Here is a 69,971-nt window from a genome sequence, read left to right as displayed (position 1 = left end):
GTCCTGGGTGCTGGCGGCTCACACCTGCGATCCTAGCGACTGGGGAGACTGGGGTCGGAGGACTGTGGCTGAAGCCAGCCTGGGAAGGAAACCCGGGAGACTCTTACCTTTAACAACCAAAAAGCTGGAACTAGAGCTGCGGCTGAAGTGGTAGGGTGCTAACCTTGAGCACCATGCTGAGGGACGCACCAAAGTCCTGAGTTTAAGCCCCAGGACTGGCACCAACCTTTTTTGTAAGGTTTGTATAAATAAAAGTAAACAATAAGCAATAGCTTATGAAGAAATAGCAGGTTATTTATATATGATTGGATCAAGACATAAATGCTAGCTCTCTTTGCTAATGTTCAACATATGTCCTGATCAAAAATAGGCCAAGAAGCCGGGCGCTGGTGGCTCACGCCTGTAATCCTAGCTACTCAGGAGGCTGAGATCTGAGGATCGCGGTTCAAAGCCAGCCCGGGCAGGAAAGACCGTGAGACTCCTATCTCCAATAAACCACCAGAAAACCGGAAGTGGCGCTGTAGCTCAAGTGGTAGAGCGCTCGCCTTGAGCTGAAGAGCTGAAGGACAGCGCCCAGGCCCAGAGTTCAGGCCCCACGACCGACCAAAAAAAAAAAAAATAGGCCAAGAAAAATAGATGTAAGAATATGAAATAAAGATACAAAACTGTTATATTCATCTGACAGTTTTTCCTATATAGTCCCATATTTCTATATAGGCATAACAAACCAACAGATAAATATCTAAAGCTATTAACAAAGTCTAACAAAGTAGCTAGATTTAAAATTAACCTATGATGATCAGGAGTTATTTTTTTCCACCAACAGAAAATAACTAGCTCACATAATACAAATAAGACACCAACCCAAATAGTAACATAGCTATGCAATAACTAAAACCTAACTCAAAAAGAATGTAAAAGACCGTTGTAAGAAATTTTTTAAACTCTGTCATGGAACATGACAATGATTTTAATTAATGGAAAGATGTACCAGGTTCATGGAGAGGACGTTGTAATACTGTCACACTAAATTAGCCAGTGATTTCCACACATTTCTACAACAAATTCCAGTGGGATTTATTTTCAGGAACCTAAGAAGCTGTTTGACTTACAAGAACAAATCTCCAGAATTGCATGTAAATTTTTGCAAAAGCAGATCAAAACATTTTCTATTGCATTCTAAAAGGTGTTAAGAAGTAATAATGAACACTGAGCCAAACCAAAAAGGTGGTCCTGGTGCAGAGACTAGTGCAGCTCAGTGGAGCAGGAGGAGAGAAAGAAAAGAACAGATCCTGCTTGCGGGAACTGCAAGTCTGACCGGGCCAGGCCCGGAGGACTCACTGCAGAGGCGAGGGTGGAAACTGAACCACCAGGTAGAAAATAGGATTGGGCGCTCACCTTGTATAACGTTTAGAGTTAACTTAGCACGGATTTCAAAAGAAACCTCCAAACACATTAACAATGAAAAATGTAGCTGAATGCCTTTGGTGATGGGGTAGAAGACTTGTAAAACAATCCAGACTTCAGGGTGGAGCCAGCTGCTTTGGCGTGGCTACCTTCTAGCTCAGGATTTTTCTTTGGGATGGGCACCCTTAGTCGAGCTAACAGGGGACCCTTAAACTAGACGCTGGGCAGCGTGAGGTGCCCACACTGCTCTGTGCGAAGCACTCCTACATGCTAACAAGAAAACCACAGAACCCACAGAGAAAATTAGGCAAAAAGTAGGTCTTGACATTTTGTAGAAAAGGAAGCACACATGGTGAAGAAGTCCGCAAGGTAAGACCTGGACTCTGTGGGGAGGCTTAGTACTTTTCTGGGTGAATGGGAGGAGGGGCCCCGCCCCATCTGGGCCATGTGTTACACCCCTCTCCCCAGGACCTGCAGGGTGCCCTCCAGCAACCCCTAGTCCAGGACATGCCTCCCCCCTCGGAGGGGGAGAGGTCTCCCTCGCCGGCCTGCGTCTTAAGCGGTGTTGAGACACCGAGGGGCCACCTGGATCCCAAGGCTCCCATGAAGTTGGGTGGCGCCTTGCCTTGTTGGCTGGCTTATTTCTCTCCCCAGTCCTGCCTTCTCCCCGTCCTACAGAGCATCCCTGTTAGTATTCCCCAGAGAAACAGAACGAGCCTCGAGAATTAGGATGGCGTCCTCCACGCGAGAGCAGCCGTGGAGGGTGCCAGGGTGAGCGCCAGCGCTGGGGGCCACAGCGAGGGCAGTAAGGCCCTGCCACACCCCGGCAGGCCGCCTGCGCGTCAAGGAGCAGACCCGGGTCTCCACGGGCTTGTCCCACGGCGGCCCCCAGCTTCCAGGAGGGGGGGCGTCCCTGCACGGAGGCGCTGCCGACCCACCCACAGACACCCGCTCCCCTCACTGGACCCCACCACAGACACCCACAGACACCCGCTCCCCTCACTGGACCCCACCACAGACACCCACAGACACCCGCTCCCCTCACTAGACCCCACCACAGACACCCGCTCCCCTCACTGGACCCCACCACAGACACCCACAGACACCCGCTCCCCTCACTAGACCCCACCACAGACACCCGCTCCCCTCACTAGACCCCACCACAGACACCCGCTCCCCTCACTGGACCCCACCACAGACACCCGCTCCCCTCACTGGACCCCACCACAGACACCCGCTCCCCTCACTGCCCACCCACCCACAGACACCCACAGACACCCGCTCCCCTCACTGGACCCCACCACAGACACCCACAGACACCCGCTCCCCTCACTAGACCCCACCACAGACACCCACAGACACCCGCTCCCCTCACTAGACCCCACCACAGACACCCGCTCCCCTCACTAGACCCCACCACAGACACCCACAGACACCCGCTCCCCTCACTGGACCCCACCACAGACACCCACAGACACCCGCTCCCCTCACTGGACCCCACCACAGACACCCGCTCCCCTCACTGCCCACCCACCCACAGACACCCACAGACACCCGCTCCCCTCACTAGACCCCACCCACACCCACAGACACCCGCTCCCCTCACTGGACCCCACCACAGACACCCGCTCCCCTCACTGGACCCCACCACAGACACCCACAGACACCCGCACCCCTCACTAGACCCCACCACAGACACCCGCTCCCCTCACTGCCCACCCACCCACAGACACCCGCTCCCCTCACTAGACCCCACCACAGACACCCGCTCCCCTCACTAGACCCCACCACACCCACAGACACCCGCTCCCCTCACTAGACCCCACCACAGACACCCGCTCCCCTCACTGCCCACCCACCCACAGACACCCGCTCCCCTCACTGGACCCCACGTGGCCAAGTTTAGTCAGCATGGAGGTGCATCGGGACCCAGGAGCTCTTTGGCCCAGGCTTTCCCATCCCCATATGGCTCCCAGTCGGCCAGTCTTACGTCTGGCGGTGAAAGCAAAGTGTAGCCCTCGTAGATTGTAAGCGGTCAGCACTTCCCATCTCTCTGGGCTCGTGTCTGAGACGTGGGTGCTGCCTGGCAGCTCTGGTCCGGGCCTTCATCCAGGCTGCAGGTGGCCAACTTCCTGCTGGGTCTTCACAGGAAAAAAGAGGGCCGGGAGCTCCCTGGGCCACTTGTGCAAGAGCGGTCAGTCCATCAGGAGCCTGTCCGCGAGTCTCCACCCGCACGACCTCATCGACCTCATCCTATATGCTAACATTGCCCCCGTGAGGGTTTGGATTTCAGAATCTCAATGTTGAGGGGGAGGGGGACACGGGCACAGCTCGGTTGCAAGTCTAATCTACAGGCTTAGACATCAGGAAACTTAGAGTTTTATCCCTACAAAGCTGCTTTCCTTCCTGTTGAAAGCATGGTGCATTGTGAAAACATCAGGTGGAAAATAGCATCTCAATGCAACATTTTCCACCTGTTGTTTTCATAAAAGTAATGTTTAAGATCCAAAATGTCAATGCAATACCTAAAGTAACAGTATAAGAAGGAAACTCTCATGTTATCGCCTAAATCCATCAGTGTTTCCAGAAGCCCATGCAGATTTTTATCCAAAACTGTGTATCCTAGATGCTGCTAATGCCTGGAGAGGTGGTACAACCCATAGAGATGGCTTGCTTCTAACACCTGACCACACTGATAACTTGAAGATATTAGCGTGGTCAGATCTTCCTTGGGGAAACAATACAGTGTGGGCTAGCCGTTAGCACTCCATGATTTCAAAAAACAGATTACCTATGTAGATAGCTGTAATAATGAGAGAAAACACAAAACACATGAAAGTAGTTGTCGAGGTAGAAAAAGAAATGGGGTTTGGAATAACGAGCAAAATAGAGAAGAAAAATGAACGGTTTCTTAGATTGATGATGAGAAAGGAGAAACATAGCCACTGTACCACCATCTCCTCCATCACTATCACCACCTTCCCCTCCACCATCAACTCCTCCACCACCTCCTCCACCATCACCTCCACCACCACCTCCACCTCCACCATCACCTCCTCCACCACCACCATCACCACCATCACCATCACCTCCTCCACCATCACCTCCTCCACCACCTCCTCCTCCACCATCACCATCACCACCATCACCTCCACCACCACCTCCACCTCCACCATCACCTCCTCCACCACCACCATCACCACCATCACCATCACCTCCTCCTCCACCATCACCTCCTCCTCCACCATCACCACCATCACCATCACCTCCTCCACCATCACCTCCTCCTCCACCATCACCACCTCCACCACCACCTCCTCCACCATCACCTCCTCCACCATCACCTCCTCCACCATCACCACCTCCACCACCACCTCCTCCACCATCACCTCCTCCACCATCACCTCCACCACCATCACCTCCTCCACCATCACCTCCTCCACCACCACCTCCTCCACCATCACCTCCTCCACCATCACCTCCTCCACCATCACCTCCACCATCACCTCCTCCACCATCACCTCCTCCACCACCACCTCCACCATCACCTCCTCCACCATCACCTCCTCCACCATCACCTCCACCATCACCTCCTCCACCATCACCTCCTCCACCATCACCTCCTCCACCATCACCTCCACCATCACCTCCTCCACCATCACCTCCTCCACCATCACCTCCACCATCACCTCCTCCACCATCACCTCCACCATCACCTCCTCCACCATCACCTCCTCCACCACCATCACCTCCTCCACCATCACCTCCTCCACCATCACCTCCTCCACCATCACCTCCTCCACCATCACCTCCTCCACCATCACCTCCTCCACCATCACCTCCTCCACCATCACCTCCACCACCATCACCTCCTCCACCATCACCTCCTCCACCATCACCTCCTCCACCATCACCTCCACCATCACCTCCACCATCACCTCCTCCACCATCACCTCCTCCACCATCACCTCCTCCACCATCACCTCCTCCACCATCACCTCCACCATCACCTCCTCCACCACCACCTCCTCCACCATCACCTCCTCCACCATCACCTCCTCCACCATCAACTCCTCCACCATCACCTCCACCACCATCACCTCCACCATCACCTCCTCCACCTCCACCTCCTCCACCTCCACCTCCTCCACCTCCACCGCCTCCACCAGCACCCTCACTGTGTCTACTACCACCACTACCACAACAACCCATAGCCACCGGGAACGGTGGACAGAGGTGGAGGCACACAGAGCTGTCAGCGACAGTAAAGCCTGCGGGTGGTGGGTAAGAGCCTAGAAGAAGTAAACACTGTCAGCAGCACCTGGAGAAGGTCTGACACCGCTGCCCCAGTGGCCGGGCTCCACTCGGCTCCACCCTGGCTCGCTGGAAAAGACGGCAAAGCAGGACGGAGTGGGCATCCCTGCGTGGCTCTGCGCACGGCAGTCTGTTGTGCACCCGCATGCTGGTGTGTTCTGTGAGTCAGGACAAGACTCAGCCTTTCCACTGCCTCCGTGCTGGAAAGACGCGCAGCCGGACAGGCCTGTTTCTCTCGGGAGCTTTTATGAAGGCTTGCATGGTTTCACCTAACCCCTTCCGATCCTCACCCATCTCCCCTTGTAATGTCTGGGGCTGTTCATCTTGTCCCCCCAGTCCATGGCTAGGAACGCCGTGCCCGTGCTTAGTCCTGCATCTTTCTTGTGTTGCCAGTCCCGAAGCCATGCCATTGCTGCCTCTCTGAAGCTCTCCCAGACGGTCGCTCTGCCCGGAATGACGGCCGGGCCTCCAGCAGCTGAGGTGGCGCGCTGCCTTTGCAGGTCTAGCGCTTTAGACCATGCGTCTAAAATACTCTCTCCTCACCCTCCCCATGCCCTCCTCTGCTGTCAGCTCTGGGTTGGGTTTGTTTCTGGAGCAGGGTTGTTGTTTTCTGATTCTCTTCTCAACTCGCCAGAGGCAGGAATTCAAACCCGGAGGCGGAGGTAGTCTAGGGGATGAAGGGGCATTGGCAGCATGGCCTTCTGTGCGTCTGAGACCTCACTGTGCCTTTATTTGATTTGTAAGAATGACATATTCTACACAAAGATATCCCCTTACACTTCCGTAAGAGTCTGCATATAAGATCCTGAAACAGGGAAGGTGGCTGATGGCCCCCTTTTTTAGGAGGTGTAAGCTGAGGCCTAGCAGAGGGGACATCGGGCCCAGGCCCCGAGCCTCCCGGCGGCTCACCGGTATCTCACATCACACAGCATGGTTTGTCTTTCCCTGTTGGCACCCGTGTGCAGTTTGGACTCTGTTCCCTTTCAGAGATCTGTTCTTACGTGTCTTCCTAAAATAATTCCATAATTCCCTGATAGATGGACACATTCCCAGTTGGCCAACCTGTTGCCACGTTCTTATGTGTCCTCTCGTTGCAGGCTTTCTGTGCAACTTTAATATGCATGACTTATTTATATGTTATAAATGCTAGTGGGAGTTACCAAGCGAGCATCTATGAGTCTGTCATGCTTCATTCTGATTAGTTCTAATGTCTGGCTGGTGCTAGTTTCCAGTCCCAAAATATCTGACTGCCAGTCTTCCTTTCGCAGGAAGGGCTGTTGAGTGGGGGATGGCACCAGGGCTGGCGGCCTGCCTGGCTGCGTGGTGAACGCCGCAGAGCCAGCCTTGCGTGCGGTGCTCTGTCTGAACGTCGGCAGTGTGCGGGCTGCCCCTGCGTGGAGGCCCCGGCAGGCACAGGGCCATTCTCGCTGGCAGGTGTGGCCCATTGGTCTGCAGAGAGAAGGCTCAGAGTGGTGTCTGTGTCATTCTCCAACCTAGGGTCAATGTGCATTTTCTGCCTTGTCTTCCTCTCCATACTGTCCCAACACACACCTCACAATCCCCAAACCCTTCTATCTCCGCAGCTCTTGCTCTGAGAGTCCTCCCCCCACCAGTGAAGACCCCTTCCACGGAGCCCTGGTCACTCTGGAGTGCGCCGTCCCCCTGCAGTGCCCCCTCACCAGTCTCTGTCTTTCCAGGTCTGCCTAGAGCTCCAGGGGCCCAGTGATGATGGTGGAATGAATACTGGGAGAGAAGGCTTCGTGGCCTTAGCCCTTCTCTCTCTTTGCCCTTCCAGATTCATAATGTCAAATCCTGAAGAACAGTTGACGTACTTTAAAATAAGCTTAATGTTCACTTACGCATAATTTCCTATAAGGTGCCGATTTTACGGCCGTTAACCCCAGTCCTCGCTTCCCACGAGCTCGCGGGCTGAGGACCCTCTCCTAGAAGTGAGTGCCCACATGCTTACGAGGTGCTTCCAAGGGACGTCGCCATTTTGAGGCCTATTGGGAGGCACGGAGCAGAGGTGGGCTCTGTGGCTGTCAGTGTCCTGGGAAAGGGCATGCGGTGTGCATGTCCACCGGAGCCCGGGACACCGGGCTCTGACTGGCCAGGTGGTTTGGGCCTAGTGACGATGGGAGCAGGGCTCTACAGCCAAGCAACACCGAGGACGGCCGGCAGGTGCAGAGGTAGAGGGGTGAATAACTTTGGAAGGCGTTGACCTCAGGGTGCCATATTGAAGGCCAGGGAGACGGCCTTTCTTTGCTCAGAGCCACCGAGTGTGAGTCTGTGGATGCCAGCAGATGCCTGGGGTGAGGGCAAGGCGGGCGGGGCAGCAGGCAGGATGCTGGTGGCGGTTCACCCCTGCCCCAGGGCTTCTGCAGTCCCGGGTCAGCGGGGCAGGCGGGGCTTCAGGACTTTGTACCGGTTTGGTCATTGCTAGGAGCCACAGCCGGCTGAGTTGGGCCAGGGGCAGAGCGCGGCGCTCCCGCACACCGTACTGGGAAATGGTTTGGTCCCAAGTCCGGCCCAGGGCACGACAGGCCGTGGGTGGTTTGTGCGCATGCTGCCGCTCTAGGAAACACGGAAATGCGGACCACTGCTTTCCTTGCTCTTTGACCTTAGCTGCAAGTGGCTCCCCTAGCTTTGGTTAGGACGAAAGAGTCTCAGGCCTCCAGAGCCAGGAGGGCTCTGCCTTCAGATTCTCGCGGGTCTCACATGGCCTGTTGGGAGCTCTGGTGCCTGTCTCCAGCTCTTCTACTTTCAGGGAGCCGTGCCACACGGGGTGAGCTGCGCTGCACATCGCTGCGGCGCCTGGCGTGCTCACAGGAGCCAGGGGCGGCACGGCCGCTGCCCTCAGGCCGCGCTCCCTTGTCTCATGCTTCCATTTCACACTGGTCGGAGTTACCCCGGCCACCACTACTGCTCTGAATGAATACAGACATGTGCTTTCCACCTCCCACGATGAGATCGGGGCGAGTATTCATTTGTCCACACACCCTCTCTTGGGACACGCATAGGACTGTGCATGCTACTGTGGTGTGTCATTATCCAAGAGAATTGTGTTTTATGAATGAAGTACCTGCTTCTCTTATGTTCTGGATCAGAAGACAAACACAAGTGTGTTTCCTCTGCAGCATCTGGGAATGGTTGGACCTGATCCGTCTTACTTATTTGCATTTTTTTTTTTTTTGGAGTTTGCGTCCTGGCTGGAAGGAGCTGTGTGTCCGGGGAACACAGGTGGGAGAGAGCGTCAGAGAACGGGTCTGAGCCGACAGCGACACTCGGCAGTGGGTGGGCTGGGACGCAGCCACCTTCACACTCAGGCCGACGCGTGGCAAGCTGCACGGAGAGGTGCAAACAGAGCTTGCAGGAGTTAGGACGGTGCTTCTTACAGAGGCTCAGAGAGCGGCACTTAGGACAGACACCGAGTTACATCTTTAGTGTTCACTTGTAGGAGCCAACACATTTACAGTCTTCATTTTCTAGATGCTTTCAAAGCATACTTCAAAAGCAGTTAGCAAATTATGATCTAGGAACTGCCATCCACCTGAAGGCGGACGACGTACCACCTGGCCTCGCTTCCTAGAGCCCAGGGCAGGCCTCGCCTTCCCTTTCCTCCCTTTCTTTTTCTCTGCCAGAAAACTGAGGGGAAAGGGGAAGCGACAACAAGTTTTGGTGTGCTGTGCTGTTGAAATCATCTGCCGGTGGTTGTTTTCCTCCTGTGGGGGTGATGAAAAACACCACTTACACACACGGTTGCTAAGAACTTAGAGGAAAAGAAACTCATAGAGACATCTTAGAAATGAGGTCATCTTTTCATGTGTGCAATTTAATGATCTCTTTCATTTGAAGCAATTGTAAAAGCAAGTAATTACTGTTATTCCTAATATCCTAATGCCAAATTGTTAACCAAAGGTGCCGGGGGAGTAAAGGGTGTTGGGCTTGATGATCCCATGTGTGGTAGGGCCCTGTTGATAAGATGTATTAGGGCCATTATATAATTTTTATGTAATTTGACTGGAAGAATGTAGCCAAAAAGGCTGTCAGCAACTTCTCCTGCATTTATGTGCTTGTTTGCTCAGTGCCAGGTTGCTTGCCCTGGAAAATAAAAGCAATTTGCAGAGAAGCATGCGCTTCGCCATGGAGCAGCTTCACCCGTGACACCTCAGGCGTTCTGGAACCATCCGCCACAGGAGACGAGTGTGAAGGTTTCTCCCTGCAGCCAGCGGGGCCGCGTCTCTGCCTCACAGCTCTGGAAATGCTAAGCAGGTAATTAACAAATCATGAGGCACAGGTGTGCCAGGTGAAGTTTGGTAAATTGCTTTTGATCTAAATTGAGATGCTTTGGGGATTTAACTTCTTAGACAAAAAGGGCATAAATAAATAATCAGGACTTTAAGGTTGGAACTTGCAAGCGAACTCTAAAACGTCTTAATGGACGGTGGAGGCAGTGCTGTGGGTTCACCGGAGCAGCTCCGAGCTGCAGCTGGGGGCGGGTCGTGTGGTTTGCAAGCTGAGCATCCTGTGAGGAGTCTGAGCTGTGCTCAGGCCCCTCTGGGTCCGTTGCTTACCCGGGAGGTCCGCACGGAAGGAGGCGAGTGACCCACTGGCCAGCCAAGCCCCCCGGCTGTGACGCACAGACGAGCGGCTGCCCGCGCAGGGGTGCGCCCCCCAGCCAGCACAGTGCCCTCACAGGAGTCAGGTCCCGCACGCAGCTCCGGGCGCTGGAGCTCTCTCCTCGGTCGTGCCCACCCAGGGGTTTGGGGGTCGTGTGACCCCGTGGTTCACAGGGTCGTCACAGTCTGGTCACTGCCGGGTACCAGTGTTCAGCGGATGGGCATTGCAATCAGCAGCATTAGGTTTTGCTTTTTATTTTTCTCCTCAAAAGAGCATGTGTGCATGGGGAGGGAGGGGCTGTGACCCCTGGGCTCTCCGCTGCCGGGGGGGGGGGGCGTGTGTCCTAATCCCTCCCTCCCCCCTCAGTTGCCAGTCCTGAACTGCAGAGACGTGTGAGGGCCGAGGTCCACACTCGGCCGCTCCCCGTGCTCCCCGTGCTCCTCCTCGCCGAGGCCGGCCGGTCGCTGATGCCGGCGTGGGCCTCTGGCTCTGACACCCTCTTTCATGTGCTAGGCCAGCTACCCAGCTACTCCTCCAGCTGTCCACACAGCCAGGGGCCCGGGAAGATGCCAGGAGCCAGGTGTGGCCTGGTGTCGGGAGCCGGAGAAGGGAGGCCTCCCAGGCGCCTGCGCAGCCCCACAGCGGCCCCGCAAGCCAGAAGAAACACGGCGCCACGGGGAGGCCAGACAGTGGCTTTGCTTCCTGAGTAGCTGTCACCTGCGTTCTGGGTCCGGGGTGCTCAGGTAAGGGGTGGCAGACAAGCCGGTGTGAAGCAGCTGCTGCTGGGGACAGAGCCCCGGCCCTGTCCCACGCGCCCGCCCCTCCCCCATCCTTCCCACCGGCCTGCAGTTTGCAGACGCTCACGCCGCTCGCACGCGTGCGTGCCCCTGGGATCTTCTGAGCGCCATTGCTGAGCCGTCCACGCGGCCGCGTGGAAAGCACCGCCGCACTCGGAGCTTGCGCTTCCCACGGGCTTCCTCTTTTTTGTTTTCCCTTTTTATTCTGACAAGCACCTAAAGGCAGCTTAACGTGTAAAAGAACTTTCCAGCAATCCCTTTAAAGACTTGTTAAAAGTGAGTAATACCTCCTGTTCAGCATATTCTTTCTTCATTTAATTTGTTTTGTGAACAAATTATTTCAAAAGGAGTTTTTTTTTAAAGGCCAAAAGCAGTTCTGTTTTTAGGATTTCCAAACAAGTACCAGGCTAGAGGGCTTAGGGCCAAGCTGTGAGCTTCCAGACACAAATTCTCAGGCGGCTGTCTGAAGGCATGCGCCGGCTCATCGGCCAGTCACCCGAATATCTTCAAGACACAGCAAGGGCCACGTGTCTCCCTGCACGTCTTGCAAAACTCGAGTTCCGTGGGCTGGGTGTGGTGGTGTGTGCCTGAGACCTCAGACACTCAGGGGGCAGAAGTAGGAGGATCACAATTTGAGTCCAGCCTGGGCAAATTCAGCATGAGAGCCCATCTAAAAACAAAACCAAAACTGAAAGAAGGACTGGGGGCATGGCTTCCGTTGTAGAGGTCTCCAGCACGTGGTTCCGAGAGGAATTCTACTACGGCAAAGAACAACAGAGGTTGCTTCTTTATTTCACAGTGTTTTCCTGACTCCAAAAAGTAGTGCACACTTATATTCTAAGATTCGTCTGGGGACAGCACCGGGATTTACATATCTCAAGTGTACTGCGAACTGTTGAACTGACACGTTAATCTCCCTGAAACGGTACTTATGAAGTAGTGAGACCAGTGAGGAACACAGGGACTCAGTCCCGTGTGGCTGGGTGTTTTCTTCCTCCCACACTCACAGGACAAGCTCTTTGTCTGGATCTTACCTGGGCACACTTGCCATGTGATAGATCCCCATCCAGACGGCCTGGGGAGGGAGGTCCATTTTCATCTTCTGCTTCCCAAATGAAGCGCTAAATCTAATTAGCTCTTGAAAGAATGACGGTGGTATAGTTTCTGTGGGGAAAGGCCTCTCATTTGAATAATGTTCTTATTTGTTTATGTTTTGTGATTTACAGTAAGTGATGAAATTGCGTGTGGCTGGTTGGTGTGTCCCCCACTGAAGAGATCCTTCACACTCTGGGGAAGTGCTAAAGCATTCTAGACACAGAAGAATGTGATTGTTATGGCATGCAGTAGTGCAATGGCACACTTGGGCAGCGAGGAGGGGCCTTCCACAGAGTGGGGGCCCCTCTGCCATCCCTGCCAGGGGCAGCAGCTACGCCAGTCAACACAAACCAGCCAATCCCTGCTCATCTACCATCCCTGCCAGAGGCAGCTATGCCAGTCAACTCTTATGAACCAGCCAATCCCTGTTCATCTACCATCCCTGCCAGAGGCAGCAGCTACGCCAGTCAACACAAACCAGCCAATCCCTGCTCATCTACCATCCCTGCCAGAGGCAGCAGCTATGCCAGTCAACACGAACCAGCCAATCCCTGCTCATCTACCATCCCTGCCAGAGGCAGCAGCTATGCCAGTCAACACGAACCAGCCAATCCCTGCTCATCTACCATCCCTGCCAGAGGCAGCAGCTACGCCAGTCAGGTTTAGCTTCTTCATGTTAGTTTCCACTCAGGGGAGGAGGGTTGAAGGAAGAAAAATTTTAACTATTTTGGTCTCAAGAGGGATAAGTCTGCCACAGAATAAAGCCAAGAGCTCCCAGGCCTGTGTGGAGGAGGCCGAGGGGGGGCCGTGCATTGGCCAGTTATCAGCTCAACTTTGTTGGAACTTAGGGCCTCTCACTTATGAGGCAACTCCTTTACTACTGAGCCACTCCTGGTTATGTTTGAGATAGGGTCTCATTTCCCACTCAAATGTGTGCCTGGACCACACTCCTCCTCTTTTAGGCTTCCTGTGGTGGGCGGGATGGCAGGAGTGTGCTACCGTGTCCAGCGGCTTCTTTTCAGATGGAACCTTGCACACTCTTCCCCATGTTCCCCTGGACTCTCGTCTCCCTGCCTCTCCTCCTGCACAGCCGGGAGGCGGGCGCACACCACCACACCCCTCCCCCAGGTGGGGAAGGGCTTTCAAACCCTTTCCCTGGGCCGGCCTCGGGGCCACAGCCCTCCCACAGCCGTCCCCGCTTTATTCCTGCAGGGCATCTTTGCTTCTAATGGGAGAGTCTGTTCTGCGGCTGGCTTACTGCTTGATGTCCCTCGGGGCTGCGTGTTGAAAGTGAATCCGCACGGCAAGGTAGAGTGGAGGCTGGCAGTGCCTGGTCCAGGGGGGCTGGGGCTGGGTGACGTGGCTGTTCAGAGGCAGAGGCCTGGAGACGCACGGCGCGTTCTCGGCTCCGTGCCTCTCGCCACTCGGCACGGCTGGTGCTGCTGCCAGCCAGGCGACCGCGACAGGTGGGCCCTGCCCTGCGACCGGGGCTGTGAGCTGAGTAGACCTTTCTTTACAAAGCGGCCTTCCGTGGGTCTGTCATTCCGGCCACACAACACGGGCCAGAGCAGGTACCTGATCAACAGGCCCCGGGTTGTTGTCTGGATGGTTTTGCGGCTCATTCCAGCACCTGGCAACAAACCGGCTCAGCGTTTTTCATAACTGTTTATTTATTCATAACCTTAAAAATAGACACCTGCGATCCTTGCTTTGTGGTAAGAAACCCACGTGTCACAGGGGGCTTACAAAGAGCAGAACGCGCCGGCAGCTCAGATGTTAGCTGAGGGCCCTGCTCCCCGCGCCCGTGCCCCACACCCTGCTCAACCGCAGCGGACGGCGACCGCGGCCGAGCAGCCCCACTGCGTTAACGACACGAACTGTCTTTAAAAGTCTCTGCAATGAAAATGTCCATTTCTTTAGGAATTTTGTCCTCACTTCATTTCCTTTTAATTTTCCCCTACGTGGTGAATCAAAGATGTCTGCCAGTGGAGCCCATGCTGAGGGGGTTGTAAATACTGGAGCGAGCCAAATTAAGATCAAAAATAAAACTTTGCTCTGCTCTCAGGTTTTCTCTGAGCTCTGCCTTCAGGGGCTGGCACAATAATTAGGACAAAGGGATATTTGAGATTATGCCTTAAATAAACTGGGGCAGAAGTTCTTTAAGCTCACCAGCTATTTTTATCTGAGGCAGAAAATGTGAATTTCAGCTGAGCTCTACTCGGCTCTCATGTAAGTTAGGAGCAGCAGGCTGGGGAGACTGCGCCCTGGGTCTCACTGCCACGTCGAGGGGGGCCCAGGCAGAAGCTGCCTTCACCCCGAGATGCAAAGAGCAAGTTGAGTGGACCCCACCCCTCGTGCGCGGCTCCCGTCCACCGTGGGTTCCACCGTGAGGCCGGCACGGCGGACGGGCCCACAGCGGCTCACAGCCTGGCCTCACACGGCCGTCTGTGGAGGGTTGTGGTGACCCTGAAGCAGGTGTATTCTCTTTCTGGCCCTGTCTCTGTGCTCTACCATCTGTTTTCTGTTTTTTTAATTTAAATTTTTTTGTAAAGGTGATATACAGAGGAGTTACAGTTACATAATAAGTACGTGTCTTGAGAAAGTGTTACCCCTCCCTCATTTTCTCCCATTGTCCCTCCCCCCCCCAGTTGTGAAGTTCACTTCCAACATCGTGAATATCACTGCGGAATTGTTTCACCCTTTGTCCTCCATTTCTGTGATTCCCCTTCCCCTCCCCGAATCAGATAAACTTACAAGACAAAGGGTACAGACATCTAAAACAGTGACAGGGGGATAAACCAAAGAAAAAAGTAAGAAAAAGGAAATAACTGCAAACAGTACCGGAAAAACCCTCTTGTTTCCATTTCCATTTCTGGGCGTTCACTTCCATAAGCGTCCTTTTGTGTGGTCATATGCTCACAGCGATCGAGCTTTGTGATCCTCTCCTAAGAATATCTTCTTCTGGTCTCGCTGCGTGAGAGCCTGAGAGTGCTGTTTAGTGTGACCGCTTGTCTTTTACTGTACCCACTGGACTGACTTAAAGGTTTGTTGGCATGTTCTAGTGACCACAGGGAGGGAGCCCATGCAGCCTTTGTTTCTCTGGTCTGCCTTACTTCGCTTGTTGTAGTTTTTTCCAAGTCCTTCCATTTCCTTCCAGTGTGGTGGTGTCATTCTTTCTGATAGGCGTGTATACTTCCATTGTGCATGTATGGCCATGTTCTTCACCCACCACCTGTGGAGACTCCAGCGATCTGCTGCTCAGAGCCTGGTCCCTGGGAGCACGCCACAGGCGATGGTGGTGGTCATGGTGGGCTAATGCAGAAACAGACCCGTCTCTACATTTTCTGCTGCTGTAGCAGACTAACACAGACTGGAATCTTATCATGACTAGAACCCTATTTGGCTTAGTCCTAGATGCTGAGCGTCCAAGATGGAGATCCACCTCTGGCAAGTGCCCTCCTGCATGGTCCTCCTGGCCCACGTCTGGAGCAGAAGCATCATGTGAGTAGAGAGGGGCCCAAAGCTCACTTTATACCAGTCCCTCCGGCAATGAGCTCAGCACGCCGCCAGGGCAGGGCCTCAGGTCTCCTCTCCTCCCACAGGGGCCTCCTCCCCTCTCCATGGTGCTGGGGGTTGAGTCCTGCCCCATGGGTGTGTGGTGCTGAGGTCCAGCCCAGCTCCAGATGCTGGGAAACACGCTTAGGCCACAGCAGTCTCTGAAATAACTTCTCTCTTAATCATTTGTTTTGGTCGGTCATGGGGCTTGAACTCTGGGGCTGGGTGCTGTCCCTGAGCTCTTCAGCTCAAGGCGAGCGCTCTACCACTTGAGCCACAGCGCCACTTCCAGTTTTCTAGTGGTTTATTGGAGATAAGAGTCTCATGGACTTTCCTGCTGGGGCTGGGTTTGAACTGTGATCCTCAGATCTCAGCCTCTTGAGTAGCTAGGATTATAGGCGTGAGCCACTGGTGCCCTGCTTTCTTAATCATTTTTGAAAGACAGCAGCAAAGGTGACTGAGCTTTGGAGGTGCAGCGTCTTCTTGGCACTGGCTTGCTGTAGCCTGGAATGAAGCATTCACGCCCCATCAGGTCACTTCTGCAGTGAATTAGGCAGATAGGCATGTGGTGGCCGAGACTATATGTGTGCGTGCATGTTCGTGTATGAACGTTGGCTTGTGTGTGCCTGATCATAGTTGCTGAGCCTGGGTTCCAGTGTCTTAGACCCGCCCTTCTCCTCCTGGCCTGCAGGCACCAGCCCGTCTGCTTCCTCCCCAGCCAGCTCCAGCCATCAGCCGTGGCGCCCCACCTGGGCCTCGCTCCAGACAAGACCACCCGCATCAAGCCGGCCCCGCACCCAGGGACCCCGCTCCCGGGGGACTCTGCACCCCAGCCTCAAGATGGCTTGTCAGCCCAGGGAGCCCACACCCCAGACTCAGGGCTCCCCCCTCTGACCCCACACCCTGACCTCAGGACTCCCTACTCCAAGGATGCATCTGCTGTTCTCTGGGTCATGATGGGTCCCCTGGCCTGCCTGCTGTGGGACACAGGCTGGCGGGGGGTGGGGGGTGAGGGTCTCGGGCTTCTGTGGGACACAGGCTGGCGGGGGGTGGGGGGTGAGGGTCTCAGGCATCTGTGGGACACAGGCTGGCGGGGGGTGGGGGGTGAGGGTCTCGGGCATCTGTGGGACACAGGCTGGCGGGGGGTGGGGGGTGAGGGTCTCGGGCATCTGTGGGACACAGGCTGGCGGGGTGGGGACTGACGGTCTCGGGCATCTTCGGGCGGTGGACATGGCCTGCAGGTAATGTTCGAACGTGATACACGCATTTCTACTTGTTTCCGGTTCAACCGCGTTGGGATTGCTGGCCATGGCTGCTGCGTTTCATATCATGTGGATGCCGGAGGCTCAGGGGCCTCTCTGGGCTCAGCCCACGCCTCCCGCCAGCCTGGCGAATCCAGTGACGCCCCAAGTCACACTGTCAGCAGAGGATGACTGAGTCAGGCCAGACACATGCCACCCAGGGTGGCAATGAGCACAGGTCGTTTATCAGCTGCCCTGGTCACCCGGGCGATCTGACACTCGGGGGTGGGGGGGAGGACAGGCCTGGGAAGGGCAGCGTGCAGGCCAGGCTGGCTCGAGGTTCAGGGCCCTGCCGTTCCCGGGGACCGCGTGGCTGGTGGCCACGCAGGTGGTGGCAGGCCGGACGAGGGGGCGGAAGGGAAGTCACTCACAGAGAACCACTCCTGCCGGGCGGCCTGGCTCGGCTGCACGCACCATGTGTTTACTGTCTGCGCATTTAATTAATGTGCTGTCGATGTTCACTTCCAGATTCTTGGCGGTGTGGGGCTGAGCCAGGAGTCACTGCGAGCAGGAGTCACCGATGTCCCGGCAGCCGGGGCCAGCTGCGTGGGCAGCGGAGGGCTGCGAGGCCTGCTCGGGACGGAGGAGGGCCAGGTGGGGCTGTGCCCTGGAGAAAGATCTAGAGCATGATCTGTCTGGATTGAAGTGCTGCCGTAGGCGATGTGCTGGGTATTTAAAATTTCAACACAGAATGTTAAGATTCTCTTATTAAAGACATCCTCACCAGACAGTATTCAACGGAGAGGATTATATAAGAACAGCTGGAAGGCGGGGCTGGACTGGAGCCTTTTAGCACCGTCCGGGCCTTTGGCGTTGTCTCTGGCTGTCTCTGTGTGTCTGTCCGGGAGGCCTTCCCTCTCCAGCGCTGCCATCCGATGCCTCACCCTCCCGAGAGCAAGCCCGGCGGCACGCATGGAGGATGCCCGGGAACGCCACCCCTCTGGCCTTCCCTTTCCTCTCACCAGGCCCGCCTGGCTTTCCTGCTGGCCTGTCCTCTCATTATAGAGCATTTGACTAGATTTAACAGTGTTTAATCCCTGGCCAGGTAACAGAGGCTTCTGCCTGTAATCCTAGCTATTCAGGAGGCAACGAGCAGGAGGACCACAGTTTGAGGCCAGCCCAAGTATAAGACTGTGATATCGCATCTCAATGAGCACACCGGGCAGGGTGGTGCATAGCTGTCACCCCAGCTACCAGGGAAGCATCAATATCCAGAAAAAACTAAAGCCAAAAGGCTGGGGACGTGGCTCAGGCATCAAGCTCCACGGCACGGGCCGACGCTAAATCCAAGCGCCAGCAAAAGATGAACTCGGGTTCCGTCTCTGAAGGCTGGGAAACCTCTCCCTCCGCCTTCGCCCCGCTTCCGCCACTGGAAACCCATGTCCTTCCACACGCAGTCCCCCTTCCTCCCCGAACCCTCATCCAGCCCCTTCCTGGCGTTTGTCCTGTCCAGGGGCTGCCTCCGTCTGCTGCCTCCTTCCCGGCTTCCTTCCCAGCTGCCCACAGCCCTGGTGTGGAGCCGTCTCTTCCCTCTCTTCCCTGGAAACTGATGGGTCTCTGGCGTCTGCCAGGCATCTGGTCTACTCAGCCTTTCCAGTGCACAGAAAGTCCCAGCATTCCCGCCCCCCCCCCCCCCCCCGGCCTCATCCGTAGTTTGGCTGCTCCCAGAACCTCAGGCTTCCACCTTCTGGAAACACAGTGTTCTTTCCATGTTCCATAAGTACCTCAAACACAGTCCAAATGAACTATCCATTCTGAAGATGCCTGTCTCAGGGGCTCCACCCTGTGTCTGAGGCCTGCCTCGCCTCCCCTCCCCTCCCCTCCCCTCCCCTCCCCTCCCCTCCCCTCCCCTCCCCTCGCCTCCCCTCCCCTCCCCTCCCCTCCCTCCTCTCGCCTCCCCTCCTCTCCCCTCCCCTCGCCTCCCCTCCCCTCCCCTCCCCTCCCCTCCTCTCCCCTCCCCTCCCCTCCCCTCACCTCCCCTCCTCTCCCCTCCTCTCTTCTCCTCTCCTCTCCTCTCCTTCTCTACATAGCCCAGGCTGAGTTTGAACTCATCCTCCTCCTGTCTCAATCTTCCAAATATTGGTGGTATAGATGTGTGCTGCTGTGTCTGGCCTGTGTACCTTTAGCTTATAATCCACACTTCACAGCAAATCCCAGACTTGATCCAGATCCCTCATTAATACTCCTTGATGGGTCTCAGTCTTTGTTAGAGTGGAATTCTGGGACCTAACTATAACACAAGGCCCTCGTTCGCACTGTAACACAGGCCTCTGGTGTTCTGACTATAACGTACAAGGCCTCCATCTTCGCCCCATGTGCTGATTCTCACTTAACATTCGCATCCTTCCTTCCTCCCTTTTCTAGACTGTTTCCCTCCTCTTCCAGAGTCTAGCACTGAGATATAGAAATGATCCCCTCTACATCCCAATCACATAGTTGCTATGGGTTTTTCTGATTCCTCAAGCTCACTCTTGTTCTGTTCCTTTCCCGCCTCCCTGTCCTTGGCTACTAACCTGCTCTTTTGCTCTGTGTGAGCACTGCTCCATCAGTAACCTTGACCCAAGGCCAGTCAAGCCTCAAGTACATGCTGTTCAGCACCGTTTGCCTTCTGTGTGGAGGAGCGCATGGCGCTGCCTGGACACTCGTTTGAGTTTGTCTATAGCGCTGTCAGAATGTAATTCCTCTGCAAGTTCTCTGAAAGAGGCTGCCAAGTGATGCGTTCTGTTCCACGGCATCTACACCTGCACACTACCTGCACAGTCACACATTTAAACAGCTTCCTTAAGGGATGAGTAACAAGTCAAATACAGCTCATATTTAATATACTCAACTTGATGAGTCTGGGGACAAGTTCACCCCTGGGAAACCACTGTCCCCTCAAAGTCACAGTGTTCAGTGGTTTCTAGGAGGCCATAGACCATAAAAACTTAGAAAAAATGCAAACTGCATTAAGATTGCTCACTTAAAATTTCTAAATGAAGATGTAAAGTAATTTTTTTCTCATCACAATTTCACAAAAAGAATTTAAGACCAAAAGAGCAGGACAGCATTATGTTAGACCAAAGAACAGCTTAAAGAAAAACTTACTAGATTAACTTCAGTCATGATTTCCCTGTGAAGTCCTCCTCATGGGTGGTTCTAGTCCGCAAACACATGTTTAGGACGTTGCTTGCTTCTGGTGTAACACAGAAGCACTCAGGGTTCTGTTGCAGGGTCTGGTGTGCAGAAGTGGGTACAGATCATGTGTGCAGCATGCGTGTGCAGAACGTGTGTGCAGCTTGTGTGCTTTACACATCGTGGAGCGTGTGTGGCAGCCGGTGTGGCGAAAGTGTGATCTGTCCCATAGCTGCCAGTGCGGCGCGTGGTGGTCAGGGCTGACAGCACCGCTCCGCTCTCTGTATGCCACGCAGCTTGGAAGTGCCACTCAACACGAAAGTTGCATTATTTAAATTATGGAGGCTTAATGAAGGAGACGTTTCCTAAAGTCATGGGAGACAGGGAGCTTTGGTTAGGCCAAGTCAGCTAATTCCCAAAATTTTGGGAATGTGGAAGTTGCTAGAGGGCTCTGCTGGCTAAACGTGGCTTTCATTATCCAGGCCTCTGTGACTCAAAAAGTGCTCGCAACTAGTTAAAACAATAGGTGTATTCCCTGCTCCCGGATGGTTCTGTGTCGTCCACACGCGCTCCCTGGTATGCTACCCAGCTACCCTGTAAGTCAGCTATTTCTTGGGTTTAGGAAGAGCATGGGCTGCTTCTTGGTTGGATCTGGAGGGAATGGAGCGCAGGGTGTGGCATGTTCTGTGGGTGTCCTGTTCTCACCCAGGAGTGGACCCTGAGCAGGAACAGGAGTGTGGGAATGGAAGGTCAGATGCTCTGCCCCGATGGAAGATGTGTGCATCACACAGCGCACACATAGACATCTGGACACATGCAGATGTGCACATAATCACATGCACATGTGTGCACACACTTAGTCACCGTCAAGCACATCCTCTGTATGCCTGCTTTATGGAGAGCCCGTGTGTGAGAAGACTCAGCACAGTCCTGGGACGTGTGTGTGTGTGTGTGTGTGTGTGTGTGTGTGTGTGTGTGTGTGTGTGTGTGTGTGTGTGTGTGTGTGTGTGTGTGTGTGTGTGTGTGTGTGTGTGTGTGTGTGTGTGTGTAGGGGTCCAGGCTGTGGGATGGGGGGGCAGGGCAAGTAACAGGTCCAGCTGAGGTGAAACATCGATCGTACCTGGAGACGGCAGAATTCCATGTTGTCAGGTCCCTGGTGGGAAATCCCAGGACTCAGTTGCCCTGGTCAGGGCAGGGCAGGGCCTGGTCCCCACCCTGAGGCCGCCCCTTCCCAGGCCTGGCATCTCTCAGCACCTGTCACGCCGGAGACCCTTTGAAGACGGCCTGGTAGGGGCTAGTCCGGCGAGGCTGGCTCAGGCACGGTACAGCAGACAGGAGGCACAGGCGGAGAGCACGCTTGCTGAGCACAGAGCTGCTGTCGCCCGGTTGATGCGATAGGTGGGCTGATTGGATGATTGCGATTTATCCGGGTCCGTGGGCAAGGTCTGTGCGCTACCAGAGAGCAGTTGTCATGGTTTCATTTCAGGTTAATGTCTAGCAGTCATATTTGAGATATATGACTGGGACAAAAATACCTCTAATGGGGCTGGGAAGGTGGCTCAGTGGTAGAGCGCTTGCCTTGCATGCCTGAGGCCCTGGGTTCAATTCCTCAGCACCACGTAAGCAAAAAGAAAAAAGCTGGAAGTGGCACTGTGGCTCAAGTGGTAGAGCGCTAGCCTTGAGCTGAAGAGCTGAGGGACAGCGCCCAGGCCCAGAGTTCAGGCCCCCGAACAGACCCCCCCCCACACACACAAAAACCTCTAGCACACAGCTGTGCAAGGTACTGACCGCTGTGTAATTTAACTCATCACCTTTGAGCGACACATGGTTTTCCTGAGATGTGACTCACGAGGTGCTGACTTGATTTTTGTCTCTGTAGCCCAGGACTTCTTAGAAAATATGAGTAGGCCAAGAGATCTCATCAGGAGGGAGAGGTGGGTGCCGGGAAATGTGGGCGCCTCAATGGCACCTCTCGCTCCTGCCCGCTGCTCTTCTCCCTGGTACGCCCAGGCTTCCAGTGCGGCTCGGCCCTCTCCCCTCTGCTTCTGCCGTGACCCAGCCTGAGCTTGGCCCCGGCGGTGGCTGCACCCTCCTCAGCCTGCGAAGGCGGTGCGCTCTGCTCTCCGGCTGTGGTTTGGGGGACACAGCTTCCTCTCATAGTTTGGAGTCTGGACACTTGACTTGAAAATGCCTGGCTCCCCTATGTATGCGAGAATTCCCTGCAGGCCCTTCCCACACTGCGTCTTTGAAGCAGCTTTGTGAAGATCCGTCAGTGAAACTTGGTGCTTCTTCCACTCCCCCAAATTGTATTCACATCGGCTAGTGGGGGAGGGAGGGTATTTGGCATGCCCACCTGTGCGTCCAGTGTGCCTTGAGCAGACTCACCCTCGGCCACTCCCTCACCTCTGCCTCCCGCTGTACTAAAGGGGGATCCTCCTCCCCCTCCTCCTCCTCCTCCTCCTCCCCCTCCTCCTCCTCCTCCCCCTCCTCCTCCTCCTCCCCCTCTTCCTCCTCCTCCTCCTCCTCCTCCTCCTCCTCCTCCTCCTCCTCCTGGGGTTTGAGCTCAGGGCCTTGAGCTTGCTAGTCAGATGCCTTTCTGCTGACCCCATCCTATACTTTTAAGACAAATAGGTTAGGTTGTCGGCCGCCCTGTCAGTCTCATTACGGAGCATGGACGGCCAGCCCTCACCAGGGATTTCTGATCACTTTTTTTATTTTTATTTTTTGTCAGTCATGGGGCGTGAACTCTGGGCCTGCCTGTTGTCTCTGAGGCTCTCCAACTCAAGGCAAGTGCTCTACCACTTGAGCCACTGTGCTACTTCTGGTTTTCTGGTGGTTCATTGGAGATAAGAGTCTCATGGACTTTCCTGCCCAGGTGGCTTTGAACTGCAATCCTCAGATCTCAACCTCCTGAGTAGCTAGGATTACAAGCGTAAGCCACCAGTGCCCGGCCTGTCTGATCACTTTTGTAATCCTTGTTAAAAACACCTTTTTTTTTGTTATTAATTCTTTATTGCAAAAAAATGACAGCGAAGGGAAATGGTGCAATGGAACGCGTAGGCAGTCATCTCAGCAGACAGCCTTAAAGCTGTAGGCAGTCCTGTATATGAACGGGCTCCGGGATGACATGGCCCCCCTGGGATGGCACCATGGGGTCCCCCAGACTGAGGACAGCCAGAAACAAGCTCCGGTGTGGGGTTTGGATCGCTTGGCCAGAGCTCCCATGTTGATAGAATGATGACAAAACTCGTGAGGACATTTTAGCTGACAGCCTCTGGAAGCTGTGTCCAGCAAGCCACGGGCAGAGGATCTTGGAGCTTTGGGTCCAGCGTCTTGTGTGTCAACAGGTGGCCCAGGAGTGAGTGATCACTTTAGAATCTTGAGTGCCATCTGTCTTGTGAGGTTTTGGACTTGAGGAGGGCCTGCTAATCACTTTTCATTTCTTCCTTCCAAATAGAGGAGTGCCTCTCCTCACCCGCCGTCCCATTAGACTTTGGAAGGAGCTGGTCTAAGCCCAAAGCTGGAGGAGCCCTTGCCTGGGGAACCCCATCTCCAGTTACACACATGGTGGAGCGGAAGAGACTCGGGACTCTTCTGATTGGAATCTGGAGTTGAACCTGGAGCAAGTTGAGACTTGGATGGTGAGAATGTGTTTTGCACGTGAGAAGGACATGAGTTTTGGAACCTAGAGTTGGAATGCTGTGGTCAGAAGGCGTCTCCCGGAGGGTGGGTGTTAGAGATGCAATCTCTAATGTCACAGTAGTGAACGGGGAGATCCCGTGGAGGCAGATGATAGTATTACCATCAATGGTTTGTTACAAAGGCGAGTTTTCCCTCCCCCCCTCCCTCCTCCTGCTCTCCGGCCCTCCCACCTTCTGCTGTGGGATGACACTGCTGTCCCTGGCCTTAGACTCCGCAGCCTCCAAAACTAAATCACCAAGTCTTGATCCGTCCGTGGCAGCTCGGGTGCGGTCCCCTGGGCGTCCCCCGGAGGGGCCAGGCTGTCTTTGGTGGCCGCTGTGGATCTGAACCAGGCCCGCACACAGCTCACATAACAATGGATCCTGATGATTAATTGAGAAATTGAAGTCTGCGGACGGTGTCAGTGGCTAATGGCATCGATACATGGGCATTAGAACACTGTGAAGAAAATGGAAGCTCACCTGGAATATCCTTAAAGCTCCTCACTCCTTCCGTCGGCCGCACGGCCTGTGTGCAGCTGTGCCACGGCTGAGAACCGGCTCCGGGCTCCAGGGCCTCCTCCCGTGTCCCTCAGCTTTCCACGGCACTTGGAGGAGGGCAGGTCTGCTTGGGCCAAGGGTTCCTGAGGCTTCAGGCTGTGATTGGCTGGCGTGGGGGGGTTCCAGAGGCTTCAGGCTGTGATTGGCTGGCGTGGGGGCGGGGTTCTGAGGCTTCAGGCTGTGATTGGCTGGTGTGTGTGTGTGGGGGGGGGGGGAGGTGTTCTGAGGCTTCAGCCTGTGATTGGCTGGTGTGGGGGGGAGGTGTTCTGAGGATTCAGGCTGTGATTGGCTGGTGTGTGTGTGTGGGGGGTGTTCTGAGGCTTCAGGCTGTGATTGGCTGGCGTGGGGGGGTTCCAGAGGCTTCAGGCTGTGATTGGCTGGCGTGGGGGCGGGGTTCTGAGGCTTCAGGCTGTGATTGGCTGGCATGGGCCGGGGCCCAGTCCATCCCGGCAGGGAGCGCTTCCCCGAGCAAAGCTACTCATGGCAGGTGGGAGGCAGAGAGAGGCGGGCTGGGGACCCGCCATCGCCTCCAAGGGCGCAGGGCCAGGCCCGGACCCTCTCGGTGGCAGCACGGCCGGCAGCCAGCTGGGACGCACAGCCCTGGGAGGACGCCCGGTCCACCCGGTCCAACCCCGCCGGCGAGGGCGCCGCCTCCCTGACCCGCCGCTCGGTGCCTTCCCGAGGACGGGTTCGGAGTGGAGGCCGCCGAGCAAAGCGCGTGGCCGCGGCCTCCGTGGCCTCCGCGGCCTCCGCGGCCTCCGCGGACCGGCCCAAGGGGCCGTGGGCGCCGCTGCCCCTCGCTGCCGCCGGGCCGGCGTTTCCCTTCCCGAAGCTTCGGTGCCCCTCCTGCCCGAGGAAGACCTCCTCGTCAGCATGGAAGGCTTTCGTCGAAGCTTGTAAGAACTCTGTTAAATCCTTCAGGTGGATCTTCAGGTGACAGGCCGTTGGCCGTCTGCCTCGGGGCGTGTGTTGATTCAAGTCCGTGCCAAGGGACAGGTGTGCTGCTGTCTCTTCTCAACGAGCGCCGGTGTTTGGCAAGAACAAGAAATTGTTGCATAATAGGTTCCCCCCCTTCCAGGTTTAGCCTAAAGTCTTTTTAGTGGTTGCATCTGAAACCTTTGTAGCAAACCAGAGGCTTTTCAATCAAGCTGCACTTATAGAAACACTAATGAATGGGTAACTCTGTGTGTGTGTGTGTGCACGCACGGACATACACACACAGACAGACAACAAGTTTTTACATAAATGTAATTGTCTCTCAAATTGCCTTTACACTCTTCAAAAGCTTTTTGGCTGTTGAAGCTGCTTTAGTGTACAGAGCCCAGGACCTAAAGAGCCAGCCTCCCCTCCCCCACCCTGTGTCCGGCCGCGCCCGCACCCCGGGGAACCTGAGCAAGTGTCCCAACCCTGGCTCTTTCCTCTCTGCTTCCTCCACAGGAGGTCGGAGGTGTAACCCACATGCTCAGCCACCGTGTCTCCTCTTCCCAAGAATTAGCTGTGCCTTGGTGGGCAGAGGGAGGGTTTTGGGGTCTCAGGTGTGCAGGAAATGCTGGTTAAATGCAGCAAATGCATAGACACCCCAGAATGTTAGTACGCTGCTGTGCACTTCGACTCCAAATAGCGACTCGGCTCGTTGTCCATGGGACCTTTGTCTTCACTGCCAGCTCGCTTGGTAAGTGCAGGCAGCCTCTCTAGGACTGCTCTGACAGCTCCTCTCTCCATTAGCCTCCTCTGCCAGGGAGGACGCCTTGGTCTGTCTCAACTTCCTGGGGAGGACTTGGGTATGTTGATCTGCGTGTGTGACGTGGCCTCAGCAGCCTCATGGTGAGTAGACGCATGGTCAGTGTTAGGCTTTTGTTGTCCGAAGGAAACCTTGCTTTCCCCCTGTTCCTTCCCTGCAGTGTCTGCATACTGGAAATCCCCAGCCCAGAGATCTATGGCATTCTGTTTCCTGAGTCTAGGATTACACTTAAAATCTTTAAAGTGTGCATCATCAGGAGGTGCTCCAGGCACTGTCAGGGGAGTGTGCACAATCAGGAGGCGCTCCAGGCACTGTCAGGGGAGTGTGCACAATCAGGAGGTGCTCCAGGCACTATCAGGGGAGTGTGCACAATCAGGAGGCGCTCCAGGCACTGTCAGGGGAGTGTGCACAATCAGGAGGTGCTCCAGGCACTGTCAGGGGAGTGTGCACAATCAGGAGGCGCTCCAGAACCTTCAGGAGAGTGCGCACAAGCAAGGTTCTCTGGTGCCTTCAGGAGAGTGTGCACAACCAGGCAGTGCCCCAGCACCTTCAGGAGAGTGTGCACAATCAGAGGTCCTCTGGGAGCGTTCAGGAGAGCATGCACAACCAGGAGGTTCTCTGGGAGCTTTCAGGGGAGTGTGCAGATGCTTGTGCACTGGAGTAACTTGCCCCAAACAGCCATGGCGGTGCCCTCTTCCACCTCTCCTTCTATGGTCTGAGCCACAGACGTGGGGACCGGCCGGGGCCGGTACGCTTCCGTGTGTGTGTGTGTGTGTGTGTGTGTGTGTGTGTGTGTGTGTGTGTGTGTGTGTGTGTGTCGGCGTGGTGGGTGGGGAGGGTGGGCCGTGGCGTGAGCACCGCCAGCAGCAGGAGGCTGCTCCATGGTCTGGAGCTGTCAGTGGGCACATTCCTGGAATCCCAGCTATTGGGGAAACAGAGCCAAGATGACTCCCCAGTTTGAGACCAGCCTGGGCAAATGCAGCGGTGAGACCCTTTCTCAAAACAAGTAAGCTGAAAGGGCCGAGGACATGCCTCCAGTGGAAGAGTACTTCCCTAGCACAGACAGACAGACACCACCCCTCACCCCCACACACCCAGTCTCTCATTCTCATTTCACTCATTAGGGGGCATTCAGGTCAGGTGTGCAGAGTTCACTTGGTGCTGGGTGCAGGCTCTGCTGCTGTTTCTGACTGCACACAAGGTCCAGGAAGGCTGGCCGTGCGAGATTACCCCCACTCCACGCCTAGCCACGGGTGAGTCCCTCCAACAGGCTGGGGGACAGGCAGCTGCTTTTTTCCGGGCCTGTCTCCTCAGCCTGTGGCACTCGGTGGTGTTGAAGGCAGGCCGAGGGGAGGCCAGCGGACTGGCCTGTGAGGCGTCTGGAGGGGTCTCCGTGCTGGGCTCTGGCCCCTTGCTCTGGCCTGACCTTCCTTCCCACGTGGCAGTGCTTTGGCCCGCTCCGCCTGCTTCGCGGTGGGTTTTTCTCTCTCCACTGTGTTGATGGCTGCAGACCCCGTACTGTCCTGTGAGCTGCGGCAGTGGGAGGGTCTCCGAAATGCCGGCCACCACTGGCCAGTTGTGGCTCCCGTCCGGGAGGCGGGCCAAGGGTGAGGACAGGAAGTGGGTCCCTCGTGGTCCTCCCCAGCATCACGTGAGATGGTGCTGAATAAAATAGGATCAGCCTTGAGACAGGCGTTGAATAACCACCTTCCAATAGACGGTGTGCAAGGGAATCATTTAAACAGACTGCTGTGCTCTGTTCTTGGCTTTATTTGCAATGCGCTCAATGAGAATACATTTCTTTTCTGCACTGGGTTTGAACTCAGGACCTTGCTCGCTAGGCAGGCGATACACCACTTGAGCCATGCCTCCACCCCTTGACAATAACTTGTAGCTTGTAACCAAACTGTTGATGGAGGTGTCTGTCCAGAAAGCATCACCCCGGGGCCGCTGGGCTGTCGGGAAGAGGCGGGCCAGCGCGGCCCCGGCACCTGACTCCTCTGTCCCGCGGTGCTCTTCTTCCCGGCCGTGGCTGAGCAGGACAGGTGCCCCCGCTGCGGGTGTGCAGCAGCCCCACCTGTGGGAGGCATGGCTCCAGCTGTGCTGCTCCCGGGAGGGGGGACGGGGCGCACGGGTGTGTCTGCTGGACTTCACACGGGGGTGAAGGGTGTGCCTTGTCCCTGGGCCCTTCTGGCCTTCCTCTCTGCTTCCTTTCCTCCACCAGGCAGAGCAGCTCGGCTGGGCCGCTGACCCCTCCCCCCCCGGCTCACAGTGACCGCCAGCAGCCAGGGTTGTGGCCTCGGACATGGAGTCCGGACAGGGCGTTCCTTAAGGTGCTTTGCTCTAAGGTGCTTTGCTCAGGTATTTTGTCACAGCAATGAAAAACGGACTTACACACTCTCCGTATTGAGAGGTCCATCGGTGTGTACAGATTACCCTTTTGTTTTGGACTGCTTCATTATAAAAAGGTTTTAGATCAAGCCTGCAGTCCTCTAGCTTTCTGACAAGCATCTGACCCCTTTGCTCAGCAGATGGTGGCGGCGGATGGTTGAAGTAAGTCCTGGTCACAAGGGGACACCTCGGTCCTCTCCTGGGCACCGGGGCTCTTTCCTGTAGTCTGACATTCATAAGGAACCAGAAACCCGTCCATGTGCTGTGCTGAGAAACAGAAGTAGGTGTCTGAAGGAGAGTTTTTGAAGAGATTGATTCTGAGGATCCAGTTATTAATGGAAAAGCCAAATCACTGAGGTAAAGTTTAGATACTTTCTAATTATAATTGAGCTGGGGAAATTAAAAGCTTTGTGCCACGTGAAGAGACATAATGCGTGTTATTTTTCCAGCATGAGAGCTAAATTTGGGAATACACCCAGTCAAGTAGGTAAGAAATTCAGAACACAGCCCTAGTCATTTGCGGAACCTGCCGGGGCCTCGCGGAGGTGGGGGATGCGGCCGGCGTGTCAGGCCACGGTGCCCAGCGACCGTGCCCAGCGACCGTGCCCAGCGACCGTGCCCAGCGACCGTGCCCAGCAACCGTGCCCAGCGTCCCCGTGGAGGGTGGATAGTTAACTCGTCTCACCTTGCCTGGCCTGCGTGTCTATGTAATCTTAAATTGCGTGGCCTCATTTTCTCAGCTGATTTTCATGATGGTGTGTGTACAAGGAAAGGGTGTGTTGTAAGCCTGGGCTGACACCCCCTGGGCAGAAGAAGGCTTCACATTTCCTAGTGTCGAGTGTTGGGGCCCTGGCGTGTGTTTCTAGCTACAGTTGAGAGTTATGACTACACAACTGGTCAAGATGGCATTATGCTCCATTAAGAGTAAATTATAGCTTCCAGGGCTGGCCTTTGAGATTTTTGTTTAAATGTTGCTGTTGGGAGCTTCCTTATCCCAACTTGGTTGTGTTCTTCTGCTGCTCATTTCCTTCACTACTGTTTGTCTTGTTTACTCATTTGTTTACCTTTGGCTGTCTCCTTGCCTATCAATAATCAATTTATCAATCATCTCTGTATCTCAAGAGATTGGTTCCAGGAGCCCCGAGTATACCAAAATCCCCAAATGCTCATGTCCCATATAGAAAACGAATATGATCTGCACATACTTGCTTTTATGCCATCCTCTCTAGCTGACTTGGGATACCTAATGTGCTGGGAATGTTATGTAAACAGTTGTCATACTCAGTTGTTCATACTCGATAAAAGCACAGCTCTCTCGAGAATATTTGATCTATGGTGACTGAATCACAGATGTGAAGCTGTGGCTATGGACGCAAACTGTGTTTATGACTCATTTTAGTCAGTTGTGTCTTCATAGAAAGAGACCAATCTCGCCCTCTCTGTCTCCACAGGCCTGGGAAATGTTATGCTTTAACAATGTGTTGTGAACATTGACAAAAGCATCAAAAAGCAAATTATTTTTGGAAGTGGGGGTTGTCACCACAGAATGAGTAGCATTCCCCCTGCTTCTTTGGTGGGCTGCTGAGTGCTGGTCTGGGAGGAGGAGGGTGAAGGGCTGGGGATGAGTTTGCCATGGGAGCCCAGCGGGAACAGAGGCATGGACAGAGCAGGCGCAGAGCCACTGCTGGGGCTGCGCTGGGCGGCGCTGGGGCGGGCCCGCGGCCGGTCCCGGAGCCCCTTTGATGCCATGTGTCTGGGTGTCTCCTGTGAACTTCTACACCAGCATTGGCTGCGGGCAGCACAGCAGAAGGAGGCTTGACCAGGGTTAGGCTTTTCCAGGCAGGCACAATCTGAATGCAGGGATTTCAAGCGAAGGGCGAATGAGGTAAGGCTGTTGGCAAAGCTGTTGTGTTCCGACCTTGGAACCCCCTCTGGGGAAGGAGACCGAGCGTCAGGGAGGTGGTGGGAAGTGAAATGGGAACTGGAACCCACGGTGCCACTCACTTGTACGCGTGGGGAGCGAGGGTGGAGGGGCTTTGATCTTAGGGGGCCGCAAGGTCTCCATGGTAGAGCCTGAAACCTGGCAAGGATGCGAGTTTCAGAGCTGGGTGAAGCGGATTGAATCCTGGGTCGTAGACAGAGGGTGCCACCCTGAGGAGTCTGGTAAAGTCTGCTCAAATGTCATTAAGCACAGTGGTGGACATGTCCTGGGAGGCCGCCCTCCCGCCCGCCCCCCCGGGTGTGGTGTGGGGGTGTCCTGTCCTGGGAAGGGAGGCGGCCCTCCTCCTCCCCCCTGGCTGTGGTGTGGGGGTGTCCCGTCCTGGGAAGGGAGGCGGCCCTCCTGCCCCCTCCCCCCGGGTGTGGTGTGGGGGTGTCCCGTCCTGGGAAGGGAGGCGGCCCTCCTCCCCCGGGTGAGTTGTGGAGCAAGAGAGGAGGCCGCATCAGAGGACTGGGAGCCGAGGGCTGGCCGCGCTGACCAGGGCTCAGGAACATGAGCCAGGCTTGTGGCCCGCACCCGCAGAGAGACCTGTCATTAGAAGGTGAGCGCCGTGCGCTTCTGCCAACATGAATTTGTCTGCTCTCTCTTTGCCATTGGGAGCTGGGTTACTGGTAGGTCTGGATTGTGATATAAAGATGATGCAGCAAAGCAGTATCCCCATGAATTCTGGAGCACATTTTCTAAGGTTATTTAGGAAATGAGTGGAATTGCTGGGCTAGGGGTTTGCGTGTCTCAGTACTGCAGGGAAAGGCCCCAAACTTTCCAAATGACTGTGCCTTTTCCCAAATATACTGTCAGTGTTGAAAAAGTTCTATTACTCCTCATTCAGTATTGTCGAGCTGGAGGGGGGACTGTCCTGTTTTACTGTGTTAACTTTCCTATGTTTAGAAAAAATGAATTAATTTAATTTTAAATTGTTTTTATAGTTTCCTTATTGTCTCAAAACAAATATCAGTGATAGATCTGTCCCTTTTAAATCTCAGGATTAAATGCTAAGCATTTTTTCTCATCTTACCTTTACAGAAGAAGCGCTGAGGTGAGACACAGCACGGAGTTCACAGGAGCGAGGACGCGGCTTCCCTCTGCGTCCCCAGGTCCACGCGCTGGGAAACCCTGGAAAACACAACAGGTGATAAAAGCCAGCTCTGAGCCAGACCAAGAAAGGGAGCAAGGAGGGCTTTTAATTCTAGCAACATTTCCTGAAGATTCCTAGGACAGCAGTTTTCCCAAAATCATTTTTAGGAGAGGACATGATATTAACATGAGAATAAAGATGCTGTCCATGAGAGATGACCGTGCCCGAGAGATGACCGTGCCCGTGAGAGATGACCGTGTCTGTGACAGATGACCATGTCCATGAGAGATGACCATGTCCATGAGAGATGACCATGTCCGTGAGAGATGACCGTGTCTATGAGAGATGACCATGTCCATGAGAGATGACCGTGCCCGTGAGAGATGACCATGTCCATGAGAGATGACCATGTCCATGAGAGATGACCGTGCCCGTGAGAGATGACCATGTCCATGAGAGATGACCGTGCCTGTGAGAGATGACCGTGTCTGTGAGAGATGACCGTGCCCATGAGAGATGACCATGCCCATGAGAGATGACCGTGCCCGTGAGAGATGACCGTGCCCGTGAGAGATGACCATGCCCGTGAGAGATGACCGTGCCCATGAGGAGTGACTATGTACAGAGAGGCGATTGTGTATCTGAGGATGATTGTTCGTGAAAAGTGAGTATTATTGTCTAATTTGGACTTTCTGTTGGTGCTTTTAAACTTCCTCTCCTCTGATATTTTTTTTCAAGGTTTTGGATAAAGAATCCCAGGTAATACTTACCTGTCTGGTCTCTGGTTTTCCACACAGTGTTGTGAGAATTTCTGGGGAAGAAGACAATATCCAATGCTAATTTGGGTTAGGATTACCAAGAATTACTATAGTTTTTCAGGAGGCAAGTCTAAGATCTGTTTCGTGGAGTTGAAGTTCAAGGCATAGCTACACCCACCCCCACAAGAGATCATTATAATATTGGAAATGGCAGCAAACGCGTTTTGATGGTACTGCGAGTTTCTGATAGAGGCCTAGACTAGAGAGGAAAGGGATTCTGCCCTTGAAATATGGGCACATAGCAAGACGTTCAAAGTCACCACTGTGTACTGGGAACATTCCAGAAAGCAGTTGTCCTAGACTGGGGTATTAGAAGAGAGAATTTGGGGCTCTGGGTGTTCTACACCATTAGAGGGAAGATCTCAAGACGGGAAGACTCAAGCCTCTGTGAAGTCTACCCAAGCCAGAGGCTGGCTGCTCATGGCTGTTTGCGTGTGGGAGGCTCAGTTGTGTGGGCAGAGCTGAGTCCCGTCTCGTTAACGCCGAAGAACAGTTCCGCAGTGGCACACACAAGTCCAGAGCCATCATTGTTTGTGTGCAACAGCAGCACTCAAACCCTACCACGTGAAGAGACGAGAAGACGTGAATCATGCTGGAGACAGAGCAGGAAGTAGTGCCAGGCCAGCGTGGAGGCGTGAAGTGCCCTGTGGCCCCGCGTTGAAGAGTGTCAGGGGACGCTCTGCGGAGGACTGCGGATGGAGCAGAACGTCAGTGCTCAGCGGCAGAAGCATCGGATCCACAGCAGGAGGAGCACGGCAGAAGGGACTGGTGAACCTGGAAACAGATGGGTAGAGATCGTCATTTCCGAAGCACTGGGAGAGCGTTGGAGGAGGTGAACGAGCCTCAGGAGCCTGTGGGACAATATCGAGCCATCTCAGACAAGGCACTTAGAGCTCCGGCAAGGCCACAGATCATGCAGCAGGAAAGTGTTTTTAAAGAAATACTGACCACAAAATGTCCATGTTTTCTTTAAAGATGTTAAGTTACAATTGTAGGAAGCTCACGGGCACCAAATGAGATAAATATGAACAGAATCACACGTATACACATCAAAGACAAGTTGCAGAAATCCAAATATAAATTTTAAATGTTAAAATATACTTAGAGAAAAATGACATGTTACATTCAGAAAGTGATTATACAAATGTCAAGTTTTTTTTAAACCAGAAAATGGTCAAGTCAGAAGATAATGGAATGACATTTGTCATCTTTTTTTTCTTCTAAGACTGCCGTTTGGCTAATACTTCAAGGCAGGCTTTCTACCACTCCTGCCTTATTGCGGCAGTTATTTTTGAAACAGGGACTTGCTTTCCGTTGAATCGAGCCTCGTCAACTGTCCCCGCATTTAAGCTATCTGTGCAGGTAGTATGACGGCACACGCGACCATGACTCTTTGATTGGTTAAGATGAGATCTCACCAACTTGTTGGCATGGGACTGCAGTCCTCCTGATCCCAGCCTCTTAGGTAACCGGGGTGACATGAGCTGCCCTTGGTTTGGGATGACATTTTAAAGCGATATCATGAGCAGTCTGTCAGTGTGGAATCTCATTCCATACAGCAACGCCCCAGGGCTGTGCTGTCTGCACGGGAAAGTGGCTGAGAACTGTGGAGATGTCAGAGGAGCAGGGGTAAAACACCAATTTCTAGACAATTCGTGTGGGAAGAACAGGACAAGCTCTGTCCCTCGTGGTTTTATGACGCCCTTGCACGTGGAAGTGACCCAATTTTGCATCTGTATGATTAAATGGAACACACATTGATAGCACAATTCAAAAGTAAAAGAAATGTAGTTCAGTTAACAAGTATGGAAGTAACTAAGCACATTCACACTATAAGGGGAGCTCATGCCTCACGCCTGTAATCCCAGCTGCTCCAGAGGCTGAGATCTGGAGGACTTCAGATTGGAGATCGGAAGCCAGGGGTCAGAGAAGTCTGTGAGGCTCTCTTTCCAAAAGATTAAAAAAGCGAGGCTAGAGGCATGGCTCGAGTGGTAGTCGGTGGAGCAAAGAGAAGGCGTTGGGTTCAACCCCGAAAACTGAAAATCAAAGAGTGCTCGTGAAAGTTCTGATTAGAGAACAAACAACTCCTGAATTTAGGAAATTTGGTGAGGACCCCTGGAACGAGGTATGGACAGAAAAGACCAATGCTCCTCATCTCTACTAAAGGGAATAAAGAAAATGAGAGGAGTCCAAAAATTGTTAAGGTAATTGTACTTTAGTATTTCTCAAGCATGTTGATACAGAGGGCTGGAACTATAGTGTAGAAATCATTCTATAGTCAGCATACAGTGACAGATATATCGTAATCTATATAGCAACCACTCACAAATATCTATAGCTAAAAAGCAAGTGGAAGAATTAAAATGGAACACCAGAATACTATGCTATACCCAAAAGAAAGAAAGAGAATTAGAGAAATAGAAATCGAAAAGTAAAATGATAGCATCTAACTTGAAACAGGAAGAAAATTATAGATCAATATGTTGTTCTGTGATCATACAGGCTGAGATCTTTCACAAAATGTGAATACAATCTAATAATAGGTAAGGAGATAATAAATCATGACCAAGTGTACTTGGTCTGATAAATGTAAAGTTGGTTTAATATTTTAAAAAATACAATGCACTATTGTAATTTAACAGAGAAGAACGTGATATGTTTCTCTCAGTGTAGAGAAATATTTGGCAAAAATGTAAACCCATTCAAGGTTAAATCCTCCAGAAAGCAAGGAGTGGAAAGGAACTTCCTTAAAAGGCATCTTCAAAACCCTCAGGCAATACAGTACTTGCTGCTGAATGGTAGAGCGCTTTCTCCCTAAGACTGGGAACTATTCCATTCAGCATTGCACCAGAGGTCCTAGTGAGTGCAGAAAGATGAGAGAAAAAAAATAAGGAAGCATACAGATTAGAAAGGCAGACACAAACCCGTCCTGTGCACAGACAGTGTGATTGTGTATGCAGAAAATCCTGTGACTAACGACAACAAAACAAAGCGTCACAACACTTATTAGGACAAACATACACCTTTAAGGACATCTCAGGATGAAGGGTGATACTCAAGGACCCTTAAAAATGGATTCACATATAAGAGCATCAAAAAGTCTGAGCTACTTATAAATAAAGTTAACAAAAGACATCCAGCATCTTTACATGGAAAAGCACAGAACAATGATGAAAGAAAATAATACCTAAGTGAATGAAAAGATATACCATGTTCATGAAAAGTTTGAAGTCATCTCTAATTTGATCTGTGTTCTCAATAGAACCTTAATCATCAACTCATGAACATTTGAATATTTGGGTATAACGCTGCCGTGGAAGCACACAGAGCAGCTTTTTTAACTGCCCAAAAATGTGAGTTTATGATTCTTGACTTCACAACTTTATATGTTGAGATGTAAAAATGGGTAGGTGAAACAATGATATAGACATACAACCTGCCATAACTTGGTTAGTTGGTTAAGTACAGATGAATCGAAATTCCATGAGTATAGTAAAACTTTTTTTTTCTTTTTTCTTTGTCGGTCGTGGGGCTTGAACTCTGGGCCTGGGCGCTGTCCCTCAGCTCTTCAGCTCAAGGCGAGCATTCTACTGCTTGAGCTACAGTGCCACTTCCAGTTTTCCAGTGGTTTATTGGAGATAAGCGTCTCACAGACTTTCCTGCCCGGGCTGGCTTTGAACCCCGAACTTCAGATCTCAGCCTCCTGAGTAGCTAGGATGACAGGCGTGAGCCACTGGTGCCCAGCTAGTAAAACTTTTTTACTTTAGATTTTTTTTTTAACTTTTTAATTCAAGTTACCAACTGTGCGTATAAAAGAAGATGATGAAGATGATGATGATGGTGATGGTGGTGGGGAAAAGAGGAGAAAGATGGAGAGAAGGAGGAGGAAGACTAGCAACAGCAGCGGTAGGTAGGCACCATGACTGAGGCCTGTAATCCCTGCCTTCAGGAGGCGGAGCTCAGGACCGTCATTAAGAGACAGCTAGGCAAAAAGTTCCTGAGAATCCACCTCAACAAATTATACGTAGTGGCACACTTCCCAGCCGCGTGGGAGGTGGGTGTGGGAGAGTCACGGTTGGAGTCTGGCCTTGGCAAAAAGCACGAGATCTTCCCTGAAGCGTAAGCTAGCCCCAGAGGGCTGGGTATGCGGCTCGAGCAGGAGCCCGCCGGCCCAGCAAGCGCCCGAGTGAAACACAGCAAACCCAAGACAGAAGAAAGAACAGAAACAAAAGAGACGGGGTTTGCGATGGGTTACAGGAAAAAGGTAAAAAGCTAAACGATAGAATTTTAAAAGAGAACATTGGAGAATTTCTCCATCATTTAGGGACAGGAAAAGTTTTCTTAGACAGGTTACATAAAACAATATATTCACCAGAGAAAAAAATTAATTAGACTTAACCAAACTGAAAAAAAAAGCTGTTCATTACAAAGACAGTGTAAAAAAGAATGAGCAGGTCCAACTGGGAAAAAATATTCTTAATACACACGGGTGACGGAGACCTTGTGCTACACCATAATCCTTACACTGCTGACACGAAAAGAACCCGAGACCCTGGGGAGAAGACTCTCAGAGCACACAGGAGCCACGAAAGCAGCGCCATTAACAGAGAAGCATCCCATAGCGCAGCGTGAGCCACAAAGCCTCCGCACCAGAGGGGCCACAGCAACGGCCCAGGGGACACAGGGAACGTTGGCATGCAGTCCCGCACCTGTCAGAAGACGAGTTTCTTATGAAATGAAAACTCGATGCAGCAGTTGTAAACACACGTGTGCGCATGCACACACACCAAGAAATGGCCCCGCAACATCCTCTCCGTGAGTGTATCTGCTGCTGTTGCATGACGGTCCAATGCGGGAAGACTGAGCTCGAGGGCGGGGCCTGGCGTGTGGCCACTGAGGGGCGGCAGGGCAGCACCGGCAACAGTAATAATGAAACCGGGCACGGAGGTGAGACGGGGACGGGGGAGGGGGGACGCCCCGGCCCAGCTGGAGTGGACTCTGTCGCCTGTTGCTTCCTCCTCTAGACTGGGCGGTGGTGTCGGAACCTGCCCTGGATGACCAGCCCTGTGAGCGCAGGGGCCCAGACCGGCCCGCGCTGGCCGGATGCTGAGGCCCGGACCGGCCCGCACTGGCCGGATGCTGAGGCCCGGACCGGCCCGCGCTGGCCAGATACCGAGGCCTGGACCTGCCTGCACTGGTCGGATACTGAGGCCCGGGCTGAGGCCTGGACCTGCCCGCGCTGGCCGGATGCTGAGGCCCGGACCTGCCTGCGCTGGCCGGATGCTGAGGCTCCAGGCCAGCTGGGCTCCGGGGCGGGCCTGGTCTCTCCCTCCCCCATGAGTCCCGCGTGCTGACAGCACCCACTGTGAGTATTCACTGCGCATTGGGGACACGCAAGAAATGGCGTGAGGGCCTCGCTGCAGGCTCCCTGGACCCAGAGGCATTTTTGGAAGCATCTTTCCGGCCTCTCAAATTCATGCAAAAGCTGGAGGAAGGCCCGCGGGCCGTGGGTTGCCTCGCAGGGGTGCGGCGGGCACCGAGGCGGGCGGAGCGTGGCCATGTGGGGTCTGCACCCTTCCTCTGGCCAAGGCCGGCAGCTCCCGCCCTCCGCTGGCACAGATCTGGCAGGGTGAGGCGGGGCCCGGAGCTCTGCCCCACGGTGAGGTGACCCGTAGCCTTCTTTCCTGTTAAAAGTCAGAACAAAACCCAGCTGCTGCGAGGAGGTGGTTTGTTGAGATGAATGCTTTTTTCATGGAAATGATAGCTGGCATTTGTTCGACAGTGGGCGGCAAGCTCCTGAGGAGCATTCTCACAGCCAGGCTTGGTTGGCCGACAGCGCAGGTGACGGGCCCACACAGTGCCAAACACAGCAAGATGCAGGAAACGGCGTTGTTCAGAGAGAGTTGACACCTGTGTGTGTGTGTGCGGTCCTGGGGTTTGAACTCAGGGCCTGGGTACCACCTCTGGGCTGCTTTTGCTTACGTCCAGTGCTCTACCACTTGAGCCACAGCTCCACTTCCGGCTGTTGGTAGTTTATTGGAGGTAAGGGTTTTACAGACTTTCCTGCCAGGCTGGCTTCAAACGGAAACCCACAGATCTCAGCCTCCTGAGCAGCTGGGATTACAGGCGTGAGCCACCGGCACCAGCTAGTTGACACTTTTCACTACAAAGATGTCTGTTTTTGCTCGTTTCTTTCCTCACCCCTCCCACAATCCACCGGTCCTGTGCTGGTCCTCCTCGAACGCTAGCTACATTCCGCACCCTCTCAGGAAGGCTTGTGCGCGGCCCAGTCTAGAAGAACCCGAATGCAAACAAAATGACTGCGCTACGCCGCTGCTGTTCGTTCGCTGTCCCGGTGCAGCCTTCCTCACTCCTTAAGACAGCCGTCTGCGGTGAGCTGTGAGTGGAGACGGATGGGCCGAGGACACCACATCCAGCCTCGGTTATCTCAGCCAGGACGCTCGTAAATTCCCCATTCTTGGAAGGTTCTAGGTGTACCTGGAAGACACCTCTCAGCTCACTCCTGGCTAACTCCGCCCATCTTTCTCACCGGGTGCATGGCACGTACGGTGATGTGTTCGTGGCCCCAGCCCGCGGGTGCCCGAGGCGTGACTGCCCGCGGTCGGCCACTCCCCGCGCACTGGAAAGGGGGCTGCAGGCCGGGTCTGCCGGGTAAAGTGGGCCAGACCAGCCTGGGGTCCCAGCCGCGCTTCGCTCACCCGCACCCAGCCTGCGGTGGAGGGGAGGACATGGGAAGTGTGTTCTACGCAGCAGAAATCGGGCCTTTAAAATTTTATTTGCAGCTGTGCTGAATAAGGATGGATTTCTCCCGTAAAGCAGGATTAGTAAACAACGTGTACCCTATAAAGAGCTAAGCAAGTCCTTGCCCATCGAGTGCTTGATTGCCGTGTTATATCAAAGCTATATAAAAGTTAACCGCCGCGCAGCGAGGCTCTGGGCTTCTCCTGGGCGCCTCTGCCATTGTCTCTCCACCTGCTGAAATGAAAGATTCTTGGAATGTCCGAGCGTGTAAAACGTGTTTATGACGTGAATGTAGCCCTGCCCTTTCATCTCTGGGGCTTTGATGTCGGGATAGGAAGCCCGCTGCCCCTGGGGACAGCACGGCCATCTTACCTGGTTCTCAGGCCGCAGTGCCAGACTCGCAGAGCCGCAGCTGCCCATGCGTAAGTTAGCCCACAGATAGGAAGGCCTTGCTGACACACTTTCCTTGAAGCTTTAGAATAACAACCTGAGCGGCCAGGTTGCTCGGATGGGACCGTGGGAGCTGTGGGAGCGGGATGATCGCGCGATGCTGACCGGAGCCTTGGCCCCGAGCTAGCCGCTGCAGGGAGGGCATGCCCTTAGCATGCACGAGCGGTTCCTGCTGGGCTGCTCAGGCGGGGCTCTTTCCATTCTGAGAAATACTTAACTAGGAAGTTCAATGTTTCTTTCTACCATGTATTTAGGCCTTCTATTCGGTTACAGTCTCCCCAATGTTGAAAAATATAGGAGACTGGGCTCTGCCACAGCCCACATCCGTGCAGACGTCCCGACCCTCAGCGCGGCTCTGACACACCCCGCTGCAGGGAAACAGAAAGGCGGGCTGCACCGCAGCCTTACCCTGGAAAAATACTCACTGTGGTCAAAGCCGTCTGAGCACACATGCAGGAAGAAGCCTAGATTTCTCAAACGAGAATGTGTTAGAAACCATAGGTGATATCTTCTTGTTGTTTTACAGAGTCTTTGAATAGATGCATTTAAAATGCACAAAAGCCATACAAAGATACTAAAAAAAAAATAACCATTTTATCCACTTCAATTTCTGTTGAAATGGTTGGTGAACACATGTAACCAAAAGTAACTATTAGAAGAGAGAGGCTACAGGTTAACGAAAGTCTGACAGGGAGAATTCAGACTGGGGAGAAATTTGCTTTCAGATTGTCTTCTCATTTATTTTAAAAGCCAGGAATTAGTCTTTTATTTGTTCTTTTTCTAGGTTTAAAATAACCAGGAAGTTAGTGTAATTACACAGGGTTTCGGTGATTGTAAGTAACGTGGAGCTTGGAACCTGTAAAAGGGGGCGCCCTGGCTTTCTGGGCCCCAGGAGAGGGGTCTGACTTTCTTCCACAAGATGAAGCTTTTCCCAAGCCACACAGGATCCCAGCCCGAGCCTTCGAGATCATCTTTGAGAGAGGCAATTATATCGTGTGCGGTGTAATTTCAGTGCTAAGTATATCTCGTGATATTCTCGCCTTGTAAAGGCTGGTCTCCTGCATCTATATGTCCTTTATTACTGACCAGAATGTTTAATTAATTAGAACACCCTTCTTCCCGGCCTTGTGCATAATGACGGTTTACTGTACAGCTATTTTTGGTAGTCTGAAATAGTGGAAAGCTATTCCCAGTGATGAGTACCTGTATCTGCTGATTGTAGACGTGAGTAATTCACAATATCCCATCAGTCATGAGGGAGCAGACAAGCTAATTGACCCACTTAACGGATAGCGCTCCCCAAAGAGGGCTGTCTTTCATGGCTTAAGTCCCATTAATCAACAAATGCTCGCCGAGCTCCTGCTGTGTGTCTTGCTGGGGAGCCAGGCAGAAATCAGGCCCCGGTGCATCTTCTCACTCCACTGGGGAGCAAGATGCACGTGCAACGCCCCGGTGGCACAACTGTATCCACGAGAGCCATCGCGCCTGGACTGGTGCAGGAGGGCGCTGGCGGCGCGGTGGCAGGGATGGCGGGGCCCGGGGTGAAACCGAGGAGCGGCAAAGTCCACGCCCGCCCTCAGCCGTGTCCCAGGAAGGCGTGGGGGATGGGGAACTCCCCGAGGCCGCCCGGACGCTCACTTCCGGTTGCTCCTGCTGGGATTTGGCTCCAGGAAGAAGTGGAGGTGGCCAGGACCCAGGACCTTAGAAGTTTCCATCCAGACAGCTTCATCCCCTGAACTCCAAACACCTACTTCCAGATCTGAAGTACAGCTTGAGAGTTCAAGGCCTCGGGAAGAGCGGCCGCCAGGTAGAGCTGGGCACGCCGGCACCTTGCAGGTGCACACGCACCGGCTGAGGAGAGGCCGCGTGCTCTGACACCCAAGGCAGGGTGTGCTGCACGGCTCGAGCTTGGGACTGGGCGTGGTCCTCAGTTTCCCCACACCCCGGCTGTGCGCTGCTCCCTCCTTCTCCCCCTCAGTGAGGCTCTGGGCCGGTCTGGGGTCCAGACCTGAGAGGGGGTGTGGAGGAGGGTGGCCGCGGACACCCGTCCTCTGGATGTTAGCTGAGCAACCTCTGTGCCCTGAAGGTTTGCACAAAAGCTTCTGTTCTGACAAATAGAAATGGATGTGCATTCGGACAGACAGCTGAGCAGCGCTCTGTCGTGTTCTGCGCCTTGTGGGGTGTGTGCCCCTCTGTCTGGCGGTCAGGAGGCCGGGGGCTGTGCTGCGCCTGCAGCGAGCCTGCCCTGCGTGGAGGCTGGCGGAGGCTGCGTGGAGGCTGGCGGAGGCTGCGTGGAGGCTGGTGGAGGCTGGTGGAGGCTGCGTGGAGGCTGGCGGAGGCTGCGTGGAGGCTGGCGGAGGCTGCGTGGAGGCTGGCGGAGGCTGGTGGAGGCTGGCGGAGGCTGCGTGGAGGCTGGTGGAGGCTGCGTGGAGGCTGGTGGAGGCTGCGTGGAGGCTGGCGGAGGCTGCGTGGAGGCTGGTGGAGGCTGGTGGAGGCTGGTGGAGGCTGCGTGGAGGCTGGCGGAGGCTGGTGGAGGCTGGTGGAGGCTGGTGGAGGCTGCGTGGAGGCTGGCGGAGGCTGCAGCTGCGTGGAGGCTGGTGGAGGCTGGCGGAGGCTGGTGGAGGCTGGTGGAGGCTGCGTGGAGGCTGGCGGAGGCTGGTGGAGGCTGGTGGAGGCTGCGTGGAGGCTGGCGGAGGCTGCAGCTGCGTGGAGGCTGGTGGAGGCTGGCGGAGGCTGGTGGAGGCTGGTGGAGGCTGCGTGGAGGCTGGCGGAGGCTGGTGGAGGCTGGTGGAGGCTGCGTGGAGGCTGGCGGAGGCTGCAGCTGCGTGGAGGCTGGTGGAGGCTGGCGGAGGCTGGTGGAGGCTGGTGGAGGCTGCGTGGAGGCTGGCGGAGGCTGGTGGAGGCTGGTGGAGGCTGCGTGGAGGCTGCGCGGAGGCTGCGTGGAGGCTGGCGGAGGCTGCGTGGAGGCTGGTGGAGGCTGCGTGGAGGCTGGCGGAGGCTGCAGCTGCGTGGAGGCTGGTGGAGGCTGGCGGAGGCTGGTGGAGGCTGGTGGAGGCTGCGTGGAGGCTGGCGGAGGCTGGTGGAGGCTGGTGGAGGCTGCGTGGAGGCTGGCGGAGGCTGGTGGAGGCTGGTGGAGGCTGGTGGAGGCTGCGCGGAGGCTGCGTGGAGGCTGGCGGAGGCTGCAGCTGCGTGGAGGCTGGTGGAGGCTGGCGGAGGCTGGTGGAGGCTGGTGGAGGCTGCGTGGAGGCTGGCGGAGGCTGGTGGAGGCTGGTGGAGGCTGCGTGGAGGCTGGCGGAGGCTGGTGGAGGCTGGTGGAGGCTGGTGGAGGCTGCGCGGAGGCTGCGTGGAGGCTGGCGGAGGCTGCGCGGAGGCTGCGTGGAGGCTGGTGGAGGCTGCGTGGAGGCTGGCGGAGGCTGCGTGGAGGCTGGTGGAGGCTGGCGGAGGCTGCGTGGAGGCTGGTGGAGGCTGGCGGAGGCTGCGTGGAGGCTGGCGGAGGCTGGCGGAGGCTGCGTGGAGGCTGGTGGAGGCTGCGTGGAGGCTGGTGGAGGCTGGTGGAGGCTGGTGGAGGCTGGTGGAGGCTGGTGGAGGCTGCGTGGAGGCTGGCGGAGGCTGCAGCTGCGTGGAGGCTGGCGGAGGCTGGTGGAGGCTGGCGGAGGCTGCAGCTGCGTGGAGGCTGGTGGAGGCTGGTGGAGGCTGGCGGAGGCTGCGCGGAGGCTGCGTGGAGGCTGGTGGAGGCTGGTGGAGGCTGGTGGAGGCTGCGTGGAGGCTGGCGGAGGCTGGTGGAGGCTGGTGGAGGCTGCGTGGAGGCTGGCGGAGGCTGCAGCTGCGTGGAGGCTGGTGGAGGCTGGTGGAGGCTGGTGGAGGCTGGTGGAGGCTGCGTGGAGGCTGGCGGAGGCTGCAGCTGCGTGGAGGCTGGTGGAGGCTGCGTGGAGGCTGGTGGAGGCTGGTGGAGGCTGGCGGAGGTGGGCTGGGCCGCACTTGGGAATGCAAAGCAGAAGCTATTCCAAGGGACACCTGATAGCCCACCCAGAACTTTCTCTGCCAGGAGCTACCATGCCACAAAGTGGCACGCTCCCTCCTGGCGGTCTCCTGCTTTAAAACTCAGCACAAGTGCAGTATGTCTCCTTTCTCAATCTCACCCACTCACGTCACACACTTTTAGTTTGATTTTCAGACTTGCTATTGGGTTTTAGAGCATTCTGTGCCCAGCCGGTGCCGGCCTGCCCAGCGTGTGCTCTGTGCCCTGCGTGTGCTCTGTGCCCTGCGTGTGCTCTGTGCCCTGCGTGTGCTCTGTGCCCAGCATGCGCTCTGTGCCCTGCGTGTGCTCTGTGCCCTGCGTGTGCTCTGTGCCCTGCGTGTGCTCTGTGCCCTGCGTGTTCTCTGTACCCTGCGTGTGCTCTGTGCCATGTGTGCTCTGTGCCCTGCGTGTGCTCTGTGCCCTGCGTGTGCTCTGTGCCCCGTGTGCTCTGTGCCCTGTGTGCTCTGTGCCCTGCGTGTGCTCTGTGCCCCGTGTGCTCTGTGCCCTGCGTGTGCTCTGTGCCCTGTGTGCTCTGTGCCCTGCGTGTGCTCTGTGCCCTGTGTGCTCTGTGCCCTGCGTGTGCTCTGTGCCCGGTGTGTGCTCTGTGCCCTGTGTGTGCTCTGTGCCCTGCGTGTGCCCTGCGTGTGCTCTGTGCCCTGCGTGTGCTCTGTGCCCTGTGTGCTCTGTGCCCTGTGTGCTCTGTGCCCTGCGTGTGCTCTGTGCCCTGCGTGTGCTCTGTGCCCGGCGTGTGCTCTGTGCCCTGTGTGTGCTCTGTGCCCTGCGTGTTCTCTGTGCCCTGCGTGTGCTCTGTGCCCGGCGTGTGCTCTGTGCCTGGTGTGTTCTCTGTGCCCTGCATGTGCTCTGTGCCCTGCGTGTGCTCTGTGCCCTGCATGTGCTCTGTGCCTGGTGTATTCTCTGTGCCCTGTGTGCTCTGTGCCCGGCGTGTGCTCTGTGCCCGGCGTGTGCTCTGTGCCTGGTGTGTTCTCTGTGCCCTGCATGTGCTCTGTGCCCTGCGTGTGCTCTGTGCCCGGTGTGTGCTCTGTGCCTGGTGTGTTCTCTGTGCCCGGCATGCGGCCTGCCCAGCGTGCACTCTGTGCCCAGCGTGCGCTCTGTGCCCGGCGTGCGGCCTGCCCAGCGTGCGCTCTGTGCCCTGCGTGTGCTCTGTGCCCTGTGTGTGCTCTGTGCCCAGCGTGTGCTCTGTGCCCTGCGTGTGCTCTGTGCCCTGCGTGTGCTCTGTGCCCGGCATGCGGCCTGCCCAGCGTGCACTCTGTGCCCTGCGTGTGCTCTGTGCCCGGCGTGCGGCCTGCCCAGCGTGCGCTCTGTGTCCTGCGTGTGCTCTGTGCCCTGCGTGTGCCCTGCGTGTGCTCTGTGCCCGGCGTGCGGCCTGCCCAGCGTGTGCTCTGTGCCCTGCGTGTGCTCTGTGCCCGGCGTGCAGCCTGCCCAGCGTGTGCTCTGTGCCCTGCGTGTGCTCTGTGCCCGGCGTGCCCAGCGTGTGCTCTGGGCGAAGCTCTTCGCTATCACTCCAATTCCCTGTCATCTCATGTTCCTGTTGGGTCGCACCCTGAGTGTCTATAATAGCATCGCACAGGCCTGGGGCTGCAGCAGGCAAGATTTTAGTCAGACCGAATGGTCCAGGCTGCCGCTCTATCTCAACTGCCTGTGTCCCCAGAGTCACGGCAGTGTGTGGCTCCCGCGACACCCCCAGGCCTCCCAGTCACTGTGGGAGAGCGGCTCCGCTGTGTGTGGCTCTGTCTGTCTATTCAGATCCGCTGTGTGTGGATCTGTCTGTCTATTAGGATCCGCTGTGTGTGGCTCTGTCTGTCTATTAGGATCCGCTGTGTGTGGATCTGTCTGTCTATTCGGATCCGCTGTGTGTGGATCTGTCTGTCTATTCGGATCCGCTGTGTGTGGATCTGTCTGTTCAGACTCTCTGTCACTCATCAAAGCCACCAGGAAGGACGGACTCCGAGGCTTTCGCATGAACGTGTGGCGTGAAGTCGGAGCTACTTGTCCCCGACAGTGGAGATGGCCGGGGCAGCCCCGCTCTGTCCCCCCCTCCGCCCCGGTGCCAGTCCTGGCAGCGTGAATGCGCCTGGCAGCTGGGTCTCTGGTTCCGGCCATTGGTGACCTGTCTTAGCGCTCTCGGCCTTCCCAGCACTGGGGGTGGCCAGGGTGTGCTGGGCGGCGCCCGCCCTTCCCCGCTGGCCAGGCCTGCGCCTGGCTTCATTCCTCTGACAGGCCAGGCAGCGGCTTCCTGCAGATCACCTGCTCCTGCTTCCTCCTCGCGCTCCTCTCCTCCCCCCTGCAGCTTCCTCCTCCCTCTCCCCCCTGGCTTCCTCCTCCCTCTCCCCCCCCCACCGTGGCTTCCTCCTCCCTCTCCCCCCCCCACCGTGGCTTCCTCCTCCCTCTCCCCCCCCCACCGTGGCTTCCTCCTCCCTCTCCCCCCCCAGCCTCCTCCTCCCTCTCCTCCCCCCCCATGGCTTCCTCCTCTCTCTCCCCCACCCCCGTGGCTTCCTCCTCCCTCTCCCCCCCCGTGGCTTCCTCCTCCCTCTCCTCTCCCCCTCCGCAGCTTCCTCCTCCCTCTCCTCTCCCCCTCCGCAGCTTCCTCCTCCCTCTCCTCTCCCCCTCCGCAGCTTCCTCCTCCCCCCCCATGGCTTCCTCCTCCCTCTCCTCCACCCCCCCCCCCCGCAGCTTCCTCCTGGCTCTCTCGCCCTTCCTGCCGCCCTGCACTGTCTCTGGTCTCTGGGTTCTTTGCAGCTGCTGCTGCACGTGCTCTTTCAGCACATCCCATCGGGATTTGAATACTTACACTCTATGCAAATATGGTCGGAAGAGTAACCTGCCGTGAAGGCTCCACTGCTGCCTGCCACTTTCTGTGGACGGCGGCCTGGCCTGCGCTTGGGTGTGGGCCATGCAGGGGCGGCGGCCACGCAGACTCACGCGGCTGCAGTGTTCATGCCCCGGCAGACGCGTGGGAGCCTCAGCAGTTGCCACCATGCAGCTGACCCGGTTCCTTCCCTTTCCCGTCCCCTGCCCTCCCCCCACCCCCACCGTTCCACCTGCTTCCATTCAGACCCTCAGCACCTGGCTGCTTCTAGAAGGACCATCCTGAACTCTGATGTGGTGGCTGCCTGGCTACTGTGGGAAACTTTCTACAAAAGACACGATCACATTCAGCTCCTTGTGGTCAGATTTTCTGGCCTTTCCCTCCCACCTCCCCTCTCCTCTGTCTGCCTCCTCCCGCCCCCAACATCGCCCAGATGTTTGGGAAATTGCCTTTTTTTTTTTTTTTTTTTGCCCAACAAATACGCCTTCGGCTTTTCCCCAAGGGTTAACTATTCCTCCGCCCAGGTATAGTCCGTTGGGGCGCATGGCCGCTTTAGCAGAGCTGTGGGTGAGCGTTGCTGCCTCTGCTCAATTCCAGACTCAGGACTCGGAGCAGGGTCCGCAGCTTCGCACTGATCGTTAAGAGCAGCTCCAGAGGTGTCACTGCGGCCGCAGAGCGAGCGGACGCCGCCTGACACGCCTCGGAGGGCCAGCGTGTCCCCCGCACCCCTCACGACCCCCAAACACTGCCTCAGGGAGAAGGGGTGCAGAGCAGCCCCTTCCTTTTCTCTCTTAATATCAGCGAGATTAGCTGATTTTCTGGTACCAAGTGGATATTACAACTCCGTCATGACTTTGGTTCATGTTCCTTTCCTTGTGTTAGCTGTCGTGTGTTTCTGGTGTTCCTTTTCACACACACATGCACATAAAGTACGTTTTCCCTCCTGCACCCTGTCCGTCCCCCTTTACCGCCCCCTCGAGTGTCTACACCCAACAAGACCTGTTTGAGATTCTGATCGTTCATTTTGTTAAAGTGTATGCTCACACACCGCTTCGGATAGATGGCCCCGCGCTTTCCCCACCGCCAGGATTTGAGGCTGTGAAGGACTGTGAGATGATGTCTGTGAGAAGAGGGGCGCGAGCAGAGCTCCTCGAGGAGGTGACTCCGGAATCTAATTTTTTGTTTTTGGGTCCGGTCGTGGGGCCTGAACTCTGGGCCTGGGCGCTGTCCCTCAGCTCTTCAGCTCAAGGCGAGCACTCTACCACTTGAGCCACAGCGCCACTTCCGGGTTTTTTCTTTTTGCTTATGTGGTGCTGAGGAATCGAACCCAGGGCCTCAGGCATGCAAGGCAAGCACTCTACCACTGAGCTACCTTCCCAGCCCCAACTCCGGAATCTAGAATGGAGCAGGCAGGGGAGAGTGAGCGGCCAGCTGTGCCTGAGCGGGGCAGGAGGAGGAGGGCATCTGGGCGGGACCAGTGGGGCTCAGCCCCCAGACAGTGACGGGATCTCAGGCGGGACCAGTGGGGCTCAGCCCCCAGACAGTGATGGGATCTTGGGGTCTTCCCGCGAGGTCAGGCGTGACCTGCCGCAGGATCTCTGTCCTCCAGTGTGGAGCACTGTCTGCAGGACACCAGCGCTGCCATTCCCCCAGGAGCGCTGTGCAGACAGAACACCACCTGGGCGAATGCCCTGAGGCAGAAACAGAGCAGCGCCTGCACACTGGCCATGGGCTGCGGGCCTGAGTGTGGAGCTGTCCACCACAGCTGTGCTGAAATCAGGCTGGTGGCAGCACAGCACCTTCCCTGTGAAGCATCCTGCCCTGCGTTGGTACAGGAGCCGCCAACTGACCTCTGTGTATTTGCTGCCCATCTCTTGGCTATGGTAAACAATACTGCACTGAACATGGTTGTGCTGGTGGCTTTAGTGTGGCCTTGTTTGTGGTCTATTGGATAAATGCTCAGGAGTGGGATTGCTGGGTCACAGGAAAGGTCTATGTTAGTCTTTTGAGGAACCTCTATACTGATTCCAGAGTGGTTGAACAATTTACATTTCTACCAACAGTGTAGTCAAATTTTGGCCACATCCCTACCACCACCTGTTATTGTTGGTTTTCTTGATAATGGTCATTCTAACTGGGGTGAGGTGGAATCTCAATGTTGTTTTGATTGGCATTTCTTTTATGGCCAGAAATGTTGAACATGTCTTCATGAGTCTATTAACCATTCTTACTACTTTTCTAAGAAGTATCTCTTTAAGCGGTTAGCACATTTATTAATTGGATTGTTGTTTCTTTGAGGGTTTTGGGGGGCATTAATTTTTTGAGCTCTAAGTATACTTTAGATATGAGGTCTGTGTCTGAAAATTGCCTCTCATTCTGCCAGCTATGTCCTTTGGCACATAGAAATAGAAGAGTTTCTGTTTGAAGCAGTCCCATTTATCTATTCTTTTTCTGATTTGTTGTGATTCTGGATCTTAGGAAGTTCCAACCTGTACCTATAAACTCTAGTGTTTCCCCTACCCCTTCCTGCAATATTTTCATGATATCTGGTCTTAAATTGAGCTCTTTGAACCGTTTTGAATTGATTCTATCATATAAGGCTCTAACTTCAGTTTTCTACATGTGTATAAGACAATTTTGCTAGCATCATTTGTTGAAAAGGCTGTCTTTCTTCCAACTTTTTTTTTTAGTTTGGCTCCCACAGAATGGGAGGCAATTTTCAGACACAGACCTCATATCTAAAGTATACTTAGAGCTCAAAAAATTAATGCCCCCCCAAAACCCTCAAAGAAACAACAACCCAATTAATAAATGTGCTAACCGCTTAAAAAGATACTTCTTAGAAAAGTAGTAAGAATGGTTAATAGACTCATGAAGACATGTTCAACATTTCTGGCCATAAAAGAAATGCCAATCAAAACAACATTGAGATTCCACCTCACCCCAGTTAGAATGACCATTATCAAGAAAACCAACAATAACAGGTGGTGGTAGGGATGTGGCCAAAATTTGACTACACTGTTGGTAGAAATGCTCCCTTTTCAAATATTAGGTGGCCAAAGGTCTGTGGGTTCATTTCTGGGTCTTCTATTCTGTGCCATTGGTCCTCTAGCCTGTTCTTGTTCCAGTACCAAGTTGTTTTTTTTTTATTACTATGGCTTTGTAATAGAGTTTGGAGTTTTGTACTGATATTCTTCTACCACTGTTCTTCCTGCTGAGGATTGTTTTTGCTATTTAGGGTCTTTTATTATTCCACATGAATTTTTGGATTGCTTTCTCTATATTATCAAAGAATATTATTGGGATTTTTTCTAGGTATTGCATTGACTTGGTAAATAGCTTGAGCAGTGTCTCCATTTTCAAGATGTTAATCCTTCCAAACTAAGAGCATGGAAGGGTTTTACATTTCCTTAAATCTCTTTTATTTTTTCAGATTTTTAAAGTTTTTATAGTAGAGGACCTTCACATCTTTGGTTAAATCCTAGAATTATTTCTGAGGCTATTACAAGTGGAGTTGTTACTTTCCTGATTTCAGTCTCGATTTTTTCTTTGTTGGAATACAGAAAAGCTACTGATTTTTTGTGGCTTGATTTTATCTCTTGACACTTTGCTAAAGTTTTAGGTTAGCTCAAATAACTTGGGAGAGGAGTCTGTGGGATTCTTTAAATATAGGATCATGTCATCTGCAAAGAGGGAGAGTTTTGCTTCTTCTTTCCCTATTTGGATCCTCTTTATGTTTATCTCTTGCCTTATTGCTCTAGCTAGGAATTCCAGTACCATATTGACGAGGAGTGGAGAGAGTAGACATCCTTGTCTCATTCCTGATTTTAGAAGATATGATTTTAAAATTTCACCATTAATTATAATGTTGGCTTTTGATTTGTCTTAGACAGCCTTTATAATATTGAGGAATATTCCATGGATTCTTCTCCAGAACTTATATCATAAAGGAGTGTTGAATCTTGTCAAATGCTTTTTCTGCATCTATTGAGATGCTCCTGTGGTTCTTTCCTGTTGATGTGTTGAAGTACATTAATTGACTTAAGTATATTGAACTAGCTTTGCATCCCTGGAATGAATCTTGTTGGATCATAGTGTATGAATTTTTTTGTTAGTTGTTGAATTTGGTTGGCTAGAATTTTATTAAGAAAATTTGCATCGTTGTTCATTAAAGAGATGGGTCTATAGTTCTCTTCCTTTGATGGGTCCCTATCTGGTTTTTGGCTGAGTATTATGCTGGCCTCATAGAATGAGTTTGGTAGTGTTCTTTCCCTTTCAATTTCATTGAAGAGTTTAAGGAGTATTGGAGTGAGTTCTTCTTTGAAGGCCTTATATAATTCAGCTGCAAATCTGTCAGATCTTAGGTGGAAGGTCTACTATTGCAATCGCAATTTTATTACTTCTCATGGGTCTATTTAGTTGGTTTAGGTCTTCTTGGTTGAGTTTGGGTATATCAGTATTCTCTAGAAATGCTTCCATTTCTTCCAGATTCTCCAATTTGTTGGCATAAAGGTTTGCAAAGTATTCCCTTATAATATTCTAAGTCTTGCTTGTTTCTGTGATGATGGTCCCATTTTCCTCTTTAATTTTATTTATTTGAGTGTGTTCTTTTTTAGTCAGATTTGTTAAGGGTCTGTCAATTTTGTTAATTTTTTCAAAGAACTATCTCTTTGTTTTGTTGATTCTTTATGTGATTTTTAGTCTCTAATTTCCTTGTTTCTAGTTTAGTTTTTATTATTTGTTTTTGTCTACTGGTTTGGGGTTTAGATTATTCCTGCTTTCCAAGGAGCTTGAGGTGTATCATTAAAGTGTCAATTTCAGATTTCTCCAATTTATTGATATAGGCACTCAGAACTATAAATTTTCCTCTGAGTACTGCCTTTGCTGTGTCCTAGAAGAGCTGATATTTTGTGTGTTCATTTTTATTAAAGTCCTTGAATGCTTGAATTTCCCTTCTAATCTTTTCAATGACCCACTGGTCATTCAGCAATATGTCTTTCAGTCTCCATACATATATAGGGGTTTAAAGGAAACAAATTATGTCAAATTAAATCATGGTGTTGCAAAGGAAACATATGCTTTAAACTATGTATCCAACAGATACACTCTGTTAAACTAGACTAGTGGTAGGCACCATGAGTTTGAAGGAGCACAGAGTATGTAATACTTTTTGAGATCTGAGCTTTCTCAGATAGTAGCTTCATCCATCACTGAAAACCCCAGGATCCACTGAGAGGACAGTGAACACAAAGAAGACATTTTCGTGTAAATTCAGCTACCCCTGAATTTGCTCCTTGGTCACCATGGAGAGTGGTAGCCCCAGGTAAGAAGAGCCCCAAAAGCACACACATGTCTCAAATGCATGCTTGGCTGGGCCAGGCCCTAGGTGTATCTTTGTTTCATGTAATGAGTGCTATCTTCTGCCTCCTGTGTTGTCTTCAGGAAACTTCGGCTTCCTTTCGGCACAGGTGGCTCCTCCTCAGCTTCACAATGCAGTTTTAATGTCCTTGGCTCCCCCTTCTATCAGTGCCCCTAATTGCATTTCATGTGACCTGGTGGAGCAGAGCCCAGAGCTTCCTCTGGGCAGGACAACAGGGTCAGGGGAAGCCTTACGCAGCCTCCATGAACGCACGCCAGCTCACAGGGACATGCCTGGGGGTTCCCAGGTCCCCCATTGGCCAATTTCGCCCTTGCTTTTCTGTCTGACGAGAGCGTATCTCCAGGCCAGCTCTGCTCCTGCTCTCCCCTCACTGTTCACAAATCTGACTGACTTTCAGCACTGTGGAAACACTTAAGTTCTCGTGGAAGTTTTCAGCATCTAGGGCCGCTACCTTTCACTCTCTCGGGCTGTTTCCCGAGCTTCTGTGTGTCCTCTCCAGGTACAATGGGTTTGCTTTTGTGCCTGCGCTGCCCAGCCCACTGGTGTCAGATCCCTGGGGAGGGGCAGCTAAGGCTGCAGGGAGGCTCTGCTCTGGGAAAAGAAGCTGGATGGATCCCTGGCCAAGAGCCAATGGGTGGGGTCCCCTTTTGCAGCTCAGCTAGAGAACAAAATGGAGTGTGTGATTTGGCTTGTGAAAAATTACAACAGTGTTTGTGCTGTCTGCATCACAGCTGAGTTACCTGCCACGTGCAGAGTCGCAACAAGCAGGATGACAGGATGTCTTTTCCCAGGGGGCTGCCGTGGTCACATGGCATCCTGCATGGAGGAAAAGACAATTCTACCGCAAAGGACTCCTGCCTGAGAATGACACACGTTCCATACCCACTATAGACATTCCGAATTCCAGGCATACTTCTCAATCCCCAGGTCTTCTGGAAACCCTGGCCCTTATCTCTGAAGTACACTGCTATTCAGTCTATCAGAAGAATTTGAGAAGCACAGACCTCAGCCTTCTATTCCTCTTTTAATTTGGCCCAGACAAAATGAGGATTATGCAGGACATTGTGCATTTTCTATTGCCAATTGATACGTCATCGTGAGCTCCAAACAAGCTTGATTTCACAGAAGCCCATCTGGTTTCAGCATCTAAGAAATATCATCCAGTGTCATTGTAGTCAACACCCGCTGAGACCACAGCACCCAAACTCATAAGGGAAATGGACCTGGCCTGGCAGGCTGGAGGGCCGGAGGGCTCTGCAGCCCCATGGCAGGCCCAGGCCTGGGTACATCGCCGGTGTGTCCAGGACCACCTGGCTAGGGGCCGGTCAGGTGTTCTCTGCCTGGCAGAGGTCTTTGCCAGCTGCACCTGTAGCCATGTAATGAACTTCAACTGAGAGGTAAGGACTGGCCTTCTGCAGAGGGGTGAGAATTTATCAGCGCGGAGGCTCTGATGTCACCTGTCATCTAGATGCTCTGTAGAGATGCGGACACACTTGCCGACCACGCAAGTGTGCTGGCTTCCGGGCAAGGCTCCAGGCAAGGTGATCTGACACATCATGGACCTCTCTGCTCTGCTTGGCACCCAGTAAGGGCCAGAAGATAGCCTGGGCCAGTCAGATGGCTTAAACTTCTGGAGAAAAAGAATTCCTACCAGCAGATGGAAAGAAGCAGCGAGGTTTCAGCTTTGTACCACCAACAGCAAGTATTGGAGCTGAGAGGGGGATTCGAACTCATTCACTTCAACCTTCCCAGGACCTGAGGAGGCCACAGGCCTCACTTCCAGGTCAGGCCAGGGCCCTGCTGCTCTTTCCCTGCCTCTGAAGCGGTGCTGGCCTCGCTGGGCGGACCGGCTGCCGGGGGCGGGGTGGGGGGGCTATGAAACATCACGAGAAGGCTCCAGGGCTCACACTGGCCCCGTGGATTGCGGGCTCGGAGGCAGAGCCGAGGCCTTCTCGTTTTAGGAGGGCAAGAGCGCCCTGTGCCCGGCACGGGTGAGCTGGCCACGGACAGCCCTGGGTTCTGCAGTGTGTGCCCTGCAGTGCCCCAGCCGGCCACATGAGGCCCTGCGGCCGCGCCAGCCGCCGAGTTCCCTGCGCGTCGCAGCTGCCCAGCAAGCACAGCGTCTCCGCCTCGGGGCTGCCTCGCTTGCTCGTGGGTGATGCTGCCTCCGAGCCCAGGCCCGGAGTTTCAGTCACGCGACGACGTCATTCTGCCCGCTGGGCTGGAGTGTTTCCTTATCTCAACTATGGGAATGTAATGTGTGGTCCGTGTAAAGCACTTAGCAGAAGGCCCGGCATTTCTCCTCGTTATTAAAGGCCAGTGTCAGGCATGAGTACATAAGAAGGACGGTGTAGCGTGGGTTCGTGTGAGCATTAGCCGGCTCTCCTGGGGCAGGGTCCCCTGGGCACACGTCCTAATCTCGGTCCATAGTGTCAGGTATTTCCACACGATCTAAAGCCGGATGCCAGACAAAATATAAACAGAGGGAGGGAGGGAGGGAGGGAGGGAGGCCCGCCGCGGGGCCGGGGTGGGACGCGGCTGGAGTGGCCGCCGCCGCTGTCCGCTCTTTCTCCTCCTCACCGGAACAGACTGGAAAGATTACCCGAGTAAGGCGGGGGGGGGGGGGCGGGGGGTGAAGAACTGGAAGGTTCTGACCTTCCAAAGGGGTCTTCTGTCAGAGTCGGGGCGCGCAGGGTCCAGGCCACACGCCCACACACAGGAGCTGTACAGCGCGCGGGGCTCAGGACGCGGGGCCGGAGCGGGAGCAGAGGGTTTCAGGCTTTCGGCACCGATGGCCTGCAGTCCTGTCTGCAGTCCTGGTGATCAGAACCAGACACGCTGCCGACAGACACCGCCACATGTGGCTGGCGATGACAGCTCCGACGTAATAACATGCTTCAGGGTGCTTGGCCACGGGCGGGGCATCCAGAGCACACGGAAGCACACCTGTGGCTGGGCACGCGGGTCCCCGCGGCCCCGTGTCCCGTTTCCGTCACGCGGGCTCCCCGCGGCCCCCGGGTCCCGTGTCCCGGGCACACGGGCTCCCTGTGGCCCCCGTGTCCCGTGTCCCGGGCATGTGGGCTCCCCGTGTCCTGTGTCCCGGGCACGTGGGCTCCCCGCGGCCCCGTGTCCCGTGTCCCGGGCATGCAGGCTCCCCGCGGCCCCGTGTCCCGTTTCCGTCACGCGGGTCCCCGCGGCCCCCGTGTCCCGTGTCCTGGGCACACGGGCTCCCCATGCCCACTATGTTCTGCCCGGGACAGGGTGTGGAGGGCTCTGTCTCGGAGCCCCACTTTCCTCATGTCTGGGGTCTGGCTAGAGATGGCCGCTGTGCAGTGGACAGCCTCTGGGTTTGGCCCCTGGCGTTCTGTGTGTCTGTAGGAATCTTGGTTAGCAGGTGACAGGTTAGAGTATTTCAGGCCACACTTGTCTCCATGGAGAAAGGCCTGGTGGGGAATCTAGAGACGGCCTGGGCTCTCGGCTGTGCTGGCCGCGCCCGAACGCCCCTTGCAAAGGGCAGGCAGGGCTTCGTTCCCCCCAGGACAGGCGGGCTCTGCCCTTTCCCCTCCGAAGCCACGGCCACACTGCACTGCGGCCTCAGCCGAACGCCACAGTGCTACGGCTCCCGGCAGAACATTTTCAAGGAGAGCCAGAAAATTACTTGGTAAAGCCACTCACTAGTTCCTTCTCATGAAAGTCCTCCACTTCCTTTATCCTACCGTAAGCTCAAGACAATGCAATGTAGAGACCAGCCTGAGAGGTGGGTGGGCCTCGCTCCAACAGCCGCGGCGGGCAGCAAAGGCGCAGCAGCGCAGGCCGCGCCACGTCCGGGCCGCCTCCAGATGGGCGAGCCATGCCGCTTCTCACACCTGCTCAGACACAGGCACACCGCAGGATTCTTCCGGGAAGTTCAGTGATGAACCAAAAAAGAGCACAGAAAACAAAGACCTGGGGACCCCTGGGCACCCTCCCACCGGGCGGTCCGGGCGGGCCTTCCCGTAGTCGCTAATGCTTCTCCTCCTTTGAAGAGCGATGCTATCACCTTAGCTGTTTCAAGTGTCTGAGAGTTAAAAGCTGCCTCTTGAACCTGCAGTCCTTTAAAATTTACAGAGGAACATGCTACATCAGGCTCAACGAGGTCAGCCTCGTGGAAAGTCAATACCTGCCTAAGAGCAAACACAGTCTTCGAATGCAAGGTCAAAGGGAAAGAATTCCGTCGTCTCCTTCCCCCACCCACTCACCTCCCTTCAAGCCGGGTCAGAGCATGTCATAGCAGACAGCAGGGTTAATATTAAACGAAAAATTAATAGATTAGATAACTGTTACATGCTTTTAGAGCCAATTAATTTAATAGCTGTTTTTTTTTTTAATTCTCCTTTTACAAGGCAGGAAAATACAGCGCACAGCTTCCTGTGGAGGTTTTCAGGTAGACCTTTTGTGCTGTGATTGCCACCGATTGAGAGTGCTGACAATCTGTAATCCCCTCAGCTCGGGCTCCGCTGCGGTGTCAGGCAGGGGCCCTTTGAGCAGGGCTATTAAAAAGCACATTAAACATGCTCGTTGTTGTGAGATTTATGCTAGCTTATGTGGAGTAACAGTGATGCGCTGGTATTTATTTGAGAACGAAAGGATTACATGGGCTTTGTAAGATGAGGAATTTGGTTCTGGGGAGGGGCGGCAGATGGTGATTTATTTTTTGTTTATGTTCCTACGGATCCTTTGATATGTCAGCTTCTGTCACTAAAGCATTAGGACACTTGTAATTTCTTGAATCAACCCAAGTGAAATACGCCTGGCCTCAAATAATTTATGCGGAAAATGCAACGGTTCGACGTGAGCGCAGGCTGCTGTGGGATGGGAAAACGTGGTACCTGAAATCCCAGACGCAATTAAAGGTGGTGTTTGGGGAGTTAACAAAAGCCACGGTTCTCCCTATGGGAGTGAACAGAAAGGACGCGTGTGCGCTTTGGAATGTGGTTCGGGAAGAGCCCTGGAGTGGCCGTGGAAGGCGCCCCCGCAGCCGCCCGCACCCGCCCCGGCCGGCCACCAGCTCCCGGGGGAGGAAGTCAGCCCCAGGCCTGGTCCTCGGGGCTGGCCTGTCACGGATCGGCTCCACAGAATGTGGCCTCTGGCAGACGAGCAATGAAACAGTGGTTCTGAATTCGGGAAAGCCGGGGCCCTCGGCGTGGAAAGCCTGAGGTGCTGGCGTGGGCAGCGCAGTCTCGCCGTCCTGCCTGCGGCCCGGCCACCCACGCAGGGCCCGGCCCTGGCCTGTGGCTGCGGGGCAGAGACTCTCTGGCCCACGTGGCCGTGTCTCCTTCAGGCTGCCCGGGAGCTCCGCTCGCCACTGCCCGGCTGCCTCGTGCGGCTTCTCCCGACACTAGGTGCGGGCGGGTGGAGCGCCTGGGGAATCCCCGCACTGGACGTTTTATCTGGAACAGGAAGTTCATTACTGAGCCATTTGGAAATCTGAAGTCTCAGGGAATGGATTGCACATTTCCCACAGTTAATGAGGCTCCACGAGCATCAGGCCTCCTTGCTCGGCCTGGGGGCAGGCGGCTGCGTCACCAGCCTCTCCGTGGGCGCTGGCCTCCGTGACCGAGGGGGCCGCGTGGGTCATGACCTCTGCAGAGTCCTGAGTGTGGCGCCAGGCTGCGGCTTTCCTCCTCCTCCTCCTCCTTCTCCTCCTCCCCCTCCTCCTCCTATTCCTCCTCCTCCTCCTCCTCCTCTTCCCCCTCCTCCTCCTATTCCTCCTCCTCCTCCTCCTCCTCCTCCTCCTCCTCCTCCTCTTCTCCCTCCTCCTCCTATTCCTCCTCCTCCTCCTCCTCCTCCTCCTCCTCCTCTTCCCCCTCCTCCTCCTCTTCCCCCTCCTCCTCCTCTTCCCCCTCCTCCTCCTATTCCTCCTCCTCCTCTTCCTCCTCCTCCTCCTCTTCCCCCTCCTCCTCCTATTCCTCCTCCTCCTCCTCCTCTTCCCCCTCCTCCTCCTATTCCTCCTCCTCCTCCTCCTCTTCCCCCTCCTCCTCCTCTTCCCCCTCCTCCTCCTCTTCCCCCTCCTCCTCCTATTCCTCCTCCTCCTCCTCAGACCTGAGGCTGCCGCCCCACCCACGGCAGCCCTGCCTCCACCCGGCTAGCCATGCTTCTCCAACCCGCCGGCCGTGCCCCTGCACCCGGCCGGCCGTGCCCCTCCAGCTGTGCCCCTCCACCTGGCCGCCGCACCCCTGCACAGAAGGTGGATTTGGGTCATGTGAGCCCTGCTAAGCATATGACATTGGGGAATCTGGTCAGAGAGGGTCACTAGATGCACAGAAGACAAGTGGTTTCCTTCATCCTCTTCCTCATGCACACAGACACTGACACACACACACAGGAACTTGCATACATCCGACAGGCCCACACGGGCCCACACATGCATCACACACAGACATGCTCATGCACACAGGCATGTGCATGCATGCCATGTGTAGATATGAGTATATCATGGACATGCAAACATACGTGCATAGGGATGCATGTTCACACACATGTACATGTGCAGGAAGCAGACAGCTTTGGATTTTACATTGATCCCTGAAATGTATGTTGACTCTCTTCTCTTCAGCCTTTCTACTTGGCCTGATTGTGGTCTAAATAAAGCAGAAAGTATTTTTCATTTTTATATTTTGTCGGCTGTGGAGCTTGAACCCAGGGCCTGGGTGCTGTCCCTGAGCCTCTTTGTGCTCAAGGCTAGTGCTCTACCACTTGAGCCACAGCACCACTTCTGTTTTTTGAGTGCTTAATTGGAGATAAGAGTCTCACAGTGCGTCTTACAGTCTGTCCAGACTGTCTTTGAACTGAAACCCTCAGATCTTAGCTAGGATTACAGGTGTGAGCCACCGGCGCCCAGCTAGGAAGTATTTTTCTTTACTTACTCCAAGGATGCAGACAGAGACTATGATTTGTTCCCAGAAATGGCTCCACTAAATGTAAAGAACACAAAAAGCAAAGGAAGACTGGAAGTGCAGACACCTGCTCTCAGCCCGTGTGTGGCCCTGGGCCTCGGCCCTGGCCGTGGCCGGGGTGAACCACCTCACGAGTCCGTGGGTGCCCGGCCTCTTGTCCTTGGGCTGACCTCCAGGGTAGGATCATCAACACACATTTTAAGCCCGAGTGGCTGTCCTCGATCTTGACAGAGCCGAGGGGGTTGATGGCTGTTCCCTGGGTACCAGCGCCCCGAGAGGAGCCCCCCGGTTCCTCACCGCGGGCAGCTGGTCTGTCTGCTGCCGTGCAGGCCCTGCTGGGCTTATTGTCATTCCGAATCGCTGTTCAGACCCCTGCCAGTCCTGCTACCCGAGCGCTAGCGCATTCTAAAATTTATTCAGATTTATCGAGAGATCCCATTTTAGAATTAACTATGTAAAGATGGCATTTTCCGTCTCCTCCTGCTGAAAATCACCCCAAAGCAGCAAGAACAAAATGAGAATAAAAAATGCAAATGCTGTCTTTACAACAAAATCAGGAGACATCTGTAAGCCTGAAACACAATCTCTGAGGGAAAGCTGCCAAGGAGAGAGGAGGTCAGGAGGTGCTGGCTGGCGGGAAGGACGCCACAGCTGCAGACGCGCGCAGACACCGTCCTCCGCAGGGACCCACCCATCCCCAGGGAGAACCAGCGCCATTTGTTTGGAGGAGGAGGGAGGGAGATGATTGGACCAGGAGCAGGTGTTCCTGGGTGCTGCCTGTCATAGTCTCAAGTCGCAGGGAAGACAGATAAAATGAGAGATGTTACAGCAAGCCGACCTCCTCCCAGGGGAAAACCAGGGTGCCAGAGACGCCCAGAGGAGAGACACCATAGCGGTCAGAGCCCAGTCACGTGACTTGACTCACCCGGCCACGCCAGGCAGAAGGACCTCGCCCGCCTGCTTAGAAATCGGCCCCAGACTTTGTTCTCTGTGGCACAGAGGGAGAGCCTTCTTGTTCCCGTGACAATTATGATGTGAAAGGCCCATAATAATAGAAAGAAAGTGCGGGTAGACGGGTGAATAGGAGCAAGAAGGGAGACGGAGTCAAACACTCAGTGTGTACCCCACAAAATTCAGAATAGTGAGGAGAGGGTGGGTTAGGAGGGGGGCTGGGAGAGGTGGGGGCGTGAGGAGAGGGTGGGTTAGGAGGGGGGGCTGGGAGAGGTGGGGGGTGCTACACTGACCAAAACACATCGTGTTCATAAGCTGCTAAATCGCAACTCCTGTGTACAAATGCTTGAAAGACTTCTTAAAAAGAAAGTGCACTTCACAGCTTTTATTAGGGGAAAAACTTCCAAGGCAAGCAAGTATTCTGACCAAACATCTCATCCTAGAATTTTAAATTCAGGGAAGTAACTAACCTCCGTTAAACAAGATAAAAGCTCATGAAACGCAGAGTGGTAGGTAACATCAACGGTAGATTGTTGGATTTTAGAAGATAATCAAGAAGAACAACAACAACAACAACAAAAAAAACCATCTTGGGCAGGATAGAAAGCTCAGAAAGAGGATTTTAAACACTGTAAGGAACACAGACTAGATCAGAAAGAAATGAACAAAATGAAGTGACAAGAAAAGAAAAGATCTATTGCATCTTCCATGCTCGCTCTGAACAGAAAAATCACACATTATGGTGAAATAAGTTAAAAATATAATTAAGAATATAATTGTGGCTCCAAGTGGTGGAGCACCGGCCTTAAGCACAAAAAGGGCCCAGGGACAGCGCCCAGGCCCTGAGTTTTAAGCCCCAAGATCCACTACATATATTTAGAGGGTGGAGTCGGTGAACACTGGGGAAAGTGTTTACAAATAAAAACAGAGCGTTGAAACCCACTGAGGTGATTGTGGTGGGGGAGGGGGGAGGGGAAGGGGTAGAAGGCAGGCGGGGTTTGGGGGGTGAACTGTATGACGGTATGACGGTACGGAAAGGTCAGAAGGAAATCCCCACATACAACTAATATGTGCTAATTAACAATCCCAATCAAAACGTCCCAGACAGGGAGAGCTCAGTCATTCACTCTAAAAACATGGTCCAAGGCTGAGCAGTGCCTGGTGGGTCGTGTGAGCGTGACTGTTCGCTCTAGGATCCAGAGACACTGCGGTGTCCAGTCGGCCTGGCCTTTCCCCAGAGCGAGGCGAACGTGTCCGGGGTGTTCTGGGTCTGTGTCCTGCCACCGCGTAGCAGGCCAGGGGCTCCCTGGAACCTCCATGCCCGGTACAATCTGGCAGGGGTGGCACTGGGTCCCCGGGCGTCACAGGCGGGGCCTTCGTGGATGAAGGCCGAGGCACGTGGAGTCTCTCCACGTGTGACTGCTCCCGTCCGTGGTCCTGGCGTCCCTACAGAAGCCGGCCTGAAGCAGGAGATCCAGCCAGAACCTTCCAGCCGGAGGACAGCCATCCCCACCGACTTCCGGACTTCCGGACGGGGTTTGCAGCACCGCAAGTCAGGGTGGAGCTCAATCTGAGGCCATTTTTACAGAAGCAGAGAAAGAGAATACCACCGAGCTAATTTTAGGTACGCAAGGTCGCAGCGAATGCTTCTGCCACAGCCACAAACCCAGAGGATAGCATTCCCATGGGATATTCTGAGAGGACAGATTTAATCAGAGGCGAGCAACGTAAGCAGATGACGGCTTCCACGGAGAGCGTATCGTTCGATCAGCGCTAGCATGAAGTACAACAAAACAAAGCAGTCATTACAATTGCAGAACCTGTTTTCTAAAGATAAAATGCCAGGCTACAAGGAAGTTTGCAAAAGTGGGACTCGCACGGGGACATTCTTCTTACCACAGTGTAATGAAAGGAAATGTAGCAGTAAAATTCCAAATGGAAAGAATCCCGTGTGCTTAACAGTTTTGGAGCAAACTGGCAATCGGTGTGTGCAGCAAAGTCTGGTGCGCTGCTGAGAACAGAGGATCTTCGTGTCACTGCCGTGGGCCAAGTTGACCCCGCCCCCCCACCCCAAGAGAGGACTGTGGAGAGGAGTAGGGCTGGGTCATCCCACAGAGTGGGGCCCAGCTTCACAGAACCCATGGCCTTCCGAGAGGAAGAGAGGTGTGCCCAGACTCTCCTGGGTGCCCACACAGAGGCCCTATAGCGCACAGAGCGCTGGGGCCCTAACGCCCAGGGACAAAGCCTTAGAAGGAGAGCTGCATTCTGGCACGGTGACCTTGGGGTTTCTGTTGCTTTTGCCAACTCAGTCTTTTAGCATCTTGAGCTAAGACACGGACCTCTATGAGGAGGCCTCCCTGATTTTAAGTGAAGAAACGAAAGATAGAATAGCATATGTGCTTTATTACCTTTGGTGCAAAAGGAGCATGTGTATTTAATTATGTACGTGACGATACCTTCTATCTATCTACCTATTTATCTACGTATCATCTATCTATCTTCCTACCTACCTACTTACCTACCTACCTACCAATCCCTCTGCCCATTGGTCTGTTTCATGCCTCTAGGAAGTGAGAGGTCTTCTTTTCCTTTATATCCTTTGAGATCTCTTGACTCTGTACATATCCACGTGCTGTACTTGAAGAGTTGAGAGATAAGAGCAATAACTGACAACTGAGAAAGCATCAAATTAAAAAGCTCCCTCACAGCAAAGGAAAGAAATGACCAGAATGTAGGTACAGACTACAGAATGGGAGAAAATCTTTGCCAGCTACACATCTGATCACTATGAACATCAGGAATGTATAAAAAAATTTAAAAAGTTGGGAGGGGGTGCGGGTGGAGGATGGGAAGGGATGGGAAGGGGAAACAAAGGAGGAGGCTACAATGCTTGGTAAGAAATGTACTCGTTATCTTGCCCATGTAATTGTAACTCCTCTGTACAGTATTTTCACAATAAAAAAAATTTAAAAAGTTGAACACCAAAAGAATAAGTAATACAAGCATTAAGTGGACAAGTGATCCAGACTGATACTTTACTGATAAAAGATGTACCAGCAAATACATGAAAAGATACTGATCATTTGTTACTCATCTGGAAAACGCAAATAAAGACTACTTTGATATTCTATTGTAACCAGTTAGAATGGCTATCAGTAAGAATACAAGAACAAATAAATACTGCAGAGGAAAAAACAAATCTTATACATTGCTAGTAGGAATGTTAGCACAACCAGCTCGCAAGAAGGGAAGGCAACTCATTGTACAAGTCACAAGAAGTGAGAATCCTGTCCTTGTACACATCACAGGAAGTGAGTATCATGTCCTGTACATGTCACAGGAAGTGAGGACTATGTCATTTTACATGTCACAGGAAGTGAGGACTACATCATTGTACCTATCACAGGAGTTGAGAATTATGTCCTTGTACACATTACAGGAAGTATTATGTCCTTATTTTACATGTCTCAGGAAGTGAGAATCATGTCCTTGTACACATCACAGGAAGTGAGAATCATGTCCTTGTATACATCACAGAGAGTATTATGTCCTTGTACACATCACAAGAAGTGAATATTCTGTCATTGTACACATCACAGGAAGTGAGAATCATGTCCTTGTACATATCACAGGAAGTGAATATTCTGTCATTGTATACATCACAGGAAGTGAGAATCATGTCCTTGTACATATCACAGGAAGTGAATATTCTGTCATTGTACACATCACAGGAAGTGAGGATCATGTCCTTGTACATGTTGCAGGAAGTGAAGGGTATTTCCTTTCCGCTCTCCATTGCTCTGTCTACCACTGCTGGCCTGTCCCTGATTCTCTTAGGGGATCCACATTTTACACCTATTTCCAGGGCCAATCAAACCTCATTTTTCCCCCTTCTAAGTCTTTTCAGCAACCAGTTCCAACCTCTTCTTCCTCAGAATTCCTGTCGGGGATAGTGGCTTCTGCAATGCTTTTGGCTGGGAGGCTGTCATGTGTGGGTCCCTCCTTCAGCATCTCCTGTGATGCTCACCACATGGGGTCCCCGCCGGGCGGCCTCTGTGAGGGCTGACTGCCAGACCCCCTGGAGGACCCTGCCACAGCAGGAGGTGACAGGTGACGAGGCCACCGGCCTCCCGGCGGCCTCAGCCATGGCTCTCTGCCTGGCCCTGTTCAGGTGTATTGCAAGGGTCTGACCACCTGGTCAGGCGCCATTCCTGAACGGCTCTTGCTCATAAACAGATTGAAATACTGGTGCATAAGAATGACAAGAACGTGAGCTATCGAGCCATAGCTCTAAAAGAAGCAGCAGGGATGAGGTTTGCAACCTTGGGCAAGGAGATGCTTCTCTCCACAGTGAATTCCCAAGGAGGGAGAAGCCAGCCTCCCTCACATAGCCTCCATCATCTCTTTAAAACACCCACCTAGGCCGGGCGCCAGTGGCTCGCGCCTGTCATCCTAGCTACTCAGGAGGCTGAGATCTAAGAATCCCGGTTCAAAGCCAGCCGGGATAGGAAAGTCCATGGGACTCTTATCTCCAATAAGCCACTCAGAAAACTGGAAGTGGTGCTGTGGCTCAAGCAGTAGAGCGCTTGATTGAGCTGAAGAGCTGAGGGACAGCGCCCAGGCCGAGTTCAAACCCCATGACCGACAAAAACAAAACCACAACCCCCACCTCTTCTTGCTACCCTCAACACGAAGGCAGAGCAGTTGCTCCAAGAGTGGGTCCGATCTCTGTCTATTGACAGCTCAGAACACTGAGCTGGAAGGGAGGGAGCAGCTGGCAAGCAAACGGGTCCCAAGCGGCACAGCGGCTCTCCCACCGCCCCATTCGCCTCTGCACCCCAGCCTCGCCATGCAGATGCCCAGCCAGCATGCCGCGTTAATCTCGGTGGATTTTAGGTTCCTCGCCTGTGACTTGGGCCAAGTCCTCACGGTATGGGGTGATGGGGAGAGTGAACTGCTCAGCGTGGAGCCCGTGTTGGAGTCGGGAGGACGGGAAAGCGCTAGGGTCAAGCTTTTGAAGAGTGAGCACCAGCCATAGGCCCGGGACAGTCTCAGGATGGGTGGGAAGGCGGCACGCGGCTGAGGGCCCTGGCCCTCCCTGCTGGCACGGAGGGGCGCCCTCTTCTCCTTCCCACTCCCCCGCCCCTCAGGAACCTGGCGCAGGGCTGCAGCCAGCAAGCTCATTTTCATGATGACACGAGTGCCTCACGGGAGACATTTTGATTCACAAATGCAGGATTTTTTTTTTTTGTTCTTTGTAGCGGGGAGTGTACTGGGTTTGACCTCAGGACCTTACACCTGCGAGGCTGGCCCGTTCTTCCCTGGTGAGTTTTAGGGTACGGTCTTGACTCCTGAGTCCTGACCCGACCACGCTGGCGTTCTTGGTCTCTGGAATTGGGGGTGAGGGCTCCCACACCCTCTTTCCCTCTGTGGAGATCGGTCGTGTGGCCTTGGCTGCGCAGGTTGGGCGTGACACGAACCTCCCAATCACAGGACAGCACTGAGGTAGCAGCCCAATCACAGGACAGGGCTGAGGTAGCAGCCCGATCACAGGGCAGCGCTGAGGTAGTAGCCCAATCACAGGACAGTGCTGAGGTAGCCCGATCACAGGACAGGCTGAGGTAGCCCAATCACAGGACAGTGCTGAGGTAGCAGCCCAATCACAGGACAGCGCTGAGGTAGCAGCCCAATCACAGGACAGGCTGAGGTAGCCCAATCACAGGACAGCGCTGAGGTAGCCCAATCACAGGACAGCGCTGAGGTAGCCCAATCACAGGACAGCGCTGAGGTAGCCCGATCACAGGACAGGCTGAGGTAGCCCAATCACAGGACAGCGCTGAGGTAGCAGCCCAATCACAGGACAGGGCTGAGGTAGCCCAATCACAGGACAGGGCTGAGGTTGTTCCCCTCCCCGCACTTCACTTCCACTGCTGAGCTCTGACTCGGGGCTCCGGGCCAAGCGTGTCCGAGCTGAAGGAGACGCTGAGAGTTTCTTCTCCTTTTGTTGCCTCTGTGATAAGTGGCGCAAAATATTGCCTGGCAACAAGTACTCTGAATTACCAGGTTGTAAAGTGCATAATTAACGAGTAGCGCGGTCATGTGAATCGAGATAGGCCACACTGCTTGTTGTGTGTGGGGTACGGGGGGTCTGGGCTCCACTTTCCATTTCTGAGCTCTCTTTTGGGGGGACACACTGGAGCAAGACAGGGAGGTCAGTGGGCCAGTATTTTGGGACCGTCCTGGGGAGCGCTTTTCTTGTGGCTTTCCTTAACGGCAGAAGCTCCGCATTATGTGAGAAGCTCCCATCCCTGCCCGAGCTGACTTGGAGAAGTGAAGCCAACCCCACGGAGGGGCCAGGGGCCGTAGGGTTGTTTTTGAGAGTTCTGGCTGGGGGAGCGAGGTGGGTGTCAGGAGGCGTGCGCCCTGGTGGAGCGGGGCGGGTGCAAGCGTGGGGGGGACAGAACCAGATCTGAGCGTTGGCGGGGTGGGGCGCCTCCTGCCCCTGGTGGCGGGGTTCTCTCTCTCATGAGCAGCTGGGTGGCGGGGTTCTCTCATGAGCAGGATTCAGGACCAGGGCACGCTGAACGAGGGAAGTTTGGAGATCCTGAGCCGGGCTTGGGAGTGAGCGTCCCAGGCCTGGCTTTCTCCACCCTGCGGCCACCTCGGGCTCGGCGCTGGCTTCGCTCCTCAGCGGCTCTGCAGACCTGAGGTGCCCGCCCGCTTCTTCTGCATGGCGTGCATCTCCACTGAGCTCAAACCTGGGAGCCGAGGCCAAAGCAGACAAAGCCGACACCGAGAAGCCCCCGGCCGCTCTGCGTGGTGGTCGGGCTGAGGCTGAGAGTGGATGTGGACATGTCCACTCGCCCCAGCGCCCCCACTGCACTCCCGCAGCTGAACAGCACCTGGTCCTGCGGGGCAGGGCCCACGGTGGGGCAAGAGGCTCCCCCCCCCAGGCCTGGAGATCTGCCCGTCAGCCCCACCGTGGACCTTCCCGGTTCTCTGACGCCGGCGGCGGGTCGTGGCACGCCCGGGTGGAATCCCCCCAAGCAGCGAAGTACCTGTGGGACTGGCGACCCCACAGAGCTCCTGCGGGACTGCTGCCCCGGCCCGCCAGCCTGGCGAGGTGGCGTTGAGCCCACGGCTGGCCCGGGGCAGGCGCAGGTCCACCGCGCAGAGCCTTCCATTCTGGGATTCCATCTGTGGATGGGCCGCCACTCCCACGGGCACCACGGCTCACCTCCCCCGGAGGGGTTGGAGCACAGCTCCTGCGGACAGACCCCGCCCTGGGCAGGGGAAAGCTCACGCCCGCCAGTGGCGTGCACAAGCGCGGCCCCCAGCGCCGTCTCTGTGCCGGACATACCAGAGCACGGCCACGGACACTCTCCTTGCCACGTGGCCTTTGCCGCTGAGGGGCAGCACACGCCGAACGCTGCAGGCCTGCTGGTACCTCTAGTCAGTACCGCTAAAGGGATGGCCAGCCTCCACCTCCCCTGACCCCACCTCCCCTGACCCCACCTCCCTAACCCCCACCTCCCCTGACCCCCACCTCCGTGTTCTCCATCTCCCCTGACCCCACCTCCCTAACCCCCACCTCCCCTGACCCCACCTCCCTAACCCCCACCTCCCCTGACCCCCACCTCCGTGTTCTCCATCTCCCCTGACCCCACCTCCCCTGACCCCACCTCCCCTGACCCCACCTCCCCTGACCCCACCTCCCCTGACCCCACCTCCCCTGACCCCCACCTCCCCTGACCCCACCTCCCCTGACCCCCACCTCCCCTGACCCCCACCTCCCCTGACCCCACCTCCCCTGACCCCACCTCCCCTGACCCCACCTCCCCTGACCCCACCTCCCCTGACCCCACCTCCCCTGACCCCCACCTCCCCTGACCCCACCTCCCCTGACCCCCACCTCCCCTGACCCCCACCTCCCCTGACCCCCACCTCCCCTGACCCCCACCTCCCCTGACCCCACCTCCCCTGACCCCACCTCCCCTGACCCCCACCTCCCCTGACCCCACCTCCCCTGACCCCCACCTCCCCTGACCCTACCTCCCCTGACCCCACCTCCCCTGACCCCCACCTCCGTGTTCTCCATCTCCCCTGACCCCACCTCCCCTGACCCCCACCTCCCCTGACCCCACCTCCCCTGACCCCACCTCCCCTGACCCCCACCTCCCCTGACCCCACCTCCCCTGACCCCACCTCCCCTGACCCCCACCTCCCCTGACTCCACCTCCCCTGACCCCACCTCCCCTGACCCCACCTCCCCTGACCCCACCTCCCCTGACCCCCACCTCCCCTGACCCCACCTCCCCTGACCCCCACCTCCCCTGACCCCACCTCCCCTGACCCCACCTCCCCTGACCCCACCTCCCCTGACCCCACCTCCCCTGACCCCACCTCCCCTGACTCCACCTCCCCTGACCCCACCTCCCCTGACCCCCACCTCCCCTGACCCCACCTCCCCTGACCCCACCTCCCCTGACCCCCACCTCCCCTGACCCCACCTCCCCTGACTCCACCTCCCCTGACCCCACCTCCCCTGACCCCCACCTCCCCTGACCCCACCTCCCCTGACCCCACCTCCCCTGACCCCCACCTCCCCTGACCCCCACCTCCCCTGACCCCACCTCCCCTGACTCCACCTCCCCTGACCCCCACCTCCCCTGACCCCACCTCCCCTGACCTCACCTCCCCTGACCCCACCTCCCCTGACCCCCACCTCCCCTGACCCCCACCTCCCCTGACCCCACCTCCCCTGACCCCCACCTCCCCTGACCCCACCTCCCTAACCCCCACCTCCCCTGACCCCCACCTCCCCTGACCCCCACCTCCCCTGACCCTACCTCCCCTGACCCCACCTCCCCTGACCCCCACCTCCGTGTTCTCCATCTCCCCTGACCCCACCTCCCCTGACCCCCACCTCCCCTGACCCCACCTCCCCTGACCCCACCTCCCCTGACCCCCACCTTCCATCTTCTCCATCTCCCGTGTCTTTAATCTCCCATGGCCTCCTTCTCCGTGGCCTTCTTGTCCCGTGTTCTCAGCCATCTCTGCCCCTTCCTGACTTGGGGTCCAGATGAGGGCATCACAGGGAAAATCCTTTTGAAGGCTCTATTTTCAAGTGGAATTTGATTTTATTTTCGTGTGCAGCACAGTGGTGGCTGCCGCTAGAACTCCGCAAGCCCAGGTGGTCTCCGGTATGGCGGCGCCTGATCTAGAGCGGATCCTAGAGACGGTGGTGGAGAGCGAGGCAAAAAGGAGCAGACAAGTGCCTTCACGGCAGGAACCTGGGGTGGGCGCGGAGCCCGAGGCTGTGGGGCGACGGCAGGGAGATGGCTTCGTGGTGAGACGTGGAGCTTCATGATGGCCGTGCAGGCGGTGTGTTGGCTGTGTGTGGGTTCTGTGGTGGCCGTGCAGGCTGTGTGTTGGCTGTGTGTTGGCTGTGTGTGGGTTCCGTGGTCACTGTGCAGCCTGTGTGTTGGCTGTGTGTTGGCTGTGTGTGGGTTCCGTGGTGGCCATGCAGCCTGTGTGTTGGCATGTGTGTGGGTTCCGTGGTCACTGTGCAGCCTGTGTGTTGGCTGTGTGTTGGCTGTGTGTGGGTTCCGTGGTGGCCATGCAGCCTGTGTGTTGGCATGTGTGTGGGTTCCGTGGTAACTGTGCAGGCTGTGTGTTGGCGTGTGTTGGCTGTGTGTGCGGGTTCCGTGGTGGCCATGCAGGCTGTGTGTTGGCTGTGTGTGGGTTCTGTGGTCACTGTGCGGCCTGTGTGTTGGTGTGTGTGTGGGTTCTGTGGTGGCCGTGCAGGCTGTGTGTTGGCATGTGTGTGGGTTCCGTGGTCACTGTGCAGGCTGTGTGTTGGCATGTGTTGGCATGTGTGTGGGTTCTGTGGTCACTGTGCAGCCTGTGTGTTGGTGTGTGTGCGGGTTCCGTGGTGGCCGTGCAGGCTGTGTGTTGGCTGTGTGTGGGTTCCGTGGTCACTGTGCAGGCTGTGTGTTGGTGTGTGTGTGGGTTCCATGGTGGCTGTGCAGGCTGTGTGTTGGCTGTGTGTGGGTTCCGTGGTCACTGTGCGGCCTGTGTGTTGGCTGTGTGTTGGCTGTGTGTGGGTTCTGTGGTGGCCGTGCAGGCTGTGTGTTGGCATGTGTGTGGGTTCCGTGGTCACTGTGCAGGCTGTGTGTTG

The 69,971-nt window shown here is 54.8% G+C and overlaps 1 protein-coding gene and 1 long non-coding RNA gene across 2 annotated transcripts; one reads left to right on the top strand and one right to left on the bottom strand.

The window, feature by feature from the left end:
- Window positions 1-9,812: 9,812 nt before the first annotated feature.
- On the top strand, window positions 9,813-16,776 carry LOC138809981 (uncharacterized). The gene is made up of 6 exons (XR_011366979.1): window positions 9,813-9,993; window positions 10,855-11,084; window positions 12,365-12,908; window positions 13,446-13,541; window positions 15,642-15,734; window positions 16,480-16,776. It is a non-coding gene; the product is annotated as an uncharacterized lncRNA (long non-coding RNA).
- A 25,107-nt stretch (window positions 16,777-41,883) lies between these two features.
- Window positions 41,884-55,051, bottom strand: LOC138810234 (uncharacterized). Its single transcript, XM_069997391.1, has 2 exons — window positions 54,852-55,051; window positions 41,884-43,657 (listed from the first exon to the last, which is right to left on the bottom strand). Exons 1-2 carry the CDS (start codon window positions 55,049-55,051, stop codon window positions 41,884-41,886), a joined length of 1,974 nt encoding a protein of 657 aa, XP_069853492.1.
- Window positions 55,052-69,971: the final 14,920 nt, after the last annotated feature.

Source organism: Dipodomys merriami, unplaced genomic scaffold (assembly GCF_024711535.1).
Source record: "Dipodomys merriami isolate MVZ:Mamm:240054 unplaced genomic scaffold, mDipMer1.0.p SCAF_5, whole genome shotgun sequence".
Classification (NCBI taxonomy): domain Eukaryota; kingdom Metazoa; phylum Chordata; class Mammalia; order Rodentia; family Heteromyidae; genus Dipodomys; species Dipodomys merriami.
This window is presented reverse-complemented; position numbering and strand designations above follow the sequence as displayed.

Coding starts and splice junctions, on each gene's coding strand:
- LOC138810234 (XM_069997391.1), bottom strand. CDS start 55,051: ATGCCCGGGACACGGGACACGGGGCCGCGGGGAGCCCACGTGCCCGGG. Junction 43,658..54,851: donor ACCCGCGTGCCCAGCCACAG/GTGTGCTTCCGT, acceptor TGCATTCCCAAG/TGCGGCCCAGCCCACCTCCG.